The 62,397-nt window shown below is 42.9% G+C and overlaps 2 protein-coding genes across 10 annotated transcripts in view; one reads left to right on the plus strand and one right to left on the minus strand.

The window, feature by feature from the left end:
- The first annotated feature begins 3,936 nt into the window (after window positions 1-3,936).
- Window positions 3,937-37,542, plus strand: LOC128698897 (uncharacterized). The gene is made up of 2 exons (XM_070096901.1): window positions 3,937-4,104; window positions 33,441-37,542. Exons 1-2 carry the CDS (start codon window positions 3,952-3,954, stop codon window positions 34,161-34,163), a joined length of 876 nt encoding a protein of 291 aa, XP_069953002.1. The 5' UTR covers window positions 3,937-3,951; the 3' UTR covers window positions 34,164-37,542.
- Window positions 37,543-41,735: 4,193 nt separating this feature from the next.
- The window catches only part of LOC128698943 (uncharacterized), a 335,492-nt gene continuing 314,830 nt past the window's right edge, over window positions 41,736-62,397 (minus strand). For 5 of the 9 annotated variants that reach the window (XM_053791383.2, XM_070096898.1, XM_070096899.1 and 2 more), the window contains 7 exons: window positions 62,024-62,227; window positions 60,851-61,071; window positions 58,207-58,290; window positions 48,177-48,381; window positions 47,253-47,478; window positions 44,651-44,807; window positions 41,736-43,246 (listed from right to left, as the gene is read on the minus strand). In XM_053791383.2, coding sequence (XP_053647358.1) covers window positions 43,162-43,246; window positions 44,651-44,807; window positions 47,253-47,478; window positions 48,177-48,381; window positions 58,207-58,290; window positions 60,851-61,071; window positions 62,024-62,227 — 1,182 coding nt within the window. In that variant the 3' untranslated portion in view covers window positions 41,736-43,161. Of the gene's footprint in view, window positions 43,247-44,650; window positions 44,808-47,252; window positions 47,479-48,176; window positions 48,412-58,206; window positions 58,291-60,850; window positions 61,072-62,023; window positions 62,228-62,397 lie in introns of all 9 variants that reach the window. The other 4 variants (XM_053791381.2, XM_070096900.1, XM_053791382.2 and 1 more) reach the window with 4 other exon arrangements.

Below are 62,397 nucleotides of genomic sequence, written 5' to 3' on the forward strand. Positions count from 1 at the left end.
TTTTGATTTGGCATAGGAGAAGAAATACTTTGGGTTTCTTTCGATTTCATTTATGGCTTTTAGTTCTTCCCGCGATTCCTGACTCCTAAAGGACGGAAGTGATGTAGAACATCAATTAATTTACTGCATATTTCCCCAGAAACACATAAGCCACATTAGAAAATCCTTGGTTGGGTGAAACTGAAAATTGTCCCTGCATTCTTTAATTCTCATGTCCTTATCTATGGTGGTAGGCCATATATCATGCAAAACATAATGATTAGTTTAGTTATGAAAATGGTAATATAAATACCATTGTGCATTGTTCTTGGACTCAGTATGATTTCTGTTTAAGTAAATTGGAGATCAAGGAGGATGAATTAGTAAAATATTCGTAGCCCAAATCACTAACCTAATCTATGGTAAAAGTTCTGTATATGACTCCTTTCTGGTAACGTTTTGAATTTTTAGATGCGCAGCCAGAGGAAAGGGGGCTACAAGGGCCATATCCCCCCAATTGACAGAAAAAAATTAATAATAATTAAAAAATTAATAATAATTGATAATGAATAATTTGTATTTGCATGATTACAGACAGTGATACATCCTCATTATGGCATCTCGTGAACGTGATGTTGGACGTTCTTATGCGAGTGGCTCACAGAAAAGAAAAGAAAATTCAAGAAGAACAGAAAAAGAAAGATGTAGGAAGCTGTAGAAAGATCAGAGACATGCTCACGAAAACAGTTTCTGATGTTACCAGTACAGTTGAATCTGCAGATACGTCAGATCATACAGGAAGCCCTCCCTCCATTATTTCTCAGTCCAGCATCTACTTCTTTTGTGTCTCCTCTCAATGTCTCAACGGACATTTCATCCACAGGATTTGTCTTAAAAGATCCTGCCTCATGGCCAAATGTAATCCCAGATTCTCTACGTAATGCTTTCATTGCAGAAAACTTCAGTCAAACTCTGAACATTGACTTTAGGAAATCAGCAAGGATTTATGATGATGGAAGTCGTCGTTGTTTAAAGTCATCTATGTTTTATAGGAAGCTTGCAAATTCAGAAGCTGTGAAAAGATCATGGATGGTATACTCTGAAAGCTCAGGAAAAGTGTACTGTTCAGCAAGCTATTTTCTACCAAAGAAAATGCCTTCACACAGGGGTTCAATGACTGGAAAATTTCCAAGCGTTTCGAGGAACATGAAAACAGCACCACTCACAGGAGCTGCATTTTAGCCAGTGTATTTCGTGCACAGAGAAAAAGGCTTATTGGATTCTCATTTGGAAAATCAAACTGAAAAAGAGCGCACTTATTGGAGAAAAGTTCTAGAAAGAGTTGTTGCTGTTGTAAAATTCTTAGCTCTAAGAGGACTTGCTTTCCGTGGAGAAAATGAGGTTTTTGGTTCGGAAAACAATGGCAATTTCCTAGGGATCATAAAACTGTTAGCACAATTCGATCCATTCTTAGCAAATCATATGTCACGCCTTGGGAATGCAGGAAGAGGCACTGTATCTTGCATGTCATCTACTATATGCAATGAATTTATTGAACTGATGACTAAGAAGGTCCTCAATAACATCATAGCAGCTGTGAAAACTGCAAAATACTTTGCAATAAGTGTAGATTCAACACCAGATATTTCACATACAGATCAATTGACATTCATTGTTCGCTTTGTCGATTCCAGTGGTAAGCCTGTAGAGCGCTTTATAAAATTCATTCCTCTTTCAGGCCATGATGGAGAAACAATGATGAATGTAGTACTGGATACTCTGCTTGAACATGATCTCTCTATTATGGAATGCCGTGGCCCAGAGCTACGACAATGCAAGTAACATGTCGGGTAAATATAATGGATTGCAAGCCCGTATCAAGCAAATCAACCCACTTGCTGAATATGTGCCCTGCTCAGCACATTCTCTTAAAGTCCTAACAGCTCCCTCCACTGCAGTTGCCAGTGCTCCCACCCCAGACCTAGATAAGTGAACCCCATCCCTGGCATACATGTCATTTCTGCCATAGAAGAGGTCCCAGTTGTCAATGAATGTTACCGCATTTTCCTTACAGTATTTGTCCAGCCAGCAATTGACACCAATTGCCCTGGACAACCATTCATTTCCAACTCCTCTCCTTGGCAAAATACCACATATGACAGGGTTCCCACCCTTCCTCCTAATTGTTTCTATTGCTGACCTATACCTGCTAATCAGGTCTTCACTCCTAAGTCTGCCAACATCGTTGCCTCCAGCACTGAGACAGATAATAGGATTGCTCCCATTACCTCTCATGATGTCATCCAGATGGCTAACAATATCCTCCATCCCAGCCCCAGGAAAGCAAACCCTCTGTCTCCTACTCCTGTTCTTCAAGCAGAACGCCCTATCCATATACCTAACTTGGCTATCCCCAACAACAACAATATTCTTACCTTCCTTGGTGTCGTTCGTCGTGACGTTCCCAGTAGTCGACTCACATTCGTCGGGTAGCACTGAGAATGTATTAGATGTTTCCACAACAGTTTCCACGGCAGTCTCTTTCTTCTTCATCGTTTCTACCTTTCCATTCGTCTTCTTGATCGTCAACTTCGTTCCCTGCTGTCCAGCCACTGACCAGTTTCCTTTCTTGACCTGAGGACTCAAAACAGGAGGACTACTACGAAACTTCTTGTTTTCCTCGGTCAGTCGCCGAATCTCCATCTTCGCCATCCTCAATTCTTCCTTAAGCTGTTGGTAAAGTTGCTCGATGGAGGGCATCTTGCTTCAGTTCGTAGAGAGCGCGCAAACAGGTCTTCACAGAGCTAAGTACACGTCACCACTGAGCTAAGTACACGTCACCACTCGAATACCTCGAGTACACACTGCCTGTGGCACACCTGACAGCTGCCTCACGGTCGAACTCCACGATGCTGTCCCTGTAGTGGAAGTTCCTGTGAGCCCGGCACTCCCTGCAGTGCCATCGCTGACATCGTGGGTTAGGGGAGAAGTACCCTCTACAGATGGGGTGGCGATGGGAGTTGGGTGGGTGAGGCGGGGGAGACGCGCAGGGGTGAGGCGTTATGAGAGGGTATGTAGATGAATGGTTCAGAGAACCGACATGTTGATAAATTAGACACATGTGCAACTCTTGGGTATCTTTATTGAGGAAACGTTTCGCCACACAGTGGCTTCATCAGTCCATACAAAGGAGAATCTTGAAGAACAGGAGGAGAATGAGGTAATCAGTCCCTCAACCTTGAGTCGATGTGGTCAGTCCATCAATCTTGAATAGAATACGGCATACGTGCTGAGAAGGAGCTTATAAACTGTTGGCAGGAGAGGTGCAGCAGTCATAGGTCGTGTAACATTTGTTCAATGTTGAAGTAGGTCGTGCCCAAGAATTAGGCAAGCGAAGAATTCCCAAGTATTAAGATCCCAAGAAGTTGCAGTGTCTGACAGGTTTGTAGATGAATGGTTCAGAGAACCGACATCGGTTCTCTGAACCATTCATCTACAAACCTGTCAGACACTGCAACTTCTTGGGATCTTAATACTTGGGAATTCTTCGCTTGCCTAATTCTTGGGCACGACCTACTTCAACATTGAACAAATGTTACACGACCTATGACTGCTGCACCTCTCCTGCCAACGGTTTATAAGCTCCTCAGCACGTATGCCGTATTCTATTCAAGATTGATGGACTGACCACATCGACTCAAGGTTGAGGGACTGATTACCTCATTCTCCTCCTGTTCTTCAAGATTCTCCTTTGTATGGACTGATGAAGCCACTGTGTGGCGAAACGTTTCCTCAATAAAGATACCCAAGAGTTGCACATGTGTCTAATTTATCAACATGAGAGGGTATGGTTTGTCACTGTATACTACACACGCTCTCCTCCTCCCCACCAGCGGAGAGGGGGGGGGGGGCAGGCGCTGACTGGTCCTGACTCAACAACACCAAACTCTCTGAGGATGCAGAACAGGCATCATGTTTCGCTTGCTCTCTTCCAGCTGGTGCCTCCTCCTCCAAGTACTGTTATTTCGCATCGACTTCCTAAACACCATCTTCGTCGGGAAGATAACCAGAGAGTGTCTCGTCTTTGGCTCTTCCATAAAGTGCGACTTTCAACATACTTCTGAGGTGAGTATTGCTCTCGGCCACTCACTGTGTATTGATTGTCAGTATGAAAATGATACGTCGTGGCAGATGTTGGGTTAGGTTAGGAAATGTTCGTCAGGAAACAGGACAAGTGTTTCCTGATGTGAGTCTTAGTCAGATGTAAAGGATCATAATTAATTAGAGTCTGACTCAAGAAGATACTGACAAAGCTGAAATATTACCGTACAGTTTTGATAAAAGTGGCAAAGCTAAGGCAGCTGAAGAAGTTTAGCAGAGTGTCATTCAAGCCGTATCTTACTGCTACATTGTGAGGTGAACTTAACCGTACAAGCGTAAGAACATAAGAACATAAGAAAGGAACGCTGCAGCAGGCCTACTGACCCATGTGAAGCAGGTCCATGCCACCCCCCGGGCTAGAACAATGACCACCTAGTCAGGTCACTTCCACTTAAGGAAGGAGCACGGCACCAGACCTGGTAGCCCAAGCTAGTCAGGTCCAACTCACACCCACCCACACCCACTCATGTATTTATCCAACCTATTTTTAAAACTACACAACGTCTTAGGGTCTATGACGGTACTCGGGAGTTTGTTCCACTCATCCACAACTCTATTACCAAACCAGTGCTTTCCTATATCCTTCCTGAATCTGAACTTTTCCAACTTGAAGCCACTGCTGCGAGTCCTGTCTTGGCTGGATATTTTCAGCACGCTATTTACATCCCTTTTATTTATTCCTGTTTTAATGTTCAATCTGGGTATCTTTATTGTAGACGTTTCGTCATCCAGTGGCTTTATCAATACAAACTCTAGGACATAGCTTGAAGACAGTAGGACTATATACAGGAGATGAAGTAATCAGTCCCTCAACCTTGGAGTAGGTGCGAAGAGCACCATAGTCGTGGAGATTCAGAATCTCCAGTTGGATGAATCTTAATAGGATTCAACTGGCTGAGTGGTTAACGCACTGGCCATGGCATCATGGATCAATACATTATCTTTCATGGTCGATCAATATTTACCGTCAAATTTCCATTGCATTATATTGAGAAATGCTTATATTAATATTTGCTTATTTCCTTATCTTCACACACACACACACCCTATCTCTCTCTCTCTCTCTCTCTGTGAGAGTAAGACACATGTGCAACATCTGGGTATCTTTATTGTAGACGTTTCGCCATTCAGTGGCTTTATCAATACAAATTCCAGGACATAACTTGAAGACAGTAGAACTATGTACAGAAGATGAGGTAATCAGTCCCTCAACCTAGGAGTAGGTGCGAACAGCACCATAGTCGTGGAGATTCTGAAGCAGAAGAAAGAATCCTGGCGCTTATATAGTAACGTCAGGTGAAGCAGACGAGGGCAAATTCACTGGTGGGCGGGATTCCCCAGTGGAAGTAGGTCCTTCCCAAAGAGATGGGTTAGTTGTTGTAGTAGTAGTTGTCGTAGTTGTGAAGGTTATGTACATGTCCTCAGAATTAAGATTCCATGATGTTGCAGTGTCTGACAAGTTGTGTACGAATGGTATATAATACCGGTATTATATACCATTCGTACACAACTCTCTCTCTCTCTCTCTCTCTCTCTCTCTCTCCTGCCTCAACACTCAGTCAAGTTGTGAATATAGTATACCAAGAACAGACTTCTCTTTTGGTTTAATCTAGATGTTAAACCGAAACATTTAGGAAGCTTAGCACATGCTTTGAGCAGAAATTACTGAGGAATGATGAAAAAAAAAAACAATGGTTATAAATGACCATAATTTTTAAAGGGGTGGACCGGTAAGCCAGCGGAAGGCCTCGGTCAGATGACCAAAAGCTCCAAAGGCGGGTCATCATCTGACTAAGACCCGCGTCAGGAAACATTTGTCCTGTTTCCTGACGAACCTTACCTAACCTAACTGAGGAATGACGAAGCGTCAACAATGAGGCAAGAGTGATTGCGGTGTTAGTTTAATATGTTTGTTATGCACCACATACCCATCCTGTGGGCGGTAGTCAAAAGATTACAGAGGTACATAATGGGTCCAGGGACTGGGCCTCAAAGTTTTGATAGCTGAGCAAGTTACAGACAAACTGACTTTATCGAGTACCTGATGAAGTCAGTTTGTAGCGTAACGTTTTATTAGTAATGACTCAAAACTGCAATCGTGCAGGACGTGTTTCCTGTTGTCCATGTTCACTCATCAGTAAGTAGGTACCTGGGTGTTAATCGACTGGTGTGGGTCGCATCCTGGAACAAAATTGACCTAAATTGCCCGAAATGCTCTACATAACAAGCGACTTTCTATATAGTAGTATGTCACTGATGTCAGCTATGGTCTGTATACCTTGTACATGTACTGGTAGTAAATAAAATAATAATAATAATAATAATTCTTTTTCCTCCTCTTCTTCTTCTTCTTCTTCTTCTTCTTCTTCTTCTTCTTCTTCTTCTTCTTCTTCTTCTTCTTCTTCTTATTCATAATAATAATAATATTATTATTATTATTATTATTTTATATTTTATTTAAAACATGACAGTACAAAAATATAATATATAGAACACATTATGCTCAATAACTATAACACCATCCTACCCACAACTAAGATTACACCTCACACTTACAACTCCGTGTGGGTACACCCTCCCTTGTTCCCTCATCCTGTCACTTAACCCAGACCTGTTGGAGCTACCCAACAGAATTACACAGTGAACAACACTTATGTACACATCCCTCGAAATGGTACATAACTTGTACCCTCAGATACATCCATTTTTCACCCCACATTGATGATGTAAGCGACCACTAGAAAACCATTACAGACCATGCAATTCACTGCACTGAACATATACACCCAGACATATTACGCCCACCCCGGTGGTTATTTAACCACCACTATTGACAACCTAAGAATACAAACAATGGATATTATCTAAACTGATTTCACGTATCTTAAACCATACCCCCGGCCGGGATTGAACCCGCGGTCATAGAGTCTCAAAACTCCATTACGATTTCTTGATTCACGTATCCCAACTATGGTGTCTCAGTATACAAATAAGCCGCACATAGAAGAGAGGAGATTACGACGACGTTTCGGTCCGACTGGGATGTTTTACAAAGTGACTTTGTAAATGGTCCAAATCGGACCGAAACGTCGTCGTAATATCCTCTCTTCTATGTGCGGGTTATTTGTATATCGTTCCAGTCACGGTATTGTGCCTTTTTTGTTATTTATGGTGTCTCAACCTTAACATTGATAAGATTACAAAGAAACACTGACTTAAAAACAGGTAATTTACGTGAATACTAAAAAGACACATCATGTATTGCTAAGAATTCAGCACAGGAATTAAACATAACATTTAACAAACAGGATAAGACATTTATACCCATGTTAACATTATCTCTTCACACTTTATTGCAACTCCCCTTAAACACAAAATTGTGTCTACCCATATTTTGCCATGATTAGTGACCAGATCTACCTGGAGTTCATTACCTTTGTAACTAGTTCAGCTATCATAACTTTGGGGTCCAGTCACTGGACCCATTATGTACCTTTGTAATCTTTGGACTACCGCCCACAGGATGGGTATGGGGTGCATAAAGATATTAAACTAAACTGTGTGTGTGTGTGTGTGTGTGTGTGTGTGTGTGTGTGTGTGTGTGTGTGTGTGTGTGTGTGTGTGTGTGTGTGTGTGTGTGGTGTGTGTGTGACTCAACAATCAATATTTGCACCAATAACTCATTACAGTTGTGACCGGGTGTGGAAGTGTGAATTGCTCATTACTCTATAATTTGTTCATGATTGTAGCCAAAGTATAAACGTAAGTAACCATTCTACAGAATTCATTACCTTTGTAACTTGTGAGCTCATTACCTTTGTACCTAGTTCAGCTATCAAAACTTTGGGGGCCCAGTCCCTGGACCCGTTACGTACCTCTGTAATCTGTAAATACCTTTGTAACTTGTCATGATTGTGACCAGACTTACCTGGAGTTCATTACCTTTGTAAATTGTGAGTTCATTACCTTTGTTAATTGTGAGTTCATTACCTTTGTAAATTGTGAGTTCATTACCTCTGTAACTTGCTCAGCTATCAAAACTTTGGAGTCCAGTCCCTGGACAAATTATGTACCTGGAGTACCTGGAGTTTACCTGGAGAGAGTTTCGGGGGTCAACGCCCCCGCGGCCCGGTCTGTGACCAGGCCTCCTGGTGGATCAGCGCCTGATCAACCAGGCTGTTGCTGCTGGCTGCACGCAAACCAACGTACGAGCCACAGCCCGGCTGATCAGGAACTGTCTTTAGGTGCTTGTCCAGTGCCAGCTTGAAGACTGCCAGGGGTCTGTTGGTAATCCCCCTTATGTGTGCTGGGAGGCAGTTGAACAGTCTCGGGCCCCTGACACTTATTGTATGGTCTCTTAACGTGCTAGTGACACCCCTGCTTTTCATTGGGGGGATGGTGCATCGTCTGCCAAGTCTTTTGCTTTCGTAGTGAGTGATTTTCGTGTGCAAGTTTGGTACTAGTCCCTCTAGGATTTTCCAGGTGTATATAATCATGTATCTCTCCCTCCTGCGTTCCAGGGAATACAGGTTTAGAAACCTCAAGCGCTCCCAGTAATTGAGGTGTTTTATCTCCGTTATGCGCGCCGTGAAAGTTCTCTGTACATTTTCTAGGTCGGCAATTTCACCTGCCTTGAAAGGTGCTGTTAGAGTGCAGCAATATTCCAGCCTAGATAGAACAAGTGACCTGAAGAGTGTCATCATGGGCTTGGCCTCCCTAGTTTTGAAGGTTCTCATTATCCATCCTGTCATTTTTCTAGCAGATGCGATTGATACAATGTTATGGTCCTTGAAGGTGAGATCCTCCGACATAATCACTCCTAGGTCTTTGACGTTGGTGTTTCGCTCTATTTTGTGGCCAGAATTTGTTTTGTACTCTGATGAAGATTTAATTTCCTCATGTTTACCATATCTGAGTAATTGAAATTTCTCATCGTTGAACTTCATATTGTTTTCTGCAGCCCACTGAAAGATTTGGTTGATGTCCGCCTGGAGCCTTGCAGTGTCTGCAATGGAAGACACTGTCATGCAGATTCGGGTGTCATCTGCAAAGGAAGACACGGTGCTGTGGCTGACATCCTTGTCTATGTCGGATATGAGGATGAGGAACAAGATGGGAGCTAGTACTGTGCCTTGTGGGACAGAGCTTGTCACCGTAGCTGCCTCGGACTTTACTCTGTTGACGACTACTCTCTGTGTTCTGTTAGTGAGGAAATTATAGATCCATCGACCGACTTTTCCTGTTATTCCTTTAGCGCGCATTTTGTGCGCTATTACGCCATGGTCACACTTGTCGAAGGCTTTTGCAAAGTCTGTATATATTACATCTGCATTCTTTTTGTCTTCTAGTGCATTTAGGACCTTGTCGTAGTGATCCAGTAGTTGAGACAGACAGGAGCGACCTGTTCTAAACCCATGTTGCCCTGGGTTGTGTAACTGATGGGTTTCTAGATGGGTGGTGATCTTGCTTCTTAGGACCCTTTCAAAGATTTTTATGATATGGGATGTTAGTGCTATTGGTCTGTAGTTCTTTGCTGTTGCTTTACTGCCCCCTTTGTGGAGTGGGGCTATGTCTGTTGTTTTTAGTAACTGAGGGACGACCCCCGTGTCCATGCTCCCTCTCCATAGGATGGAAAAGGCTCGTGATAGGGGCTTCTTGCAGTTCTTGATGAACACAGAGTTCCATGAGTCTGGCCCTGGGGCAGAGTGCATGGGCATGTCATTTATCGCCTGTTCGAAGTCATTTGGCGTCAGGATAACATCGGATAGGCTTGTGTTAGTCAAATTTTGTGGCTCTCTCATAAAAAATTCATTTTGGTCTTCGACTCTCAGTCTGGTTAGCGGCTTGCTAAAAACTGAGTCATATTGGGACTTGAGTAGCTCACTCATTTCCTTGCTGTCATCTGTGTAGGACCCATCTTGTTTAAGTAGGGGCCCAATACTGGACGTTGTTCTCGATTTTGATTTGGCATAGGAGAAGAAATACTTTGGGTTTCTTTCGATTTCATTTATGGCTTTTAGTTCTTCCCGCGATTCCTGACTCCTAAAGGATTCTTTTAGCTTAAGTTCGATGCTTGCTATTTCTCTGACCAGTGTCTCCCTGCGCATTTCAGATATATTGACCTCTTTTAGCCGCTCTGTTATTCTTTTCCGTCGCCTGTAAAGGGAGCGCCTGTCTCTTTCTATTTTACATCTACTCCTCCTTTTTCTTAGAGGAATAAGCCTTGTGCATACATCGAGTGCCACCGAGTTAATCTGTTCTAGGCATAAGTTTGGGTCTGTGTTGCTTAGTATATCTTCCCAGCTTATATCGGTTAGGACTTGGTTTACTTGGTCCCACTTTATGTTTTTGTTATTGAAGTTGAATTTGGTGAATGCTCCCTCATGACTAGTCTCATTTTGTCGGTCTGGGGCTCCATGCATACATGTCTGAACCTCAATTATGTTGTGATCTGAGTATATTGTTTTTGATATGGTGACATTTCTTATCAGATCATCATTGTTAGTGAAGATGAGGTCTAGTGTATTCTCCAGTCTTGTAGGCTCTATTATTTGCTGGTTTAAATTGAATTTTGTGCAGAGATTTAAAAGCTCGTGTGAGTGTGAGTTTTCATCAGAGCTGCCTCCTGGTGTTATTTCTGCAACAATATTATTTGCTATATTCCTCCATTTTAGGTGCCTTAAGTTGAAATCCCCCAGGAGCAAGATGTTGGGTGCAGGAGCTGGAAGATTTTCCAGACAGTGGTCAATTTTTAACAGCTGTTCCTGGAATTGCTGGGATGTTGCATCCGGAGGCTTGTAGACTACCACAATGACTAGGTTTTGGTTCTCGACCTTTACTGCTAAAACTTCCACTACGTCATTTGAGGCATTAAGCAGTTCTGTGCAAACAAGTGACTCTGCAATGTACAGGCCAACCCCCCCCTTTTGCCTGTTCACTCTGTCACATCTGTATAGGTTGTAACCTGGGATCCATACTTCGTTGTCCAAGTGATCCTTTATGTGGGTCTCAGTGAAAGCCGCGAACATTGCCTTTGCCTCTGCAAGCAGTCCACGGATGAAAGGTATTTTGTTGTTTGTAGCTGGCTTTAGACCCTGTATATTTGCAAAGAAGAATGTTATCGGACTGGTGGTATTGTTGGTACTGGGGGGGGATTTTTTTTCCGGCATTAGTATCTGTATCTGTTGGTTTGGAGTGGAGGCCATCGACTGTGGTTCCACTCCAGGAATGACTGGATTTGGTGTACGATTTCTGCCATTTCCTGCCAGTTTTTTTTCCTTCCTGGCACTAAAAAACCTCTCCCTCTTGAGTGGCTGTGGCTACCCAGGTTTTCCCCTGGCCTGGATGTTTTGTATCTTTTTGTCCCCTTTAGATGGTATGCCTGGCAATTTAAGTTATAGCACAGTCTTTCCTGTACTGAAGAGGTACACATTTCAGGGTGAAAAAGCTTACAGGAAGGGAGTTTGCATTTTCCTGTTTTCATATGGGCATGGCATTTTCTAGGGTGGTCATAGTTGCATGTCCCATCTGTTTTTCCAGATTTCCCATGCCAGCAGATACCAAGTGCATAGTATGTGCACAGGCTTGGTTTCCGCTTGCCTTGGGTTTCTGTGACTGTATTCCCTGTTGGTGCATGTTTCCCTGTCTTACTTCTATCCTCCCTAGCACCAACAATGGAGCTCCCACCAGTTGTTTTTGGTAATTTATCCTCACTATTGCTATTGGAGTCCTCTTGTTTGCTATTTCCTGCGGTATTTCTAGTTTGCAATATTGGTTTTATCTTATCTTTGACTACACTTGTTTCCCTACTATGGCTCCTGTCCCCTATGAGGTCATTTATATGTATTCCTTCCTGCGTATAATTCCCGACTCCCTGGACAATATCTCCAGCTTCACCATTTCTGTCTCCCAGGACAGTATCTCCAGCTTCACCATTTCTGTCTCCCAGGACAGCACCTCCAGCTTCACCATTACTGTCTCCCAGGACAGTATCTCCAGCTTCACCATTTCTGTCTCCCAGGACAGCACCTCCAGCTTCACCATTTCTGTCTCCCAGGACAGTATCTCCAGCTTCACCATTTCTGTCTCCCAGGACAGCACCTCCAGCTTCACCATTACTGTCTCCCAGGACACCTCCAGCTTCACCATTACTGTCTCCCAGGACAGCACCTCCAGCTTCACCATTACTGTCTCCCAGGACAGCACCTCCAGCTTCACCATTACTGTCTCCCATGACAGCACTATCAGCCCCACATTTACTGACTACCAGGACATCACCTCCAGCCTTACAGTTTATGACTACATGGCCAGTATCAAGGGCAGTACCATTCAGCCCAGACATTTTATGTTCCCATCTGTTGTAGAAAGCTTCCAGGTTTTCTATGAAAGCAGCTTTGATGTTGTCCTCTTTTAATACCCTTGTGATTTTAGTCCACAGTTTTTCCTCATTTGAGCATACCCAAAAACACTTCTCTGTTTTAATACTGCTTGTAGCTAGTTCTGGGATATCTGCACAAGGGGCGTGACACCAATTTCCACAAAAATGACAATTTATCCATGTGGAAGCCCGTTTGTTTGACTGACCACAGACTACACAGGGCTTCATAATGATTTGAATGGTTGATTTACTGCAATTCTACTAGCAACCTCTTGAAAATTCTATTAATAACCTTAAATGAAGCTCTAGCTATTTGTATTTCTGTTTCTAACTCTTTTTGTATATTGGACAGCTTACCGTCACGTTCCTGATTTTTAATGTTTGTGTTTATAGGGCGCCTACAACCCCATCCGTTTACAGTCTGCTTTATTGTCCAACGAAACTGTTTGAAACCAGTCCCGGGTTCGGACCAGTCAAGGGTTCGGACCAGTCAAGGGTTCGGACCAGGCAAGGGTTCGGGCCAGTCGATCTGCTCTGATCAGTGGGTCACTTATTTAAAACATACTGGTCGGTGATTTGAGCTAACACATGAAGGATCTACTGGAAATTATCTACCCGAGTAATATGTGATTTGACTGATACAAAAGTATAACTTGCGTGTTGAAGAGCCGGTGATATCTGGCAGCTCCTACAATGACGAACGGTCACCTCCTTGTTTATCAATCGCTGTATCTGGCTTTTCTCTTTTTTTTTTTTTTTTTTTTTTTTTTTTTCTTTTTTCCGTCTCCACCACAATAAATGCTATATTATCACTATAGTTGACTGGTGCAAATTTTGGAGGAAGGACGCTTTTTCTGTAGTAATAATTGCTTCTCGTTGTGTATATTGCGACTGCTGGTAACTACAGGTTATATGAAATTCACAGTAACGTCTCGTATTTCAAGAAAAAGAAACTAATGAAAGTCACTCCACTCCACTAAGTACCATTATAATACTGGTTAGTTGCTACTACAACACTGTATTCTGCTAATCACTGGTATCACTAGATTATATGCGAGTACACTGGCAAGCCAGGAAGATTATTAAAAAAACAGCTGACCTGTGGTAAGTTCTGGCGACTTCTGGCACCTGCCTCTATAGGCTTATCACTTCATTTACAAATTCACCTGTTTTCAAATGACACTTTAGCCTTTTATCATCAATATACTAGGGAGCCACTGTAGTATACACTATATACTATGTATACTCAATGTTATCAGGGAGACTTTCTTTCCTCTGACATGAAAAGTTCAATTATTATTTTTTTTTCCACACGGGACAGGCCTATGATTCCCCTCTGGCAGTAAACTCTGCTAGTGCACACTAATTCTCCTTTTTTGACCTCTGTAATCTTTTGACTACCGCCCACAGGATGGGTATGGGGTGCATAATAAACATATTAAACTAAACCCATATTTTAAAATTATACGACTCGCAGGTCGCACTACATTTAGTACAAAGCCCATTGCTAAAACTTAAGCTAGTACATACAAGTTGTGACAGTACTGCACCATCACCAATGCACGCCTACTTAACACCTACAAGACACAATTTACTCTGAGCACAGTACATACTTTCCAAGCTCACAGGCCAAACAGGTCAAAACGTGCAGTTATCTGGTGACTGTGCCACTTCAAGCAATAATGCACACACATGAATTACAAGGTATAATGCAGCATCTCTCTGAACACTTGTTTATACTCTCAGTATGCTGCATATACAGTGTACCCCTCAATCACCAACATACAACCCTGCTTGTGGTTGTGCTCTTGTACAAACACAACATCTACACCATACCTAATGAGAAGCTCATGAAACCATTCACACTTCCTATCGTTTCTCAGTCCATTAATATTTATAGAGAGACTCTTGAAGCCGTCAAAGGAGGTTTTCCTTTACGCACTGCAACACCCCTTTTCCCCTTCCTCCTAATATGTCCTTAGTCTTCATGCACCCCTCTGGGATCTCCTTTCACAGGTCCCTTTCCCCTGGACCCCCAGATCCATGCTCCTCCACATCTGCCCAAACCTTTTTACCTGAACGCTGTGCTGGAGTGAGCACATCGTCCACATCCAAGATCATGGCCGCTCTCTTCCGTGACCCTCGAGCCTTCCTCCCAGCCTCCACCCAGAAGCCATCCTCGAGCACTTCTTACACCACAGTACCAATTTGCAAACCCGCATCAACTTGGGCCTCCGACATGCCGCCCCCCCCCGCACCTCCGGGAACCACTGCAGCATCCAGGGCACCCACAAGCCCCTCAACGGAGACCTTAGCTGGGGTCCCTAACAAGTCATGGAGCACTGAGTCAATGGTGACGTCCACGGCCCTGTCCTCACTAAGCGGCACCTCACCTTCAGTCTCTGGTGCCTGCCCGGCAGAGCTCGACTTCCCCGGAAGAGTTACACACTCTCCTTCCCTCAATTCAGCCTTGTCGACCTCCACACTCCAAGCCTTGCGCAAAAGAGGCGACTCAGGTCGTGTTTCCTCCATCGTCTCCTGTTCCTCAGATGCCTCCTTACATTGATCATCTGCCTGTGAACCCTGTCGTTGAACACACTGTACAGCTATGTGATCACAGGCACTGCGCAAGCGACAAGTACGTCATTGCCCTGTGTAGGCCACCATCACTTGTGTCCTGAAGTCGTCAAGGTAAACATAGGAAGGAATGGGATGCCTCAATGTCATTTTCAAGGAGAAATTTCCCTCAGGCATCCCAGCATATGATCCTTCCGTCCACTTTCCCAATGTCGCCATGTGAACTGTCCCAAACTTCTCAAACACGGCACGCAGGTCCGCCTCATCAGCCTCGAAAGGTACGTTCCTGATCTTCACCCACGTATAATGGCGGGACACATCATGGAGCCTTACCGTCACAGCAGGATTTACTGGCACACAAAGATCCTGGAATCTGGCGACTGTCTTCGTATACACTAGCATTGCGAAACTTCACAAAGCTCCGTTATGCCCCGTTCAAGGCTACACCATACAGCTCTTCATTTGCAATGCCGTATGTGTCCCTGATGATGGCAGGTAGTAAAACTTGAGCCGAGTGGGCATACACAGCCCCACGCACCACTTCTATTCCGACAATATTAACCCGGCGTCTTGCCTGCTGCGCCATTTTGTGAAAATCATATTATTATTATTATTATTATCAGTTTCTTACGCACCAAAACCTAGTGACAAAACTCCTCACTCTCCGCCAAAGGGAAATAATTCGAACTTTGTAAAGATTACGAGCTTAAAGTCTAAAGTGGGTCGCATCCTGGGGATGCGACCCACACCAGTCAACTGACACCCAGGTATTTATTTTACTGATAGATAAACATGGACAGCAGGTATCTTATGGAAACACGTCCTTATGTTCCCACCCGAACCGGGGATCGAACCATGACCTCAGTGTGTGAGTTGAGTGCGCTAGCAATAGAGCTAAGGGACACCAAATAGTGGTAAACACTCCTGATTTAGTGTATACTCTATTATTATTAATACTGCCTGGAGGATGGCAGGTAATGTGGCTTCATATACATATATATATATATATATACATATACATATACATATATATATATATATATATATATATATATATATATATATATGTATATATATATATATATATATATATATATATATATATATATACAGTGGTCCCTCGTTGCTCATAATTAATCCGTTCCTGGAGCCGTTACTATAAACGAAATTTACGATTTACGAATCAATTTTCCCCATAAGAAATAATGTAAATACAATTAATCCGTTCCTGACACCCAGAAGTATTAAAACAAAAAATTTTTTAACATGAAATATGCATGTAGTACATAAACAATACAATGGGAAATGATGAATGAAACATTAACAGCATAACACTTACCTTTATTGGAGATTCTTCTTAGTGTATGGGAGACTGGAGGAGGAGAGAGAGTAGATTGTTTATAGTTTGGAAGGGGAATCCCCTTCCATCAACACCTCAGGTACCATTTGCTTTTCTGGGGTTGCTTCTCTTCTCTGTTTCTTAATGCCACTAGGACCACCTTGAGAGTCACTGGAGTCCTGTCTCACAAAATAACTGTGGAGAGAGCTCTGTTTCTGGTGTCTCTTTAACACTTCTCTAAAATGGCCCAAGACTTTGTCACTGTACATGTTGCCAACCTGGCTTGCAACAACCTTGTTAGGGTGATGTTTCTCCATAAAGCTTTCCATCTTACCCCACATAGTAAAAATCTCTTTAATTTCTGAAGAAGGCACCTTCTTCCATCTCTCTTCCTCCTCCTCTGCAGCAAGATTCTGAGCTGCGATGTGTTGCTCTTCCTTTGGAGGCCCAGTCCCTGGACCCATTACGTACCTCTGTAATCTGTAAATACCTTTGTAACCTGTCATGATTGTGACCAGACCTACCTGGAGTTCATTACCTTTGTAAATTGCGAGTTCATTACCTTTGTAAATTGTGAGTTCATTACCTTTGTAAATTGTGAGTTCATTACCTTTGTAATTGTGAGTTCATTACCTCTGTAACTTGCTCAGCTATCAAAACTCTGGAGTCCAGTCCCTGGACCAATTATGTACCTGGAGTTTACCTGGAGAGAGTTCCAGGGGTCAACGCCCCCGCGGCCCGGTCTGAGACCAGGCCTCCTGGTGGATCAGAGCCTGATCAACCAGGCTGTTGCTGCTGGCTGCACGCAAACCAACATACGAGCCACAGCCCGGCTGATCCGGAACTGACTTTAGGTGCTTGTCCAGTGCCAGCTTGAAGACTGCCAGGGGTCTGTTGGTAATCCCCCTTATGTGTGCTGGGAGGCAGTTGAACAGTCTCGGGCCCCTGACACTTATTGTATGGTCTCTTAACGTGCTAGTGACACCCCTGCTTTTCATTGGGGGGATGGTGCATCGTCTGCCAAGTCTTTTGCTTTCGTAGTGGGTGATTTTCGTGTGCAAGTTCGGTACTAGTCCCTCTAGGATTTTCCAGGTGTATATAATCATGTATCTCTCCCTCCTGCGTTCCAGGGAATACAGGTTTAGGAACCTCAAGCGCTCCCAATAATTGAGGTGTTTTATCTCCGTTATGCGCGCCGTGAAAGTTCTCTGTACATTCTCTAGGTCGGCAATTTCACCTGCCTTGAAAGGTGCTGTTAGTGTGCAGCAATATTCCAGCCTAGATAGAACAAGTGACCTGAAGAGTGTCATCATGGGCTTGGCCTCCCTAGTTTTGAAGGTTCTCATTATCCATCCTGTCATTTTTCTAGCAGATGCGATTGATACAATGTTATGGTCCTTGAAGGTGAGATCCTCCGACATGATCACTCCCAGGTCTTTGACGTTGGTGTTTCGCTCTATTTTGTGGCCAGAATTTGTTTTGTACTCTGATGAAGATTTAATTTCCTCATGTTTACCATATCTGAGTAATTGAAATTTCTCATCGTTGAACTTCATATTGTTTTCTGCAGCCCACTGAAAGATTTGGTTGATGTCTGCCTGGAGCTTTGCAGTGTCTGCAATGGAAGACACTGTCATGCAGATTCGGGTGTCATCTGCAAAGGAAGACACGGTGCTGTGGCTGACATCCTTGTCTATGTCGGATATAAGGATGAGGAACAAGATGGGAGCGAGTACTGTGCCTTGTGGAACAGAGCTTTTCACCGTAGCTGCCTCGGACTTTACTCTGTTGACGACTACTCTCTGTGTTCTGTTAGTGAGGAAATTATAGATCCATCGACCGACTTTTCCTGTTATTCCTTTAGCACGCATTTTGTGCGCTATTACGCCATGGTCACACTTGTCGAAGGCTTTTGCAAAGTCTGTATATATTACATCTGCATTCTTTTTGTCTTCTAGTGCATTTAGGACCTTGTCGTAGTGGTCCAATAGTTGAGACAGACAGGAGCGACCTGTTCTAAACCCATGTTGCCCTGGGTTGTGTAACTGATGGGTTTCTAGATGCGTGGTGATCTTGCTTCTTAGGACCCTTTCAAAGATTTTTATGATATGGGATGTTAGTGCTATTGGTCTGTAGTTTTTTGCTGTTGCTTTACTGCCCCCTTTGTGGAGTGGGGCTATGTCTGTTGTTTTTAGTAACTGTGGGACGACCCCCGTGTCCATGCTCCCTCTCCATAGGATGGAAAAGGCTCGTGATAGGGGCTTCTTGCAGTTCTTGATGAACACAGAGTTCCATGAGTCTGGCCCTGGGGCAGAGTGCATGGGCATGTCATTTATCGCCTGTTCGAAGTCATTTGGCGTCAGGATAACATCGGATAGGCTTGTGTTAATCAAATTTTGTGGCTCTCTCATAAAAAATTCATTTTGATCTTCGACTCTCAGTCTGGTTAGCGGCTTGCTAAAAACTGAGTCATATTGGGACTTGAGTAGCTCACTCATTTCCTTGTTGTCATCTGTGTAGGACCCATCTTGTTTAAGTAGGGGCCCAATACTGGACGTTGTTCTCAATTTTGATTTGGCATAGGAGAAGAAATACTTTGGGTTTCTTTCGATTTCATTTATGGCTTTTAGTTCTTCCCGCGATTCCTGACTCCTAAAGGATTCTTTTAGCTTAAGTTCGATGCTTGCTATTTCTCTGACCAGTGTCTCCCTACGCATTTCAGATATATTGACCTCTTTTAGCCGCTCTGTTATTCTTTTCCGTCGCCTGTAAAGGGAGCGCCTGTCTCTTTCTGTTTTACATCTACTCCTCCTTTTTCTTAGAGGAATAAGCCTTGTGCATACATCGAGTGCTACCGAGTTAATCTGTTCTAGGCATAAGTTGGGGTCTGTGTTGCTTAGTATATCTTCCCAGCTTATATCGGTTAGGACTTGGTTTACTTGGTCCCACTTTATGTTTTTGTTATTGAAGTTGAATTTGGTGAATGCTCCCTCGTGACTAATCTCCTTATGTCGGTCTGGGGCTCCGCGCATACATGACTGAACCTCAATTATGTTGTGATCTGAGTATATTGTTTTTGATATGGTGATATTTCTTATCAGATCATCATTGTTAGTGAAGATGAGGTCTAGTGTATTCTCCAGTCTAGTAGGCTCTATTATTTGCTGGTTTAAATTGAATTTTGTGCAGAGATTTAAAAGCTCGCGTGAGTGTGAGTTTTCATCAGAGCTGCCTCCTGGTGTTATTACTGCAACAATATTATTTGCTATATTCCTCCATTTTAGGTGCCTTAAGTTGAAATCCCCCAGGAGCAAGATGTTGGGTGCAGGAGCTGGAAGGTTTTCCAGACAGTGGTCAATTTTTAACAGCTGTTCCTGGAATTGCTGGGATGTTGCATCCGGAGGCTTGTAGACTATCACAATGACTAGGTTTTGGTTCTCGACCTTTACTGCTAAAACTTCCACTACATCATTTGAGGCATTTAGCAGTTCTGTGCAAACAAGTGACTCTGCAATGTACAGGCCAACCCCCCCCTTTTGCCTGTTCACTCTGTCACATCTGTATAGGTTGTAACCTGGGATCCATATTTCGTTGTCCAAGTGATCCTTTATGTGGGTCTCAGTGAAAGCCGCGAACATTGCCTTTGCCTCTGCAAGCAGTCCACGGATGAAAGGTATTTTGTTGTTTGTTGCTGGCTTTAGACCCTGTATATTTGCAAAGAAGAATGTTATCGGACTGGTGGTATTGTTGGTACTGGGGGGGGATTTTTTTTCCGGCATTAGTATCTGTATCTGTTGGTTTGGAGTGGAGGCCATCGACTGTGGTTCCACTCCAGGAATGACTGGATTTGGTGTACGATTTCTGCCATTTCCTGCCAGTTTTTTTTCCTTCCTGGCACTAAAAAACCTCTCCCTCTTGAGTGGCTGTGGCTACCCAGGTTTTCCCATGGCCTGGATGTTTTGTATCTTTTTGTCCCCTTTAGATGGTATGCCTGGCAATTTAAGTTATAGCACAGTCTTTCCTGTACTGAAGAGGTACACAGTTCAGGGTGAAAAAGCTTACAGGAAGGGAGTTTGCATTTTCCTGTTGTCATATGGGCATGGCATTTCCTAGGGTGGTCATAGTTGCACGTCCCATCTGTTTTTCCAGATTTCCCATGCCAGCAGATACCGAGTGCATAGTATGTGCACAGGCTTGGTTTCCGTTTGCCTTGGGTTTCTGTGACTGTATTCCCTGTCTTACTTCTATCCTCCCTAGCACCAACAATGGAGCTCCCACCATTTGTTTTTGGTAATATATCCTCACTATTGCTAGTGGAGTCCTCTTGTTTGCTATTTCCTGCGGTATTTCTAGTTTGCAATATTGGTTTTATCTTATCTTTGACTACACTTGTTTCCCTACTATGGCTCCTGTCCCCTATGAGGTCATTCATATGTATTCCTTCCTGCGTATAATTCCCGACTACCTGGACAAAATCTCCAGCTTCACCATTACTGTCTCCCAGGACAGCATCTCCAGCTTCCCCATTACTGTCTCCCAGGACAACATCTCCAGCTTCACCATTACTGTCTCCCAGGACAGCACCTCCAGCTTCACCATTACTGTCTCCCAGGACAGCACCTCCAGCTTCCCCATTACTGTCTCCCAGGACAGCACTATCAGCCCCCCATTTACTGACTACCAGGACATCATCTCCAGCCTTACAGTTTCTGACTACATGGCCAGTATCAAGGGCAGTACCATTCAGCCCGGACTTTTTATGTTCCCATCTGTTGTAGAAAGCTTCCAGGTTTTCTATGAAAGCAGCTTTGATGTTGACCTCTTTTAATACCCTTGTGATTTTAGTCCACAGATTTATCTCATTTGGGCATACCCAAAAACACTTCCCTGTTTTAATACTGCTTGTAGCTAGTTCTTGGATATCTGCACAAGGGGCGTGACACCAATTTCCACAGAAATGACAATTTATGCATGTGGAAGCCCGTTTGTTTGACTGACCACAGACTACACACAGCTTCATAATGATTTGAATGGTTGATTTACTGCAATTCTACTAGCAACCTCTTGAATATTCTATTAATAACCTGCTAGGTGGTGCACAACGAAACCGTTTGAAACCAGTCCAGGGTTCGGACCAGTCAAGGGTTCGGACCAGTCAAGGGTTCGGACCAGTCTATCTGATCTGATCAGTGGGTCACTTATTTAAACCATACTGGTCGGTGATTTGAGCTAACACATGAAGGATCTACTGGAAATTATCTACCCGAGTAATATGTGATTTGATTGATACAAAAGTATAACTTGCGTGTTGAAGAGCCGGTGACTGCTGGCACTCCTACAATGACGAACGGTCGAGCCTCCACCTTTGTTTATCAATCGCTGTATCTAGCTTCTCTATTTTTTTTTCCGTCTCCACCACAATAAATGCTATATTATCACTATAGTTGACTGGTGCAAATTTTGGAGGAAGGGCGCTTTTTCTGTAGTAATAATTTCTTCTCGTTGTGTATATTGCGACCGCTGGTAACTACAGGTTATATGAAATTCACAGTAACGTTTGGTATTTCAAGAAAAAGAAACTAATGAAAGACACTCCACTCCACTAAGTACCATTATAATACTGGTTAGTTGCTACTACAACACTGTATTCTGCTATTCACTGGTATCACTAGATTATATGCGAGTACACTAGCAAGCCAGGAAGATTATTAAAAACAGCTGACCTGTGGTAAGTTTCTGGCGACTTCTGGCACCTGCCTCTATAGGCTTATCACTTCATTTACAAATTCACCTGTTTTCAAATGACACTTTAGCCTTTATCATCAATATACTAGGGAGCCACTGTAGTATACACTATACACTATGTATACTCAATGCTTTCAGGGAGACTTTCTTTCCTCTGACACAAAGTTCAATATTATTATTTTTCCACACGGGACAGGCCTATGATTCCCCTCTGGCAGTAAACTCTGCTAGGAAGTGCACACTAATTCTCCTTTTTTTTACTCAGTATATAATGTTTTCCGCCCAAGATTGGTTCCAGGCGCTAGAGGGATGTATCGTATAGGATTGATGACACAAATTAAAGTTCTAGCACGTAAGAGCGACCGTGAAAACACCAGAAAAACCGGGAGCACAACGAGGCACGCTGACACTGAACCATGATTTATGTTTTATTTCCCCTCTGTAATCTTTTGACTACCACCCACAGGATGGGTATGGGCTGCATAATAAACATATTAAACTAACTAACTGCTGAAGCTCTTGCAGCTCCTCAGTGGTGAGCTCTTCATTGTGGTCTTCCACCAATTCTTCCACATCCTCCAAACTCACATCCAACCCCATGGAACTCCCCAGTGCCACAATTGATTTTACAACAGACATAGGCTCATTAGGGTCAGTCCCAAATTCTTCAAAATTCCTCTTGTCGACACAATCTGGCCACAATTTTCTCCAGGCAGAGGTCAAAGTTCTGGTAGTCACTCCCTCCCAAGCCATACCTATAAGGGTTATGCAGTGGAGGATGCTGAAGTGTTCTCTCCAAAATTCCCTTAGGGTCAAGTGAGTGTCTGTGGTCACAGTCAAGCACCTGTGAAACATTGCTTTTGTGTAGAGTTTTTTAAAGTTTGCAATAACCTGCTGGTCCATGGGTTGGAGGAGAGGAGTGGTATTCGGGGGCAAGAACTTTACTGTGATGAACCCAAACTCCTCGAAAATTAGGTCATCCAAGTTTGGAGGATGAGCAGGTGCATTGTCCATTACTAGCAGGCACTTGAGATCCAATTTCTTTTCCAGGAGATACTCCTTCACACTAGGGCCAAACACTTCATTGAACCACTCGACGAAAATTTCCCTCGTGACCCATGCCTTACTATTAGATTTCCAAAACACACAATTTACTCTTCATAACATTGTTTTTCCTGAACACTCTGGGATTTTCAGAATGGTACACTAGTAATGGCTTCACTTTGAAATCCCCACTAGCATTAGCACAGAACATTAGCGTCAGCCTGTCTTTCATAGGCTTGTGTCCTGGCATTGCCTTTTCCTCTTGTGTAATGAAGGTCCTCTTTGGCATTTTCTTCCAAAAGAGGCCTGTTTCGTCACAATTGAGCACTTGTTCAGGTTTCAGTCCTTCAGCCTCTATGTACTCCTGGAATTCATGCACATATTTTTCAGCCGCCTTGTGGTCCGAACTGGCAGCCTCACCATGCCTTACCACACTGTGTATGCCAGTACGGTTCTTAAATCTCTCAAACCAGCCTTTGCTGGCCTTAAATTCACTCACTTCACCACTATTTGCAGGCAATTTCTTTACCAGATCTTCATGCAACTGCCTAGCCTTTTCACAAATAAACGAAGTCATAAGAGTATCTCCGGCTAATTGTTTCTCATTTATCCACACCAATAATAACTTCTCAACCTCTTCCAGTACTGGTGATCTCATTTTTGGCAGCATAGTTACTCCCTTTGCAACAACAGCATCCTTTATTTCATTTTTCTTGGCCACTGTGGAACATAAGGTTGTGTAGGGTTTCTTATACATCCTGGACAGTTCGGCCACACTTGTACCACTTTCATATTGTTCAATGATGATTTTCTTAAATTCAATCGTATTTCTCACCTTCTTTACCACAGGCTTGGCACTAGGAGCTTTCTTTGGAGCCATGGTAGCTTATTTAGTACTTGCAAGCACTAAAATAAATGGAATATTATGAAATATTTCGCTGGAGCACGTGAGGGGACCTTCGCTCACTGGTAAACAATGCAAGACTGGCTGCTGCCCTGGCTCATGCCGTGGGTACGCGTCCCGGACGAACTACGACTCGCGAGTCAACCTATGAAAAGCGAGTCCATGTTTACACGAAAATACCTCTATGATTGGCGAATTTTACGATTGCCGGGAACTACGAAAAGTGGAGGACCACTGTATATATATACATATATATATATATATATATATATATATATATATATATATATATATATATATATATATATATATATAAACACTGATCTCTGGCTGAAGGACACTCGAACCTACGAACCTTGGAACAAGGTACGCAGTGCTTTACCAATCTACCCACACTGGACAATACCTTGGAGTCCAGCTTGCACTAGACTTTGATCCAAGGCAGCCAGCTCTCAGGGAGAAGGCTTACAGCTTTTCATCTCATCCCCTGCATGCATCAGCCTTACTAGAGATATTAACAATGCAAGGAATTCGCAAGAGCAGGCGAAATATACACAAACACTGATCTCTGGCTGAAGGAGACTCGAACCTACAAACCTTGGAACAAGGTACGCAGTGCTTTACCAATCTACCCACACTGGACAATACCTTGGAATCCAGCTTGCGCTAGACTTTGATCCAAGGCAGCCAGCTTTCAGGGAGAAGGCTTACAGCTTTTCATCTCATCCCCTGCATGCATCAGCCTTACTAGAGATATTAACAATGCAAGGAATTCGTAAGAGCAGGCGAAATATACACAAACACTGAACTCTGGCTGAAGAAGATTTGAACCTACAAACCTTGGAACAAGGTATGCAGTGCTTTACCAGTCTACCCACACTGGACAATACCTAGGAGTCAAGCTTGCTCTAGACTTTGATCCAAGGCAGCCAGCTTTCAGGGAGAAGGCTTAAAGCTTTTCATCTCATCCCCTGCATGCATCAGCCTTACTAGAGATATTAACAATGCAAGGAATTCGCAAGAGCAGGCGAAATATACACAAACACTGATCTCTGGCTGCAGGACACTCGAACCTACGAACCTTGGAACAAGGTACGCAGTGCTTTACCAATCTACTCACACTGGACAATACCTTGGAGTCCAGCTTGCGCTAGACTTTGATCCAAGGAAGCCAGTTTTCAGGGAGAAGGCTTACAGCTTTTCATCTCATCCCATGCATGCATCAGCCTTACTAGAGATATTAACAATGCAAGGAATTCGCAAGAGCAGGCGAAATATACACAAACACTTATCTCTGGCTGAAGGAGACTCGAACCTACGAACCTTGGAACAAGGTACGCAGTGCTTTACCAATCTACTCACACTGGACAATACCTTGGAGTCCAGCTTGCGCTAGACTTTGATCCAAGGCAGCCAGCTTTCAGGGAGAAGGCTTACAGCTTTTCATCTCATCCCCTGCATGCATCAGCCTTACTAGAGATATTAACAATGCAAGGAATTCGCTAGAGCAGGCGAAATATACACAAACACTGATCTCTGACTGAAGGAGACTCGAACCTACGAACCATGGAACAAGGTACGCAGTGCTTTATCAATCTACCCACACTGGACAATACCTTGGAGTCCAGCTTGTGCTAGACTTTGATCCAAGGCAGCCAGCTTTCAGGGAGAAGGCTTACAACTTTTCATCTCATCCCCTGCATGCATCATCCTTACTAGAGATATTAACAATGCAAGGAATTCGCAAGAGCAGGCGAAATATACACAAACAGTGATCTCTTGCGAATTCCATGCATTGTTAATATCTCTAGAAAGGCTGATGCATGCAGGGGATGAGATGAAAAGCTGTAAGCCTTCTCCCTGAAAGCTGGCTGCCTTGGATCAAAGTCTAGCGCAAGCTGGACTCCAAGGTATTGTCCAGTGTGAGTAGACTTTTAAAGCACTGCATACCTTGTTCCAAGGTTCGTAGGTTCGAGTCTCCTTCAGCCGGAGATCAGTGTTTGTGTATATTTCGCCTGCTCTTGCGAATTCCTTGTATATATATATATATATATATATATATATATATATATATATATATATATATATATATATATATATATATATATATATATATATATATATATATATATATATATATATATATATATATATATATATATATATATATATATATATATATATATATATATATATATATATATATATATATATATATATATATATATATATATATAATACAATATGATAAAAGTCGCGTATTATCAAACACGGAACTTCCGCCCGCAGATTAAAACATCCGTCGTGTCGACTGTCTTGAAGATTTCAGCTTCAGTTCTTACTAAAAAATATGTCTTAATAAAAACATCCGGTTTAATGAAGCAATAATTGATATTTGAAAACACAAATATATTTAGAAATTATAGCAACTAATTGTATATGAATTAAAAATATGCAGGTTGTCCTTGACATATAATTATACTGAACTTCAAGTATATCAGGTTAGTAATACCAGCATCTGGCCGGGAAATTATCTTTTAATCTTCTGTTTAGGGGTCTTATATTCTCAAGCAGTCAAATATTGTCGGTTTAAGCTTAAAGCTTATTGACGATACGAGAGTCACTGAGGTAGCTAGTTACTTGGACACCTCCAGTACGAGAGTCACTGAGGTAGCTAGTTACTTGGACACCTCCAGTACGAGAGTCACTGAGGTAGCTAGTTACTTGGACACCTCCAATACGAGGGTCACTGAGGTAGCTAGTTACTTGGACACCTCCAGTACGAGAGTCACTGAGGTAGCTAGTTACTTGGACACCTCCAATACGAGAGTCACTGAGGTAGCTAGTCACTTGGACACCTCCAATACGAGAGTCACTGAGGTAGCTAGTCACTTGGACACCTCCAATACGAGGGTCACTGAGGTAGCTAGTCACTTGGACACCTCCAATACGTGAGTCACTGAGGTAGCTAGTCACTTCCACACTTCCAATACGAGAGTCACTGAGGCAGCTAGTTACTTGGACACCTCCAATACGAGAGTCACTGAGGTAGCTAATCACTTCCACACTTCCAGTACGAGTCACTGAGGCAGCTAGTTACTTGGACACCTCCAATACGAGAGTCACTGAGGTAGCTAGTCACTTGGACACCTCCAATACGAGAGTCACTGAGGTAGCTAGTCACTTGGACACCTCCAATACGAGAGTCACTGAGGCAGCTAGTTACTTGGACACCTCCAATACGAGAGTCACTGAGGTAGCTAGTCACTTGGACACCTCCAATGCGAGGGTCACTGAGGTAGCTAGTCACTTGGACACCTCCAATACGAGAGTCACTGAGGTAGCTAGTCATTTGGACACCTCCAATACGAGAGTCACTGAGGTAGCTAGTCATTTGGACACCTCCAATACGAGAGTCACTGAGGTAGCTAGTCACTTAGACACCTCCAATACGAGAGTCACTGAGGTAGCTAGTCATTTGGACACCTCCAATAAGAGAGTCACTGAGGTAGCTTGTCACTAGGTGTTGCAACCCCTGAATGGGTTGCAATGATTAATATGTATATATATATATATAATTATTACCTTTTCATATAATTTTATATTGCTTGTATTTGCGATAATAGCTAAATCGTAAATGTATTGCTTTATATTGTTATTTGACTTAGCTTCCTTTGGTTAGGTAGGATGTAACATATTATGTGCTCAGTTCAAGTCTTGATTGTCTAACTACTGTAATTATCGCTCTTTGCTCGTTAGAATACCGGCTTCTGTTTCTGAGCTGCAGCTGTCCACGGAGCTATCACGTGATCGAGGGGGAAGGTGTCCTCACCTCGCCTGAAGTATTCAGTCTGGTCTAGACTCGCTGGGTGGTTGGACGTATTCTAGACAAAGTGCCTAAATCTCCCTTATAGGCCCTTGTTGGAAGATCGTCTCTTGTCTCATTATTATTAGTTCTGGAGACTCTGTTCACAGAACATTGTATAGACTTAGTGATTTTCGAAGTTGTACTGAGGTTGTGTGTCTCATAGACACTCTGAGAAACTCAGGTCCTGAGCTGTAGCTTCTGACCTAATTTGTACTGGTATCTGTATATTATCACAGTCGGGGATTTTCTTAGATTCAGTAGTATGGGAGTTTTGTGACTTTTGTGGAGGATCTGCAGATGGTCCCTACTTAGTGTAGTTATATTATCTCCTTGTTCCTGATTCTGTGTCACAGTTGCTTGTTATATTGCTATTGGGCTTAGCATTCTTTTTGTTGTTCAAGCAGACTGTTCTGGTTGCCAGTCGGTCAAGAAGTTAGTTTATTTGAGGACTTTGTCAGTCACTTGTTTAAGTCTAGTCGAGTCGTGAGACATAGCGAACTACTTAGAGCACTTACACACATACATACACACTTGTACATATTTGTAATATCTTATTAAATGTTAATGTGCCAGACGGTACTTAAGAATTATAAATGTGATATGTGCTTTCAGCACAATACTATTGTATACGAGAGAAGTGATTATTATTATTTTGTTGATTACTGTGATTAATTTAATTTAATTTAATTTGATAATATACCTCTAGACTTAATAAAGTTATTAAATTTTAATTTCTCTGGTTAGTAGCCTACCAGTTGTAATCCTGAAGCACTATTGAAATACACTGAATTCTAATGGATAATAGGACAAGGATACTGACTACTTGTTACGAAAACCCAGTAACAGGCTGGATGCTAGAAGGGCAGTCCTTTCTAGTATTACCTGGAGATCTCTAAGCTTTTAGAATCGCGTTTTTTGTAACACTAGGACACCTCCAATAAGAGAGTCATTGAGGTAGCTAGTCACTTGGACACCTCCAATAAGAAAGTCATTGAGGTAGCTAGTCACTTGGACACCTCCAATAAGAAAGTCATTGAGGTAGCTAGTCACTTGGACACCTCCAGTAAGAGAGTCACTGAGGTAGCTAGTCACTTGGACACCTCCAGTAAGAGAGTCATTGAGGTAGCTAGTCACTTGGACACCTCCAATACGAGAGTCACTGAGGTAGCTAGTCACTTGGACACCTCCAATACGAGGGTCACTGAGGTAGCTAGTCACTTGGACACCTCCAGTACGAGAGTCACTGAGGTAGCTAGTCACTTGGACACCTCCAATAAGAAAGTCATTGAGGTAGCTAGTCACTTGGACACCTCCAGTAAGAGAGTCACTGAGGTAGCTAGTCACTTGGACACCTCCAATACGAGAGTCACTGAGGTAGCTAGTCACTTGGACACCTCCAATACGAGGGTCACTGAGGTAGCTAGTCACTTGGACACCTCCAGTACGAGAGTCACTGAGGTAGCTAGTCACTTGGACACCTCCAATACGAGAGTCACTGAGGTAGCTAGTCACTTGGACACCTCCAATACGAGAGTCACTGAGGTAGCTAGTCACTTGGACACCTCCAATAAGAGAGTCATTGAGGTAGCTAGTCACTAGGACACCTCCAATAAGAGAGTCACTGAGGTAGCTAGTCACTTGGACACCTCCAATAAGAGAGTCATTGAGGTAGCTAGTCACTTGGACACCTCCAATAAGAGAGTCATTGAGGTAGCTAGTCACTAGGACACCCCCAATAAGAGAGTCATTGAGGTAGCTAGTCACTTGGACACCTCCAATAAGAGAGTCATTGAGGTAGCTAGTCACTAGGACACCTCCAATAAGAGAGTCATTGAGGTAGCTAGTCACTTGGACACCTCCAATAAGAGAGTCACTGAGGTAGCTAGTCACTTAGACACCTCCAATAAGAGAGTCACTGAGGTAGCTAGTCACTTGGACACCTCCAATAAGAGAGTCATTGAGGTAGCTAGTCACTAGGACACCTCCAATAAGAGAGTCATTGAGGTAGCTAGTCACTTGGACACCTCCAATAAGAGAGTCATTGAGGTAGCTAGTCACTAGGACACCTTCAGTAAGAGAGTCATTGAGGTAGCTAGTCACTAGGACACCTCCAATAAGAGAGTCATTGAGGTAGCTAGTCACTAGGACACCCCCAATAAGAGAGTCGTTGAGGTAGCTAGTCACTTGGACACCTCCAATAAGAGAGTCATTGAGGTAGCTAGTCGCTAGGACACCTCCAATAAGAGAGTCATTGAGGTAGCTAGTCACTTGGACACCTCCAATAAGAGAGTCATTGAGGTAGCTAGTCACTTGGACACTTCCAATAAGAGAGTCATTGAGGTAGCTAGTCACTAGGACACCTCCAATAAGAGAGTCATTGAGGTAGCTAGTCACTTGGACACCTCCAATAAGAGAGTCATTGAGGTAGCTAGTCACTAGGACACCTCCAATAAGAGAGTCATTGAGGTAGCTAGTCACTTGGACACCTCCAATAAGAGAGTCATTGAGGTAGCTAGTCACTAGGACACCTCCAATAAGAGAGTCATTGAGGTAGCTAGTCACTAAGACACCTCCAATAAGAGAGTCGTTGAGGTAGCTAATCTCTTGGACACCTCCAATACGAGAGTCACTGAGGTAGCTAGTTACTTGGACACCTCCAGTACGAGTCACTGAGGTAGCTAATCTCTTGGACACCTTCAATACGAGAGTCACTGAGGTAGCTAGTCACTTGGACACCTCCAGTACGAGAGTCACTGAGGTAGCTAATCTCTTGGACACCTCCAATACGAGAGTCACTGAGGTAGCTAGTAATTTGGACACCTCCAATAAGAGAGTCACTGAGGTAGCTAGTCACTTGGACACCTCCAATAAGAGAGTCATTGAGGTAGCTAGTCACTTGGACACCTTTAATAAGAGAGTCATTGAGGTAGCTAGTCACTTGGACACCTCCAGTACGAGAGTCACTGAGGTAGCTAATCTCTTGGACACCTCCAATAAGAGAGTCATTGAGGTAGCTAGTCACTAGGACACCTCCAATACGAGAGTCACTGAGGTAGCTAGTCATTTGGACACCTCCAATAAGAGAGTCATTGAGGTAGCTAGTCACTAGGACACCTCCAATACGAGAGTCACTGAGGTAGCTAGTCATTTGGACACCTCCAATACGAAGGTCACTGAGGTAGCTAGTCACTTGGACACCTTCAATACGAGAGTCACTGAGGTAGCTAGTCACTTGGACACCTCCAATACGAGAGTCACTGAGGTAGCTAGTCACTTGGACACCTCCAGTACGAGAGTCACTGAGGTAGCTAATCACTTGGACACCTCCAATACGAGGGTCACTGAGGTAGCTAGTCACTTGGATACCTCCAATACGAGAGTCACTGAGGTAGCTAGTCACTTGGACACCTCCAATACGAGGGTCACTGAGGTAGCTAGTCACTTGGATACCTCCAATACGAGGGTCACTGAGGTAGCTAGTCACTTGGACACCTCCAATACGAGAGTCACTGAGGTAGCTAGTTACTTGGACACCTCCAATACGAGGGTCACTGAGGTAGCTAGTCACTTGGACACCTCCAATACGAGGGTCACTGAGGTAGCCAGTTACTTGGACACCTCCAATACGAGGGTCACTGAGGTAGCTAGTTACTTGGACACCTCCAATACGAGAGTCACTGAGGTAGCTAGTTACTTGGACACCTCCAATACGAGGGGTCACTGAGGTAGCTAGTCACTTGGATACCTCCAATACGAGAGTCACTGAGGTAGCTAGTCACTTGGACACCTCCAATACGAGGGTCACTGAGGTAGCTAGTCACTTGGACACCTCCAATACGAGGGTCACTGAGGTAGCTAGTCACTTGGATACCTCCAATACGAGGGTCACTGAGGTAGCTAGTCACTTGGACACCTCCAATACGAGAGTCACTGAGGTAGCTAGTCACTTGGACACCTCCAATACGAGGGTCACTGAGGTAGCTAGTCACTTGGATACCTCCAATACGAGAGTCACTGAGGTAGCTAGTCACTTGGACACCTCCAATACGAGGGTCACTGAGGTAGCTAGTCACTTGGATACCTCCAATACGAGAGTCACTGAGGTAGCTAGTCACTTGGACACCTCCAATACGAGGGTCACTGAGGGAGCTAGTTACTTGGACACCTCCAATACGAGGGTCACTGAGGTAGCTAGTCACTTGGACACCTCCAATACGAGAGTCACTGAGGTAGCTAGTCACTTCCACACTTCCAATACGAGAGTCACTGAGGTAGCTAGTCACTTGGACACCTCCAATACGAGGGTCACTGAGGTAGCTAGTCACTTGGACACCTCCAATACGAGGGTCACTGAGGTAGCTAGTCACTTCCACACTTCCAATACGAGAGTCACTGAGGTAGCTAGTCACTTGGACACCTCCAATACGAGGGTCACTGAGGTAGCTAGTCACTTGGACACCTCCAATACGAGGGTCACTGAGGTAGCTAGTCACTTCCACACTTCCAATACGAGAGTCACTGAGGTAGCTAGTCACTTAGACACCTCCAATACGAGAGTCACTGAGGTAGCTAGTCACTTGGACACCTCCAATAAGAAAGTCACTGAGGTAGCTAGTCACTTTGACACCTGCAATAAGAGAGTCACTGAGGTAGCTAGTCACTTGGACACCTCCAATACGAGAGTCACTGAGGTAGCTAGTCACTTAGTCACCCGAAATCGAAAAATAGTTTAAACCTTTAAATGGGAAAGAATATTATACGCATTCACACACACACAAGTGGGATGTCTGAATGTGCGTGGATGTTGTGAGAATGATAAGAAAGAGATGGTTGTGGATGTTATGAATGAGAAGAAGCTGGATGTTCTGGCTTTAAGTGAAACAAAGCTGAAGGGTGTGGTTGAGTTTCAGTGGAGAGGACAATCTATAAAATAAATTTGATAGAGATATGGGAGGAAATGTAAAGTAAGACCAATGAGGAACAGGAGGGCAATGGACACAATAAGGGAACACTGTAGCAACATTCGTGGCCCCAGATTATGCAACGTCTTACCAGAAGATATCAAAAACACAGCTGGAACAAGTGTAGAAGCCTTCAAGAGGAAACTGGACAAGTATCTTCACCAAGTGCCAGATCAACGAGGCTGTGATGGATATGTGGGGCAGCGGGCCTCCAGCAGCAATAGCCTGGTTGATCAGGCAAACACCAGACGAGCCTGGCCAATGGCCGGGCTCGTCTCTCGAAACTCATCAAAGGTATGGTATTGATTCCAGTTTTTTGTATCCAACGGTTTGAATTTTACTCACAGAGAAGTTAATTTATTACAGTACTATCTCTCTTTTGTATTTTAATAATGAAACACTTATTAAGTTTTGTCGGTTACTACTTCTCAACTTAAGAACTTATGGACTAATTATTGACGGTATACTATTATGTTCCTTTACAGCTTGTTCAGATTGATGAAAAAGTGAATCAGTTCGAGGAAGTGTTCGTGCTGAACGTTGGTAAGCTGCAGCTACACCCTGGGGTGTGTAGCTCTGTATACCTGTACCATGTTACGAGTGTCTGGTACACAGAAGTCACAGCTGGCAGAGACAGGGACGCACCATGCCCTCGTAAGAAGCTTCACTTGGACAATGTCACCATTAACTACGTGCCTCCTGATCTCCACACCTTCGTCATGCAAAACTCCTGTATCACCCACACCTTCCTCTCACAGCCGCATATCAACAAGATCAGGATAACCACTTCCTCGGTGAATGAGCTCCGTCTGGACTTTCCTTTGAGGAGAGATGGCGACATCCATATTTTCAAAGTCAACATCTCCTCCCTCACCAGCTTGCAACTGGTTGATCATGCAACACTGGTGATAGCAGACTCTGTGATAGAAACAATGCCAACATACCTCAGTCTGCATGACAGTGCCACTGTGGAGATCATTCGCACTGTCATCCTCCAGAAAGAGGCTCTCATCATTCAGAATCACCGGAACACCAGTATTACCATTGATAATATAAAAATTATTTACCAGGAAGAGGCAAAACGTAACAGTAGACAAACTGGTGTGACGGTCAGTGCAGCGAGTCATTGTATCACCGTCACAGTAACTGTGAAGTTTGTCATCTTTTTAAGTAACTTTTTTCTGCTATACAGTCTGAGCCATGAATAACTATGCCCCGTAAAATAATGGATTACTTAAATTATTACTAAATTATATTTATGTGGAAGCGCTAAATTCGTAGCCTCGTAGTTAATTACTACTATCATATTCACGGGGAACTGCTAAAACACTTATAAAATCATACAGTATCTAGGAAATTTTAGGTAATTAGATTTGATCTAATTTATTATTACAGTCATAACTAAACGCTAAACCCTCAAGGGTCATATAACAGTTAATTCCTTGGTTCAAGAATCCTTCAGCAGCAACCAGGAACCACCTTGAAGGACAACATGAAGTGAAAATACAACACTGACAACAACCAACTAATATTCCTTTACTACTTTCTGTAACGTTAATACTTTATTAATGTAATATAAAAAAGTGCTAAACCTGTATGGGTTATAGAGTGTTGCCAATGTTTCATGTATAACTTGAAACTGGAGGGAGACAAAAATACGTGGTAAATCCTGCGACTTGCGAAGGAATGACTTTCCTCATGTCCAATTTGCTCAGATCTGTGCAACATAATTGTCCTCAAAGATCTGTTAAGTTATACCATGAATTAAGGAAAGATCCTGGACTTCACCTTACGAAACAGATAAAGCAAATGCGATAGTAATTATGGACAAGGTAGATTATAGTGGAAAAATGAACATGTTAAGAGTGATCGTTGGTGATGGCTGCTAATAAGCTGTGAATGCTGACGGATGTCGTAGTGTGAATTAAACACTCTTGTGTCATGATAGACAATAGATATTGTGGATCACAAGACAAACGACTACGCTGCGCTGGTCGTCCACCGTCAGCTGCCAGTCAAAGCTCCAGCTCTGGGTCATCATACGACTAAGACCTGCATCAGAAAATACTTGTCCTGTGTAGAAATTTACCGAGTCCAAGAAATTCCACCGGTCGGGTTTATTTGTAAACAAAATCAAAAGTACCAGAAGTTACATGTACTAAACGTTAGATTTACACTTTAGGGTTGGTTTAAATAGTTAGCAATTAATGTTAGAATTAATAATGTAGTTTTAGACCTTAATATAGAGTTAATATCAGGTTGTGTTGAGTATCCTTACTCAACACAACAGGATGCTATCCTTCCTATGGTGTATAAATATACCTAGTTGGACGACTTATTGTAGTCAGCTGGCCCAGTGGCTAACGCGTCGGTCTGGAGTTTTACGACTCACCGTGAGTTCAATCCCCACCCGTACCGTGGTTTCATTACTGTTTTTTGCCCCTAGTTACGTGACCACTAAATACTGAGGGGAAACACAGGGATAGTTAGCTTACGGTTAATAAGCTGGACCACGACCTTCAGTCAGGTGATTTGTGGTTAAAGGCCACTTGTGAGACTGAGACGCTTGGAATCTTCCAGTATCTATGTCAACAGTACTTACCAGAGGGCGCAGCCTACAAGGAGCCGGATTACACATTTTTACATACTGTTTCCTAGTAAATTTTACCTAACCTAAGAATTGCATAACAGCGTCGGTCGTTATTATAGTTAACATTTCGCTCATTAGACGCTTTATCTAGTTATCATATAATGAAACTCTTTAGTGAAACATTGTTATAATGACGGGTTATTGAAGTTTCATGTGTATCAACCACTAGTCAAGAATAATTCACTCCTTAAAGTAGGGATTAAAGTAAATAACCAATGTTTATACACTGAGAAACATGCACATCATGATATATACATCCTTGACTGTTTACAATCGAGGTCAGGTAAGAATTGACAGAAAACAGGACAAGTGTTTACTCATGATAACCCTTCAGCTGGAGCTTTTGGTCATTTGACTGAGGCCTTCCGCTAGCTCACCCCTTTAAAAATAAGGTTACAACTATAATCATAGTTTATATGGTTATAAAGATGGATGGTGTTTGTTATTTGCATCTTCTCCAGTACCTCGCATCATCCTTCTACCAATGTAGTGACACTTTTATATTTGCCCAAGATGACGCGCAGACAAAATTTAATATTACAATAGAATATCTGTTGTAATTCAGAGTCGTAATTCTCCATAAGTAAAGTAAATTATCTTAATAATATTGATAACAAAATATTTTAATAATTATAATGAAAGCAGATCTGAAGTAATGAATATACATATTTTAATAATTATAATAAAAGTAGATCTGAAGTAATGAATATATATATTTTAATAATTATAATGAAAGCAGATCTGAAGTAATGAATATATATATTTTAATAATTATAATAAAAGTAGATCTGAAGTAATGAATGGATCGACACCATGCCTAACCCTTCTAGGGTAGGGTAGGTGCCTGAGCCCGAGCGTTTAGCTCATAAGACTGTCATTCCCATTAGCCCCCTTGTTTACCTGGAGTTTACCTGGAGAGAGTTTCGGGGGTCAACGCCCCCGCGGCCCGGTCTGAGACCAGGCCTCCTGGTGGATCAGAGCCTGATCAACCAGGCTGTTGCTGCTGGCTGCACGCAAACCAACATACGAGCCACAGCCCGGCTGATCCGGAACTGACTTTAGGTGCTTGTCCAGTGCCAGCTTGAAGACTGCCAGGGGTCTGTTGGTAATCCCCCTTATGTGTGCTGGGAGGCAGTTGAACAGTCTCGGGCCCCTGACACTTATTGTATGGTCTCTTAACGTGCTAGTGACACCCCTGCTTTTCATTGGGGGGATGGTGCATCGTCTGCCAAGTCTTTTGCTTTCGTAGTGGGTGATTTTCGTGTGCAAGTTCGGTACTAGTCCCTCTAGGATTTTCCAGGTGTATATAATCATGTATCTCTCCCTCCTGCGTTCCAGGGAATACAGGTTTAGGAACCTCAAGCGCTCCCAATAATTGAGGTGTTTTATCTCCGTTATGCGCGCCGTGAAAGTTCTCTGTACATTTTCTAGGTCGGCAATTTCACCTGCCTTGAAAGGTGCTGTTAGTGTGCAGCAATATTCCAGCCTAGATAGAACAAGTGACCTGAAGAGTGTCATCATGGGCTTGGCCTCCCTAGTTTTGAAGGTTCTCATTATCCATCCTGTCATTTTTCTAGCAGATGCGATTGATACAATGTTATGGTCCTTGAAGGTGAGATCCTCCGACATGATCACTCCCAGGTCTTTGACGTTGGTGTTTCGCTCTATTTTGTGGCCAGAATTTGTTTTGTACTCTGATGAAGATTTAATTTCCTCATGTTTACCATATCTGAGTAATTGAAATTTCTCATCGTTGAACTTCATATTGTTTTCTGCAGCCCACTGAAAGATTTGGTTGATGTCTGCCTGGAGCTTTGCAGTGTCTGCAATGGAAGACACTGTCATGCAGATTCGGGTGTCATCTGCAAAGGAAGACACGGTGCTGTGGCTGACATCCTTGTCTATGTCGGATATAAGGATGAGGAACAAGATGGGAGCGAGTACTGTGCCTTGTGGAACAGAGCTTTTCACCGTAGCTGCCTCGGACTTTACTCTGTTGACGACTACTCTCTGTGTTCTGTTAGTGAGGAAATTATAGATCCATCGACCGACTTTTCCTGTTATTCCTTTAGCACGCATTTTGTGCGCTATTACGCCATGGTCACACTTGTCGAAGGCTTTTGCAAAGTCTGTATATATTACATCTGCATTCTTTTTGTCTTCTAGTGCGGATCAACATACATGATAGATTTAGTACTAACATACAGGACATTCACTTGAGTCCTTATTGACAACTCCGACTTCTGTTGATAGGAGCTTGGACCAGGTGCCAACCAGGAGCCTAGTCCATATACACACAATACCAGTCTGGCCAACATTAACTCTTCAATCCTCGTCTCTGTCCTTCTCGCCCCATTCTTCTTTCCCCGCATTCTTCTAGTCAGTTTATATACAATCCCAACACTGAGTCAGCAGTTCCGACCAATTAGAACTTATATTGTTAATACCCGTGTCAGGAGACACTTGTTCTGTCTTGATGAATACAACCGTGTGATTCAGCGGTGGTTACCTGGAGTTTACCTGGAGAGAGTTCCGGGGGTCAACGCCCCCGCGGCCCGGTCTGTGACCAGGCCTCCTGGTGGATCAGAGCCTGATCAACCAGGCTGTTGCTGCTGGCTGCACGCAAACCAACGTACGAGCCACAGCCCGGCTGGTCAGGAACCGAAACATCCAGCGGATAACAAGGAGGGAGAGGAGAGGTATGCCTCGTAGCACTCCTCAGAGGGAGGTATTCCTCAAGGTATCCCTTACTGGGCGGTATCCACTAAGGTATTCCTATAATGTTATTCCTGTCCCATAATTTCTTAAATACCCACTTGGGCCTGTTTCACATTATCTTAGATTGAGGTTTTAGTTAGTTTAATATGTTTATTATGCACCCCATACCCATCCTGTGGGCGGCAGTCTAAAGATTACAGTGGTACATAATTGGTCCAGGAACTGACTCCAAAGTTTTGATAGCTGAGCAAGTTACAAAGGTAATGAACTAGATCTGGTCACAATCATGACCAAGTAACAACGGTAATGAGCTCCAGATAGAGTTGGTTACAATCATGACAAGTTTCAAAGGTAATGAACCAGATCTGGTCACAGTCATGACCAAGTTACAAAGGTAATGAACTCCAGGTAGAGCTGGTCATAATCATGACAAGTTTCAGAGGTAATGAATGATAAACATGTCAAGACATGATTATAATCATGAACAAATTACAGAGTAATGAGCAGTTAACAAACATAGTAGGGAATTCATCTATTGCCCCAACAACAGATGTTGCTAAGTGCCTGTCCCTCCTCGGCAGACAGCCAGACAGCCATTGCAAACAGCAGCAAATTGCGCCGGGATCTGCTGCTTGCAGGAGCACTATCGACCCTCCCCAAGAGGTCCAAGAAGCATACGACTTCGCTAGCAGCTCGAGGGAGAGCTGCCCTAGGGACATGTCAACGTCCTGGTGGGCGCCAAGTTGATTGAAGATCCCAGGCCCTCGTGTGCACGGATGTTGAAGCTTGAGGAACTGAGTACACACTGCCTGTGGCACACCTGACAACTGCCTCGCGGTCGAACTCCACTACGCTGTCCCTGCATCGCTGACATCGTGGGCTGGGAGGGGAGAAGTACCCTCTACAGTTGGGGTGGCGCTGGGAGTTGGGTGGGAAGAGGGGCAAGGGTGAGGCTTTATGAGAGCTCACTTGAGGGCCGGCGCGTAGGTGAGCCGACGCTTCCAGTTAGCACAGGACAGCAGACTCGGCCAACCTCACGGCAAGACTCCCTCTTGAACCTGGTCCTTGACTTATCTATACTGTTGATCTTCCTAAGTCAGTGGTTCCCAAACTGGGGGTAAATTACCCCCTGGGGGTAATTTACCCCCTGGGGGTAATTTAACCATTTTTGGGGGGTAATGGAGGGGTGACAAAAAAGTTATGAATTCTGAAAATCAAGAAAACAATGCGGTATCCGGTATGAGGATTATTGTTAACTTTGTCTTAGTATATAAAGTTGTAAAGTAAACCTATTATAAGTAAGTAATAAAGTTAAACCAAATAACAATAAACATCAAAAACTAATATACAGTATTAGAAAAGAAGAAATATATAGCTAAGTGTGTGGAAACCCAAAAGTATTTTGACAAGTATGCTTCAGGACAAAAGTCACTCAGTAGCCCAGATCGACCTGTCCAGTACGCGTCACTCACTTCCTGAGGCTGCCTCTATTTCACACTGTCAGTTTATCTGTGAGCATCAGCCGAGGTAGACATAAGCTGGTATGTATGTGTACTGCCCTGTGCAGTATATAGTTAGTATTTACCCACTGTTACTGTGAATTTGTAGCTATTATTAATTTTATATATAATGTATGTGTGGTTCTTACGTTTTCAATGGTTTTGCTAGGATTAGCAGAGTATGCGAGGCTGTATACGTTCACTGTAGTCTCGCGCTACACGGTGCTCTTGTGCTGACAAGCATGATACTTGCAGCCTGACAATTTTGAATGTATGCGTGTGTGCTTGCATCAGTGAACTTGTGTTAGCTGCCATGCGAGAAATTATGTACCTTGCGTTTTGCAGTGTATGCTTGGATATTCTTCTTTTTCTGCAGATTGAACAAGAAAATGTTCAAAAAGCGCACCTACACTGACGCCCTTCTTCGCCATGGCTTTGTGAATTTAACTTCTGGTGGAGAGGATCGGCCACAATGTGTGGCATGTCACAAAGTGTTGACAAATGAAAGCCTCAAGCCATCAAAACTCTCAGCTCACCTCCAGAAGTGCCATCCAAATCTTCAAAATAAGGATCAGGCTTATTTTCAGCGCCAGGCTGAAGTGTTTTAATTTAGCCATATATATCAATAATAACAACATTTTGTGAAAGGGGTAACATGCTTTATGTGGCATGTTAAATTGGGTAACAAGCTGAAAAAGTTTGGGAACCACTGTCCTAAGTAAACTCTGGCAAATAAACCTTATTCTAGTCACTAATGATCTGATCTATCTTACACTGAACCTACATGCCCACTACCTCTAGAAAACCCTCACAACAAAGGGGTAACATTCCTCACATGCACATGCCAATAGGTGCTGTGGAAAATACTGTATATTTTCTGGAAATACGGTAATTTATAGGTAAATAGATGGCCTATATTGTATTTAATAAAAATTATGTTATAAAAAAATGGGAAACTCTGTGCCTGTGCAGAGCAGAAGAGACTCGCCATGTTTGAACTAGTCAACACAAACGTTAGTGAATAATCGGAAGAATTTTCGTGCTCTAGAGGTTAAATTGGTCTGACACCTCTCAAATAGGAGCCGAAATTGTTGGATGTGCATTCCTGCATAACTTGAGATATCAGGCGACTGGACAAGACAGCTCCAGGAACCTCAGATAAGCTATCTAAATTGCGTTGTAATTCTGGTTAGTATTATCATCATAAATTTGGTTAGAATGAGGTTTCTGAGTATGATACACATTAATCTCCAGTCAAATTGGTGAGTGATATTAAGATATATTCTCCTTCTGTTATATAAATGTGTATAAGTATCATTAATTTTAATATAGTCCACAAATTTATATATTTACCAGAATTCCTGGTGATGCATATTTCATTTGTAATTAATAGGTCTAGAGCAACTTGTGGTTATGACAGTTGTAGGTATCGAAGGGGGACATTTTTTTGTGACCTAGGTGTCCCAAATTCCAACTTGTCTATGTAACTTTGATAAATAATAATTATCTTTGTTATGATTTACTGATACGTATATACATTATGAGTTACATCCAAATAAATCAAATTTTCCACAGGTGCATGAATCTTGCTCTTGTCATCATGCACCAACACTGATAATGTGAGGATAATTAGATGAGGACCCTCACACGTTATGATCGAAATAAAAACGAAAAGATGAAGAGAAAACGAATATATTCAGGCAGCTGCCTGAAAGTCTGTCTTTGGGGCTGTCTAATAAAGACTTACTTTTTATAGTGTGTCTTTATTACCATAACCTTCAGACACAAACCGACAGTCACTGTCACCATAAAAAAAAATATAAAAATGTGAAAAAAGTGCATTAACAATATGAACAGATATATTTGTTATAAGTCTACAGTTTTTCTGACTAAGAAGGTAAGAAATACAACACTGAGAGGTCATTCTTTACTTGAAAAGTGACACTGGATAGAGTCCTACAGTGTACAACTAGGACACCAGCTGGAGTCCTAAAGAATTCGAATGGGACATCTACTGGAGTCCTTTTAGGTTCGATTAGGACACCTGCTGGAGTCCTTTAAGTTCGATTGGAACACCGGCTGTAGTCTTACTGGGTTCAGTAAGACGCCGGCTAGTCCTACTGGGCTTGACTGAGACACCAGCTAGTCCTGCTGAGTTCAGCGGGACACCGACTGGACCTCTACTGGGTTTAAGTAGGGCACCGCCTAGTGTCCTACTGGATTCAGTAAGGACATGTGTCAACTCAAACTACACATAAACTTACTGTAAGAGATAAAGTTGAAACGGTTAAGATTTTTCTCATTATACTACTGGTACTTTTTTACGGAAGAAACTTTAATTGAACGATACAATTCGTGCTCTGACACAATATTTACAACAAAAAATACCTACAAGTTGCATAAAAGAATGCCTCAGCTCAGAATGTGAGCTCTACGCGGCTACAGCGCCCATATTCAGGGCTCTACCAGGTGGAGCGGCGGTGGAAAAAGACTTGCTAGGCAGTCTTTCACTGTTCTACACACAGCAAGTAGCACGTTTTCACTCTTTTGATTGACTTTTAGGAAGCAGCAGTAATATTAGTAGCATTTTAATGTCATGATTGCCTTTCAAGGGAGCAGCGGTAACGACAATACTTAGGAATGTTCTTGTCAGTTGAAGTTGAGGAAGTAAGTCTTGATTGCTTTCCACAGAACAAAAAGTAATGGAAATTGCAACATATGTTGTATAAATTAGCCTTCAGGAATTAAGAGACTGTCAGCAGCATGTGTTGTTTAGTTAGAAAAATTAAGCAGTGATAATGAGAGTAACTTGCAATATGCACTGAGTTTCAGGCAGCAGTCAGGTCATAGAGTATTAATACTTCTTTAGTGATCAAGTACATCCACTGGTGACGGCGACGCTGTTGGAAGCAATCATAAAGATGTAAGTTTCGTTGTAGAATGATCATGAGAGGCAGGACGCTGGGCAAGCCAAACAAAAGGCGGAAGGCAGAATGTGAAACACTTAATTCGTGAGTAATGTGAAGCTTGGGGAAACACGAAGATACCCGTGAGCCAGGGAGGCTTCAAGGTGCGGACATGACAGGCATGGTTACACATTACTTGACAAAGGGACAGTATGGAAGTTGTAGGCTAGCTCCAGTGTTATGATTATGACAAGTTACGCGAGACCATGATCAATTCAAACAATCTTAAGTATATGTTGATGCCTGAATGAGCCAAGTTGTCTTGGTGTCTCTAAACCTAAGTTGGAAGGAACTCAGCGGCAGTAGATGACTCGGCGTGACGGCATGAGGACGAGTGCGTAGTAGCAACCCGGCGGGGTGTTGGTGCAGGTCCTCAGGCAGCCAGGAGACCGCAGTCAGCTATGGTAATGGTCTTGGTGGGACGATAGACGTGGGTCGAATCCCCCAGCTGCGTCATCCTGAAGACACACTCAAGTAAGTCACTACATCAAAAAAAGCTATTTTTTTTTTTTAGTCAGTCAGTTAGGCGGGTGACGTAAAATTAATATTTGTGTTAGAGAGGTGGTATTCAGGGGTGAGTTGACACGAGATATATGGTGTTGATGTGTCGTAGACACGAGATATATGGTGTTGATGTGTCGTAGACACGAGATATATGGTGTTGATGTGTCGTAGACACGAGATATATGGTGCTGATGTGTCGTAGACACGAGATATATGGTGTTGATGTGTCGTAGACACGAGATATATGGTGTTGATGTGTCGTAGACACGAGATATATGGTGCTGATGTGTCGTAGACACGAGATATATGGTGCTGATGTGTCGTAGACACGAGATATATGGTGCTGATGTGTCGCAGACACGAGATATATGGTGCTGATGTGTCGTAGACACGAGATATATGGTGCTGATGTGTCGTAGACACGAGATATATGGTGCTGATATATCTTAGACACGATATATGATGTTGATCTGTCGTAGATATATGTACAGTGTTGATCTGTTTCAGAGTAGAGCGAAAAAAAAGGTTCTCTACTACTTAATAGTGCATTAAGTACAACAGATAAATAAAAGTGTTTGTGGGAATGTTATAAAATACATGCCTTAATGAAGATTAATTTTTTTTAATAATAATAAACACATTTGAATTACGTAAGTTAAAACAGGTCATATAAAATATATAGGAGATCCCCACATACATAATAGTTGCATTATTGGTGTTTCAACTTGGTTGATTAATTGGGCTTAAAGCCAATCGACTACTCAAAGCGCCATTAAGGCTGCATGTAACCTGTTTACCACCGGTCAAGAATACTTTAACCCCTAAAATACGAATTAAAATAAATTCTCAGTATATATACATTGATATATATACACCTTATGATGTATATATCCTTGTTTCAACTCGGAAAGAACTACTTATATCAGGTTTGTACTGCGGATCTGTGGTTGTAGAAATGGAATGAGTTTCCTCAAGTGTCGTAAAAGTGGATATTTGTAATTTAAGGCGTTTATAAGCTGGAGACCTGTATATAAATGTTCAAGTTTTTAGACAGTGCAGAGAAACTTATTTATCAAAGGTCAAGGTCAAGAGAGTATAGGTAAGACCCTTGTGGGGTGAGATGGCAAGTGGGGATAGTGGAAGATAGCGAGAGGAAAAATTGTGTGAGAGGGATAGTGCCAGAGTTTAGCCCAGTAGCTAAAACGATAATGGTACAGGAGACTGGTCATGGCAAGGATTGATAAGGCATACAGGCAGGTGAACGCCGATACGCACCTGTGCAAGGTGTAAAAGGGTGGAGTAAGGGGATATGGGAGGGAGGGGAGCTTTAAAAAGGCACGTCTCTAAGGTCCACTTACTTATCAACTAGATCGAGGCCATCTATAACGTAAGCGAAGACGTGGGTGTAACTGTACTTCTTGACGTGTATGAAGAACTGTGAGCCAACCATCAGCTTACCCTTCTCATTGGTTGACATACACAGCATCTCCACGGCGCCAGGACGAGGCTCCAGGTCTGACGGAACAAGACAGTGTCATGGGATCATTAAGGCTTTGTGTAAACTGTTCACTATCAAGAATACCTTAATTCCTAAAACTGGCATTAAAGTAAGCTCTTAGCATACATATAGTGTGAAATGGGGATTGTCAAGTTCCACCTAAGAAAGGAGAGAGTAGAGGCCTTCACCAGCATCAAGGTGCTTCCTATGAAGGGCAAAGTGTTAATAAAAGAGAAACACAAGAATGGTTGTAATACGGGGTAATGGAACTCAGATAAAATCAATAATTCATCGCAAGCCTGAAAACCTTCAGATAAACATGAAGTCGTGTATGTTCATGAAAGAACAGACTACCTTAGGGACGCCTCCTTAAGACACCTGCTCACCTGTCAGTAAAATAGGTACCTGGGTGTTAGTCGACTGGTGTGGGTCGCATCCTGGGGATAAAAATTGACCTAATTTTCCCGAAATACTCTGCATAGAAAGGGGCTTTCTATACAGCAGTATGTCATTGCTGTCAGCTAGGCCTGTATACCTTGCACATGTACTGGCAGAAATTAAAATTATTATTATAAAGGCCTATCTATGAACTACACACAAGAGAACAAGTTACCCCATAAAATCACACTAGGAAAATATCCTGACGAAACGTTTCTCCTGCGCTGCAGGCTTCATCAGTGTGATGAAGAGATGAATCACACTCCTGCAGACATTAATATTAGTCGAAGACGAAGTAGATAAAGTGAAGAGGTAGTTGTACGTTATTAGTTGATCACCATAGGTACAAGATGATCAGTCTTTGGCTCAAGCATAAGCAGTTGGTCAGGGACAGATATACAGGAAGGTGAGGTGTAGCAGCTTGGAGATGAAGTCACAGATGAGATGGCCAACTAGTGAAGTAGGTCATACTATAAACAGTTGTTAGCAAAAGAGTTACTGAAGACATCTTTTGTACCATGATACCAATTTGTCGAAATTGTGTACCGTTTATGTTACTTGTTCTTCGCTGCAAAACGATGGTATCTTAGGAAATGGATTTTTAACTTGTTTAGCATGACTTACCTCCACTAGTGGGCACAGCTGTCCTGTACCCTCATCTCCAAGCTGCTACACCTCACCTTCCTGTATATAACTTTTCTCCAACTGCTTCTGCTTTAGGCTAAGAGACTGGTCATCATGCACCTAGGGTGATGGACTGATTACATCAAACTACCTCAATACTTCGTCTTCCACCAACGCTGATGTCTCCAGATGTGAGTTTTTCATCTTTGTATTCGACTGATGGAGCCTGCAGCGCAAGCAAAACTTTTCGTCAATAAAGATTTCTAGTGTTGTAAATGTTTCTTACTTATTAAAATCACAGGGTTAAAATTGCTAAAGAATTATTAAGGCTGCATGTCATCACCATTCCATCCTAGTCTACTACACAAGGCTGGTAATAATAATGATCTCCTGTTATTTAGTTGTCCTAATTCATTTCCAACAGACGTCGATATGACTGACACAGAGTTATAATCAATAGATTTTGGCAGTGGAGCCTCATGTAAAGACCAGGAGAGCAGGGATTCGAGTTAATGATTATTACATCTTTGGGAGGTTTCAAAGCAGGGATCATGTAACGCTTGAGGAATGGGAAGTAATCAGTTTTGATCAAAGGGAGACTAGATCCAAAACAGTGGTGATGATGTCACGACATGGGAGATAGGTTCATAGCTTCAAATAACAGACAAATCAGCTGAACCTAAATTGTGAAAAAAATGATGGAATCAATGATTGAGGATGCAATTCAAAGCCAACTTAAAAGATAGAACTTTATCAATGAATCTCAACACAGTTTTATAAGGGGGCATTCTTGCCTTATGCATTTACTAACCTGTTTCACTACGCTATTCGAGGCAGAAGACCAAGATATAGAATACGATTTTGCGTATATGAACTTAAGACCTTTGACAAAGTCCAGCAGTGACGAAGAAAGTTGGGGACACACGGTGTATATGAAATTATCTCTTGGGTTAAGTCATCGCTGACTGATAGACAACAGTGTGAATAAATAGTGGGTAAATAGAAATGGGACTTGTTACAAGTAGTGTGTCACCGGGGTCAGCATTGAGACCCTTGTTCACAGGCAATCTCTGTGTCAGAGGACTGGATGTAGATTACATATGTGGCAGGAGTGGAGTCAGGTTACCTGTGTGTGTGTGTGTGTGACGAGTAGATGCAGAGTAACTGTGTGACGAGTAGATGCAGGGTAACTGTGTGACGAGTAGATGCAGAGTAACTGTGTGACGAGTAGATGCAAGGTAACTGTGTGACGAGTAGATGCAGGGTAACTGTGTGACGAGTAGATGCAGGGTAACTGTGTGACGAGTAGATGCAAGGTAACTGTGTGACGAGTAGATGCAGGGTAACTGTGTGACGAGTAGATGCAGGGTAACTGTGAGTCAGTAGATGAGAGAGTTTACCTGTGGTCTCAGCGCTGATGAGTTCATCATCACCAAGGGCAGCACGACCACCTTCACCATCGTTGGACTGGAAGTCACCACCCTGGAGCCACCAGCCAGGCAGGCAGCGGAACACCTGACTTCCACGGTAGCCGAAGCCTCGCGCCCCAGTGCATAACAACGTAAAGTTTTCACACAGCTGAGGAGCCATGTCAGGTCGCAGCTCGATCACCACACGAGCTGTTGGCTGTGCAAGGAGAGGTGAACTGGGAATGTTCAACGGTTTACAACTATCCCACGCATTGGAAATGAAAACTGGACGATGTTCAGTTCGTTGTAGCACGTGATGTTATCACTAACGGCCGGAACGTTGTCCAGTAGTTCCTTTCAAATTTGTGGTTTAGTGATTTTTAATTACTCCATCAACGTTGTGGTCAACCATTTTATTTTTACATTTCTGATATCAGTAATTGGTGTTTTATAGTTTTCTTATATAACACTTTTTTGGTAATAGTGAACAATATTCCTGTTGGTATTAAAGAACGAATTTATGCTATACTGTCACTCGTAAGTACGTACAACTCTTATGTGGTTATTCTACCATGCAAATACTGTTAAATTATTTACCTGCTTTATATATATATATATATATATATATATATATATATATATATATATATAAATTTACTCAGTTATTGAGACCTAAATATGAGTTGAAATTGATCTCGTGCAGAAAAGTTAGTACTAGCCAGACTGGCATCTATGTGCCTGTCACCCATAACAACAACTGTCCTATTATAAGCGGTATACCTGATATACGACTAACTCAGGAAGCCTTGCAAGACTTGTATGAGACATTGCCATCCCTGACCTTGTAAAATGAAAACCCACCTGAAAAAAGGGTTAATAATAAAGACTAGGAATTGTTTAGGTGTTGGAGCCTACCTTGATGCCCTCGATGTTGAGGTCGAGGTAGACTCTGGTGAGTGGTTGGATGGTGGGCATAGGTGCCTCCAGACTGAGGGCAGGCCGCAACATGGCCACCTTGCTGGCCCGGCCATTATGAGCTAGGCGTCTGCTGCTGTAGTGGCCAGCCAGGCTGTGGCTGCGACGGTCCACACACCCGCGGGCGGGGCTGCTGGGGGACCTGCTGCCGACACCAGCCTTCTCACAATTATACCTACCCACTTATCACAATAATAACATGAAATCATGCCTTAAACAATATATTTAAAATCAGTTTAATACTTGAATGACATGATTTATGTGTTGGTCAATTCTATACTCACTCTACTTAAAAAAATTGGATTGGAACGTAATTGATTACCCAAAATTTCTGGATGGAAGCGACCATTTGATCATACCAAGAGCAAGACCTTGGTGACAAGCTTTCTTACTGTTATCATTATTACAAAACGAGCTAGACAAATTCTGTAACATGCTGTAAATTCGTAATTATCAGCGATCCACAGTATGATAGCTGCTTTTAAGAAGGTAAAAACATCCACGAGAGGAGACGGGCGAGGCCTTCATAGGGTGTACCCTGGCCGCGCCATGATGGATGTCCACACCAACACTTCCATTATAAAACACTCTGTGTCTCAAGAATTTGTCTAGCATCTAAATTAAGATGTGCGTAACATTTATATTAATTACACTACTCAGTAAAACAATAATTACTCAAACTATATAAACCACGAGTAAATTAGCACAAGAATGCATCTAGTGGAGTGTGTGAATGGCGGTGCTGATGCACTGACTCAAGAAACGTTGTTACGTGGTAACAGACGCTAGAGTAATGCAGAAAAGACTACACGTGGCGCGTGAAAAAAGATGCAGCCATAACTATCGCAGACTAAGAGTACAAGTGAAGCACCAACGATAGTGGTCAGGTGACTAGTGGTACTCAGCGGGCGTCTCAGAGGTTCAGGCACTGTGCCACGTCAAAGTAATGGTCAGCTACAATAAGAAGAAACTAATCACCAGCTCGGATGAATTTAGGAAGAAAGTAGCTAGAATAAAATTAGCTCGATCGTTTGTATTTATTACGAGACAACTCCGACCGAACATCAGTCACAAGGATGCTACGAGGACGGACTTTCCAGTTGTCAACGTTTTAGGGTGATTGGTAACTCTCGCCCTTCATCAACTGACCAATCATCGCACAGCTAAATACCTCTGTCAGGCTTGAACACTCAGTCAACGAAAAAGTTCACTGACAACATTATTGACAGACATGACCAGCCAATCAACAAGCAGATACTGACAAGATTAATTGCCAGACATGTCTAGCCAATCAGCGAATTCTCTGACAACAGTGTAAGGTCTGACCAACCAGTCAAGCAGCAATTGCTCTGACAACACTGCTGGCAGGTAGTCTTGGCGAGGTAGTGGAGCAGTTGACGAGGACGGGATGAAGGAATGACGGGCGAGGCTAAGCTACCTCTGCATAATACATTATCTCACAAACGAAGATAAGAGAACGCACCAAGTGCCGGTACAGAGTCTAAGTGAACAACTAACATTTATAATTATATCTTTGAGCTGATACTTGCCAGCCAGTTTCGAGTTGCGTTCTCAAATCTTCAAGGAAAAACAAATAAAGTACGTGTTTTGAAGAGTCTTGGGTCCTGCATCCGACGAAGTTGGTAACAGGTACAAGGTCGGGAGGTAGGGAAGGAAAGGGAGAAAGAAGGATTGTGACAGTGACAGAAGAGCTTGTGAGTGTGGGTGTGGTTTCAGCGTGCTGGTAGAAGGCTGAAAAGTCTTGCACCATGGATGTTGACAGTGTTCTTTAACTGTCTACGGTCATTCGTTATTAGGTTAATTCTACATTCCACCATGTATCTCTTACTCCAGAAGTGATTATGGGAGTGTGTAGAGTGAGGACATGACCCATGAGTATTTTCCATGAATATTAGCAGATATCTCCCTCTTTTCCGTTCTAGACTGCTTTGAGGCGTTTACCAGTACAGTAATTTATATATTTTTTTTATTGACAATGCGCAGTAAATCGTCTCTATTTCCCAGCTGTGAGTTATCTCCTGACCTAAAAGAATTTATTGCTATCGAACATTATTGACGACGCTTCCAATTTTACCAACACTGAGAAGATCTCTCTTGTTTTGAAAGTTTTTCATAATCCAGTTTGTAACTTCCTTAACCTCTGTCACATTAACTTAACTATCCTCTAGTGTCTAACATTATTACTCTTAGGTCTTTTAAGTGTTTCCTCCGCTCTATGAAAAGTTGTATCGAAGCAAACGAGAGAAAATGTGCATTCACCACCGCCAAACATTTTGTTTCCAAATGGAAAAGTTTGTTATTAACCGTTTGTAATTTTTCCATTTCTTCCACACAGGCGAATTTCATGTTTATTTTGGCATCGTCCGTAAAAAATACAAGCGAAGCTGTAGTTAATTTTTTTTTTGTCTAAGCTTTGGGAATGTTGATGATACCAACATTATGTTACTTTAAAACCACGATAACATGGTTACTCTAAAACCACGATAACCTGGTTACTCGAAAACCACGATAACCTGGTTACTCAAAAACCACGATAACCTGGTTACTCTAAAACCACGATAACCTGGTTACTCTAAAACCACGATAACCTGGTCACTCTAAAACCACGATAACCTGGTCACTTTAAAACCACGATAACCTGGTTACTCTAAAACCACGATAACCTGGTCACTCTAAAACCACGATAACCTGGTTACTCTAAAACCACGATAACCTGGTCACTCTAAAACCACGATAACCTGGTCACTTTAAAACCACGATAACCTGGTTACTCTAAAACCACGATAACCTGGTCACTCTAAAACCACGATAACCTGGTTACTCTAAAACCACGATAACCTGGTCACTCTAAAACCACGATAACCTGGTCACTCTAAAACCACGATAACCTGGTCACTCTAAAACCACGATAACCTGGTCACTCTAAAACCACGATAACCTGGTCACTCTAAAACCACGATAACCTGGTTACTCTAAAACCACGATAACCTGGTCACTCTAAAACCACGATAACCTGGTTACTCTAAAACCACGATAATCTGGTCACTCTAAAACCACGATAACCTGGTTACTCTAAAACCACGATAACCTGGTTACTCTAAAACCACGATAACCTGGTTACTCTAAAACCACGATAACCTGGTCACTCTAAAACCACGATAACCTGGTCACTCTAAAACCACGATAACCTAGTCACTCTAAAACCACGATAACCTGGTCACTTTAAAACTGCGATAACCTGGTTACTCTAAAACCACGATAACCTGGTCACTCTAAAACCACGATAACCTGGTCACTTTAAAACCACGATAACCTGGTCACTTTAAAACTGCGATAACCTGGTCACTTTAAAACTGCGATAACCTGGTCACTTTAAAACTGCGATAACCTGGTCACTCTAAAACCACGATAACCTGGTCACTTTAAAACTGCGATAACCTGGTCACTTTAAAACTGCGATAACCTGGTCACTTTAAAACTGCGATAACCTGGTCACTCTAAAACCACGATAACCTGGTCACTTTAAAACTGCGATAACCTGGTCACTTTAAAACTGCGATAACCTGGTCACTTTAAAACTGCGATAACCTGGTCACTCTAAAACCACGATAACCTGGTCACTTTAAAACCACGATAACCTGGTCACTTTAAAACTGCGATAACCTGGTCACTTTAAAACTGCGATAACCTGGTCACTTTAAAACTGCGATAACCTGGTCACTTTAAAACTGCGATAACCTGGTCACTCTAAAACCACGATAACCTGGTCACTTTAAAACTGCGATAACCTGGTCACTTTAAAACTGCGATAACCTGGTCACTTTAAAACTGCGATAACCTGGTCACTCTAAAACCACGATAACCTGGTCACTTTAAAACCACGATAACCTGGTCACTTTAAAACTGCGATAACCTGGTCACTTTAAAACTGCGATAACCTGGTCACTTTAAAACTGCGATAACCTGGTCACTCTAAAACCACGATAACCTGGTCACTTTAAAACTGCGATAACCTGGTCACTTTAAAACTGCGATAACCTGGTCACTTTAAAACTGCGATAACCTGGTCACTCTAAAACCACGATAACCTGGTCACTTTAAAACTGCGATAACCTGGTCACTTTAAAACTGCGATAACCTGGTCACTTTAAAACCACGATAACCTGGTTACTCTAAAACCACGATAACCTGGTCACTCTAAAACCACGATAACCTGGTTACTCTAAAACCACGATAACCTGGTTACTCTAAAACCACGATAACCTGGTCACTCTAAAACCACGATAACCTGGTTACTCTAAAACCACGATAACCTGGTCACTCTAAAACCACGATAACCTGGTTACTCTAAAACCACGATAACCTGGTTACTCTAAAACCACGATAACCTGGTTACTCTAAAACCACGATAACCTGGTCACTCTAAAACCACGATAACCTGGTTACTCTAAAACCACGATAACCTGGTTACTCTAAAACCACGATAACCTGGTTACTCTAAAACCACGATAACCTGGTTACTCTAAAACCACGATAACCTGGTCACTCTAAAACCACGATAACCTGGTCACTCTAAAACCACGATAACCTGGTCACTTTAAAACTGCGATAACCTGGTCACTTTAAAACTGCGATAACCTGGTCACTTTAAAACTGCGATAACCTGGTCACTTTAAAACTGCGATAACCTGGTCACTCTAAAACCACGATAACCTGGTCACTTTAAAACTGCGATAACCTGGTCACTTTAAAACTGCGATAACCTGGTCACTTTAAAACTGCGATAACCTGGTCACTCTAAAACCACGATAACCTGGTCACTTTAAAACTGCGATAACCTGGTCACTTTAAAACTGCGATAACCTGGTCACTTTAAAACTGCGATAACCTGGTCACTTTAAAACTGCGATAACCTGGTCACTCTAAAACCACGATAACCTGGTCACTTTAAAACCACGATAACCTGGTCACTCTAAAACCACGATAACCTGGTCACTTTAAAACTGCGATAACCTGGTCACTTTAAAACTGCGATAACCTGGTCACTTTAAAACCACGATAACCTGGTTACTCTAAAACCACGATAACCTGGTCACTTTAAAACCACGATAACCTGGTTACTCTAAAACCACGATAACCTGGTCACTTTAAAACTGCGATAACCTGGTCACTTTAAAACTGCGATAACCTGGTCACTTTAAAACCACGATAACCTGGTTACTCTAAAACCACGATAACCTGGTCACTTTAAAACCACGATAACCTGGTTACTCTAAAACCACGATAACCTGGTCACTTTAAAACTGCGATAACCTGGTTACTCTAAAACCACGATAACCTGGTCACTTTAAAACTGCGATAACCTGGTTACTCTAAAACCACGATAACCTGGTCACTCTAAAACCACGATAACCTGGTTACTCTAAAACCACGATAACCTGGTCACTTTAAAACCACGATAACCTGGTTACTCTAAAACCACGATAACCTGGTCACTTAAAACTGCGATAACCTGGTCACTTTAAAGCCACGATAACCTGGTCACTTTAAAGCCACGATAGCCTGGTCACTTTAAGGCCACGATAACCTGGTCACTTTAAAGCCACGATAGCCTGGTCACTTTAAGGCCACGATAACCTGGTCACTTTAAAGCCACGATAGCCTGGTCACTTTAAGGCCACGATAACCTGGTCACTTTAAAACCACGATAACCTGGTCACTTTAAAGCCACGATAGCCTGGTCACTTTAAGGCCACGATAACCTGGTCACTTTAAAACCACGATAACCTGGTCACTTTAAAGCCACGATAGCCTGGTCACTTTAAAACCACGATAACCTGGTCACTTTAAAACCACGATAGCCTGGTCATTTTAAGGTCATTATAACCTGGTCACTTTAAAGCCACGATAACCTGGTCACTTTAAAATCACGATAGCCTGGTCACTTTAAGACCACGATAACCTGGTCACTTTAAAGCCACGATAGCCTGGTCACTTTAAAACCACGATAACCTGGTCACTTTAAAACCACGATAACCTGGTCACTTTAAAGCCACGATAACCTGGTCACTTTAAAACCACAATAACCTGGTCACTTTAAAACCACGATAACCTGGTCACTTTAAAGCCACGATAGCCTGGTCACTTTAAACCCACGATAACCTGGTCACTTTAAAACCACGATAGCCTGGTCATTTTAAGGTCATGATAACCTGGTCACTTTAAAGCCACGATAACCTGGTCACTTTAAAACCACGATAGCCTGGTCATTTTAAGGTCATGATAACCTGGTCACTTTAAAGCCACGATAACCTGGTCACTTTAAAACCACGATAGCCTGGTCATTTTAAGGTCATGATAACCTGGTCACTTTAAAGCCACGATAACCTGGTCACTCTAAAGCCACGATAACCTGGTCACTCTAAAGCTATGATAACCTGAGAAGTTTACTTATCACCAATCAGTTTAATACAGACATATGTGAAGGTGTTGAAACTGGCGACAGTACAAGATAACGTAGACTTGTGTGTTGATGTTACTGTGACTCGTCTGGAAGTTTTTGGTCACCACCTCATTACTTCCCTTGTTGAGCGGAGGTGTTGCGGATTTTATGGCGTCTGGGGTTATCCTAGATGGCTAACCCTCCCTAACCTGGGTTATCCTAGATGGCTAACCCTCCCTAACCTGGGTTATCCTAGATGGCTAACCCTCCCTAACCTGGGTTATCCTAGATGGCTAACCCTCCCTAACCTGGGTTATCCTAGATGGCTAACCCTCCCTAACCTGGGTTATCCTAGATGGCTAACTCTCCCTAACCTGGGTTATCCTAGATAGCTAACCCTCCCTAGCCTGGGTTATCCTAGATGGCTAACCCTCCCTAGCCTGGGTTATCCTAGATGGCTAACCCTCCCTAACCTGGGTTATCCTAGATGGCTAACCCTTCCTAACCTGGGTTATCCTAGATGGCTAACCCTCCCTAACCTGGGTTATCCTAGATGGCTAACCCTCCCTAACCTGGGTTATCCTAGATGGCTAACCCTCCCTAACCTGGGTTATCCTAGATGGCTAACCCTCCCTAACCTGGGTTATCCTAGATGTCTAACCCTCCCTAACCTGGGTTATCCTAGATGGCTAACCCTCCCTAACCTGGGCTATCCTAGATGGCTAACCCTCCCTAACCTGGGTTATCCTAGATGGCTAACCCTCCCTAACCTGGGTTATCCTAGATGGCTAACCCTCCCTAACCTGGGTTATCCTAGATGGCTAACCCTCCCTAACCTGGGTTATCCTAGATGGCTAACCCTCCCTAACCTGGGTTATCCTAGATGGCTAACCCTCCCTAACCTGGGTTATCCTAGATTGCTAACCCTCCGTAACCTGGGTTATCCTAGATGGCTAACCCTCCCTAACCTGGGTTATCCTAGATGGCTAACCCTCCCTAACCTGGGTTATCCTAGATGGCTAACCCTCCCTAACCTGGGTTATCCTAGATGGCTAACCCTCCCTAACCTGGGTTATCCTAGATGGCTAGCCCTCCCTAACCTGGGTTATCCTAGATGGCTAACTCTCCCTAACCTGGGTTATCCTAGATGGCTAACCCTCCCTAACCTGGGTTATCCTAGATGGCTAACCCTCCCTAACCTGGGTTATCCTAGATGGCTAACCCTTCCTAACCTGGGTTATCCTAGATGGCTAACCTTCCCTAACCTGGGTTATCCTAGATGGCTAACCCTCCCTAACCAGGGTTATCCTAGATGGCTAACCCTCCCTAACCTGGGTTATCCTAGATGGCTAACCCTCCCTAACCTGGGTTATCCTAGATGGCTAACCCTCCCTAACCTGGGTTATCCTAGATGGCTAACCCTCCCTAACCTGGGTTATCCTAGATGGCTAACTCTCCCTAACCTGGGTTATCCTAGATGGCTAACCCTCCCTAACCTGGGTTATCCTAGATGGCTAACCCTCCCTAACCTGGGTTATCCTAGATGGCTAACCCTCCCTAACCTGGGTTATCCCAGATGGCTAACCCTCCCTAACCTGGGTTATCCTAGATGGCTAACCCTCCCTAACCTGGGTTATCCTAGATTGCTAACCCTCCGTAACCTGGGTTATCCTAGATGGCTAACCCTCCCTAACCTGGGTTATCCTAGATGGCTAACCCTCCCTAACCTGGGTTATCCTAGATGGCTAACCCTCCCTAACCTGGGTTATCCTAGATGGCTAACCCTCCCTAACCTGGGTTATCCTAGATGGCTAACCCTCCCTAACCTGGGTTATCCTAGATGGCTAACCCTCCCTAACCTGGGTTATCCTAGATGGCTAACCCTCCCTAACCTGGGTTATCCTAGATGGCTAACCCTCCCTAACCTGGGTTATCCTAGATGGCTAACCCTCCCTAACCTGGGTTATCCTAGATGGCTAACTCTCCCTAACCTGGGTTATCCTAGATGGCTAACCCTCCCTAACCTGGGTTATCCTAGATGGCTAACCCTCCCTAACCTGGGTTATCCTAGATGGCTAACCCTTCCTAACCTGGGTTATCCTAGATGGCTAACCCTCCCTAACCTGGGTTATCCTAGATGGCTAACCCTCCCTAACCTGGGTTATCCTAGATGGCTAACCCTCCCTAACCTGGGTTATCCTAGATGGCTAACCCTCCCTAACCTGGGTTATCCTAGATGGCTAACCCTCCCTAACCTGGGTTATCCTAGATGGCTAACCCTCCCTAACCTGGGTTATCCTAGATGGCTAACCCTCCCTAACCTGGGTTATCCTAGATGGCTAACCCTCCCTAACCTGGGTTATCCTAGATGGCTAACCCTCCCTAACCTGGGTTATCCTAGATGGCTAACCCTCCCTAACCTGGGTTATCCTAGATGGCTAACCCTCCCTAACCTGGGTTATCCTAGATGGCTAACCCTCCCTAACCTGGGTTATCCTAGATGGCTAACCCTCCCTAACCTGGGTTATCCTAGATGGCTAATCCTGGCCAGTGCCAGGACCTGCTTTCACTATATTTTAGAAGTTTATTGATAAATTAGACACATGTGCAACATTTGGGTATCTTTACTGAGGAAACGTTTCGCCACACAGTGGTTTATATACTGTCTACAATATATAAGCCGCTTGTTCGCACATATGCTGTCTTCTTCTCAAGACTGATGGACTGATTACATCGACTCAAGGCTGAGGGACTGATTACCTCAAACTCCTTCTGTTCTTCACCATTCTCCTGTGTATGGATTGATGAAGCCACTGTGTGGCGAAACGTTTCCTCAGTAAAGATACTTAAGTGTCGCACATGTGTCTAATTTATCAACTTGTCGGTTTTCTGAACCATTCATGTACATAAGTTTGTAGAACTTGCGTTAACATCAATTATGAAATTTGAGGTGATAGCCTCTTGTGGGCGAAACGTAGCAATAGTGAAATATATCTTTTTTTTTTATCTTTTTGCTATACGTGTCTTTTTAAACACCTGACTGGATTTATACAAAATAATATGTCTGGGTCTTCTGAATCGTGGATTCAGTGTTGCATGACTTTACTCATGTCTTTTTGTATATATTCCTCTAAGTAAGGACAAAGATTAGGTTAAGCCTAGAGCCTAACCTAATCTGGGATACGAAATAATTTTTTCGTATTTCTTCTATGACTCAGTTATGCTTGTATTTCCTCTGTCTTGAGTGTTATAGCTTCCACTCCATCTCGCTCTCTCAGTTATTACTCTCTCTCTCTCTCTCTGAGCTCTCTTTCCCTTCTCTCATTTGCGCTCTACTGACGTCATTGACATTTGCTGGAGTGTGTGTGATAGTGGTGAGGGTGATTGTGGTAATTCTGGTAGGTGATGATGATGCAAGAAGTGTTGGTGATTGTGGTAGTGGTGAAAAGGAGTGAGAGTGGGGTTCAAGGCTGGGGTTCAAGGCTGGGGTGAGGGAGCGGCACATACCGGCCCTCAGGGGTGCTCCTGCCGCTGGATGCTGCCGCCTCCATATTAACACTGAGTTTCGCTGGTGATGCCTCGGCCGATCCTCTGTGATCATCACACTCTCAGTACACCCAGTACACACAATACACCCAGTACACACAATACACCCAGTACATACAATACACCCAGCACACAATACACCCAGTACACAATACACCCAGTACACAATACACCCAGTACACATAATACACCCCGTACACACAATACACCCAGTATACACAATACACCCAGTACACACAATACACCCAGTATACACAATACACCCAGTACACACAATACACCCAGAATGCACAATACACCCAGTACACACAATACACCCAGTATACACAATACACCCAGTACACACAATACACCCAGAATGCACAATACACCCAGTACACACAATACACCCAGTATACACAATACACCCAGTACACACAATACACGCTACCTCCTCCCTCCCCTCTTAACATAAATTTCAACTATCCATAAACATTCCCCCTTAGAAATCCAAGTCGCATTGAACGACTGGTTTTGAATAAACAAGAATGAACGGATCCTCTAACCACGGTCCATATGTGTGGCAAACCCAGCTCTGGGGTATGAGAAGACACGCACAACGAAAGCTAGGGATGTGGGATGAGACAGTAGTGTCACGGTTGGTGGCGAATGATACAACCACGACATACTACTCAAGACAGCAAGGGTTACACCAATATATAAAGGTGGTGACCCTACAGACGTAAATAACTATAGACCAATATCAAACTTAACATTGCTATCCAAAATCTTCGAGAAACTCGTGCACAGGAGACTATATTTATTTATAACGTCACAAAACATACTCAACCCTTCCAATTTGGATTCAGGAAAAATAAAAGCACTAATGATGCAATTATAAAAATGCTAGATTGCTTTACACAGCATTGGAAAATAAGGAATATCCGCTAGGAATTTTTATTGACCTAAGAAAAGCTTTTGACACAGTAGACCACAGCATCCTACTCCACAAACTTGACCACTATGGTATAAGAGGCCATGCGCTTGCGTATTTTAAATCCTATCTTTCTAATAGGTATCAGTATGTCACCATTAAAAACACAGCCTCATCAATACGGCCGCTTGATACTGGAGTTCCGCAGGGAAATGTCCTTGGACCCCTGCTCTTCCTCATTTACATATCCCAACACCTGAAACCCATTCTCTTTGCTGACGACACGACTTATGTCATCTCCCACCCTAATCTTGCCACCCTCAACACCATTGTTAACGAGGAGCTGATCAAAATATCGACTTGGATGACAGCCAATAAACTTACACTTAACACTGGCAAAACCTACTATATTATGTTTGGTAGCAGAGCAGGTGTTGCGCAACTTAACATTAAGATCGACAACACTCTAATTGCTAGACATAATGAGGGCAAATTCCTTGGCCTATACCTAGACAACACCCTAAATTTCAGCACCCATATCCAACACATAACAAAAAAAAAGTATCCAAAACGGTTGGGATCCTCTCCAAGATACGATACTACGTGCCGCAAACTGTCCTTCTCACACTATACCATTCACTTATATATCCATACCTCACCTATGCTATCTGTGCTTGGGGTTCAACTGCAGCAACGCACCTAAAGCCAATAATAACTCAACAAAAAGCCGCAGTAAGAATAATCACTAAATCCCATCCCTGGCAACACCCCCCCCCACTCTTCATAGATCTAAACTTACTCTCTGTTCAGAACATCCACACTTACTACTGTGCAATCTGTATCTACAGGACCTTAAATTCCAATATTAACCTTGACCTAAAACGCTTTCTTGATAGTTGTGACAGGATCCACAGCCATAACACCAGACACAAACATCTCTATGACATTCCCCGTGTTCGACTAAACCTTAACAAAAATTCAATGTATTTCAAAGGACCTAAAATCTGGAACACCCTACCTGAGAACTCTAGAACTGCAGACACATTCATCACTTTCAAAACTACAGTTAGAAAACATCTTATCTCCCTGATACACCCCGTCAACTAACTACATGTAAACCATCTGGTGGTTCACAATTACACTCACTCACCCATTGACTATAAATCCAGAAATACTAATCTTAATCTTAAAATAATAAATCCTAACTAGTCATAAGTTTGCCTAAGATACTCCAATATAGACACTTTATATTGTGCCAAAACAAAAGCATTCACATTGCTAAACTCACAAATGATAATGTAGTCACTTAGCCTTAATACCATAATCTGTAAGGGTTTAATGTTAAGAATTAATCTAAGTCTGCTCGAAATGCCTAGCCATGCTAGGTGTCCTAGTGGCCCTCTCTGTAATTAGTATTTTATAACATGTAAACCACACAATACCCAAAACTTGTAAACCCCACATTGTAACCCTTATAGAGAATAAACTTGAATAGAAGTTGCAAAATCATCTTATTTGTAACTTCTGTGCCTGAATGGTGCACCTCTGGGCCTGCCAAAAGCGTGGACTAGGGTTCGAATCACCGTCCATTCTTTTGTCTATTCGTTCTCTCTTATATTGTATATAATATCTGGAACACATCTACTGAAATCAATAGGAGCTTTTCAAGAAACATGACTCTGCTGAACGTACCCACTAGCGGCAGACCTTATGTCGATGGCATCCAGGTCATCCTGTGAGCGGTTGAGCTTGCCCAGGGTCAGAAAGGAGTCGGCCAAGACGGCCTTGGCCGTGACCAGGTCCTGAGAGAGGCGGCTCACCATGGAGCCAGCTCGCTGAGCCATCTCGTGCAGACCAACCAGGGAAGTCTCTATCTCAGAGTCGGTCTCTATGCGGTCTAGGCGGCCACGGGTCTGTGGGGAGAAGACTCGTCGTGAGCATAACAGTTTTATTATGCAGCCCATGTTTATACTGTAAAGTAATTACAAAAGTACATAAAACGTACATTGACTGGACCCCAACCTACTTATCCTATGCTGGTAATAAAATGATTACAAAGGTACATAAAGGGTACAGCGACTGAGTCCCCGTATTGTTTTGTTGTGTGTCCCCTGAGCATTATATAATAGCTTCAAGTTTTCTTTCTTGAAAAGTCTGGCACATACTAGCAGTTCTGTGACTCTTCGTCTTCGTTTGTAGAGGGACCGTCATTTTCTTTTTAGCTTACTTTATCTCTCTTCACAATTAATCCCATTTAAAAGAGGAAACTTTTGACTACGTCCTGGACCATTGTCAAGTCAAAACTGCGCGAGAAAAAGCAGAGAAAACCAGAAAACAAATCGGAAAGAGGGATGAAAAAGGAAGAAGGTTGAGTTATTTGTGAGTATTTCCAGCCATGGTATTGTGTCTTAGTGGGTTATTTGTAAATTGTTCCAGCTATGGTACTGAGTTATATTCATTATCTTTCACTTCTCCCTCTCTCATGTCGTAAATGATGAATGCATTACCAGTGTCACAGTATTCATCCTCAAGGCTCTTCCTCAAATTCATATTATTTGTACAAGATGGCCGCGCATCCTTAAAATTCTCCTCTAAAGAGAACAGAGCTTGTCAGAGCATTCTGCAGCCTGGTAGAGCATTCTGCAGATTTCTAGAGCATCCTGCAGCCTACCTGAGCATTCTACAGCCTTCCAAATCATTTTGCAGCCTGCACGAGCATTATGTAGCCAGCAAGCTTATCAATGCAGTCAATTGGGAAATCTGGCCTTAGACAGGTACGGAAGAAAATGAGTACATGAGTACAAATAGGTGAGTACAGATAGGTCATGAGTACAGGTAGGGCAGATGAACACAAGACACACTCACCTCATCCTTCTTCTCGTTGTCCAGACTCTTGAGCTCCGACTTGAGTTGCTTCTCGTAGGCGCGTGCGGCGTCCAGCTGGCGCAGCAGGTACTTACGTTGGTCGTGCCGCAGCCTCCGCGTCTCCTGCAGGAGGGTGCGAGCCTCGCCTACCGTGCACCGCACCTCCGCCCGCAGCACTGCCACCGCCTGGTCGTGGTCACGCACCTGACAACACAGAAATGTAGATATTATGGTATAATGTAAGTCTTTATTGTAAATAAATAGTATAAAATACCGACACAATGGAAACATAAACACATAAGCAGTATAATGTGATCCTTTATCGATACCGTTTCGCCCACACAGTGAGCTTTATCAAGTCACAAACAGATCTA

This window comes from Cherax quadricarinatus, chromosome 55, assembly GCF_038502225.1.
Source record: "Cherax quadricarinatus isolate ZL_2023a chromosome 55, ASM3850222v1, whole genome shotgun sequence".
Lineage (NCBI taxonomy): Eukaryota > Metazoa > Arthropoda > Malacostraca > Decapoda > Parastacidae > Cherax > Cherax quadricarinatus.

What these genes read in the sequence shown, in the direction of transcription:
- LOC128698897 (XM_070096901.1), top strand. Translation starts at nt 3,952, where the DNA reads ATGTTTCGCTTGCTCTCTTCCAGCTGGTGCCTCCTCCTCCAAGTACTG. An exon ending in ACTTTCAACATACTTCTGAG is followed by an intron (nt 4,105 to 33,440) that starts GTGAGTATTGCT and finishes GTTCCTTTACAG; the next exon opens with CTTGTTCAGATTGATGAAAA.